We start from the raw sequence: 72,089 nt of genomic DNA on the forward strand, positions 1-72,089 counted from the left end.
AATTCTTCCCCCTTTTTCTTTCTCTCTAACCTTTCAATTTCTCTCTATACTTCATCCCCTGCAGAGGGTCAGCATTTAAGGCTTTGCTTCTGTGAATTTGATTAAAGGTCTGTAAGTACAGGTTTTATATTTTAATGTGAGTAAAATTGCCTAAATAGATCTCATTGCACATTAGCCTTTTAGAAGAGCTGGTTTGAACTAGCTGTATGTGCTAGTTTCCAAAGTCGGCGGTTTTGTTTGTCATTTTTGTTTGTTTGTTTGCTTTTCTTTCTTTTTTTGGGGTGTAGAAAGCCAAACTTGACTTTTATCAGTTAAACAGTGGTATTTATGGGTTAAACAGTGGTATTTGTGTATGGGTAGACATTAATTTTACTGAAAAGGCTCTCTATCTGGCACATAGTCTCACAGGCAGATGAAATCACAAGGAATAGCTGGTAATGTCAAGTACAATAGATGATACAATTATTAAATTATGTAGCATTGTCTAATCTGCTCACACAGCTTTGCCTGTTACCAGTGACAAACTAATATGCCATGTAACTTGACAGCCCTCTTAGTTTATTGTAGAAACTTGACACAAACTGTCATTCATGTGCTCCAGAAGTGATGTGTTTCGGATAACAGGAAATGCATTCCTCTGGCACCTTATAAAACCCTACAGCTGGCTAAGTGTTACATGAAAGAAACCATGGAGTCCGGTTCGTAATAAGAAATTCAGCTTAGACTGAATACATGTGCCTGTCCTCTTGCTTTTCCTTTCATGGAACCGTTCAGGTCCTTGTATGCACTCTGTTGTAGAGGTTTAGACCCAGAGCATGTGAAGTTTTGCTTCATCATGCTGCAATAATTTCAGTGTCAGTCAGACCTCTGACCTGTACAGTACTTGAATATTTTCATAAGGTTCAAGGCCATCTGGGGCAGAGCAGCAAACAGGAGCCCAGGTTTCAACAGCCATAATGATTGTATACAAGTTTTAGTATCTTGTTGTGTGATAGGAAGGATGGGATGAACATCATCCCTTTGAGACAGGTCTAATAAGAGGTGATACAGCACATGTATCTCTATTACCTTGGCCTGTGTTCCTTCATCTGGTCACTTCTGTCCATATTAATATGTCTGGCATACTTCCTGGAAATATTGCATGTGGTGCCAAGCCTTTTGGTGGTTTTGTAATGGGACTGATGAACATGTGACTGTTCAGCTGTCTTCCACCAGTCATATCTTGGAAAGAAACTTTTCTTCAGAGGCAAAGTGGTTTGCCTCTGCACTGACCCCCCTGCTACACTGAGATAATACCAATCATTTGAGAACATCCTTGCATCTTAAAATGTATCCAATTCAAATTTCTCAGACTAAATTTGAAGCTGCTTTTCATGTAGTATCTGATGATAGAAGCTGAGAGTATATGTTGAGTACAAAATTTTGCATCTCATTGGCTTGAATACATTCTCTGCCAGTGAGATAAGCTACAATGGCTGAAATACCAAGAAAACCAAACTGGCTCTGACAGGGCATCTGTCTGATGCTCTCTTCATCTACCTGTGCTATTCTGTAAACCACAGTTGATTAGAAACCAGGTATAAGAGTAAAGAGGGTCTCTGTTCTGTTTAGGTAGTTCTTGAGTGCAGCATTTAAGAAAAAAACATTAAACAGTTTTGTACTGATATATATTTATCTCCCTTTTCTAAGCCAGCTTATGTGCAGGACTACGAAAGGACTTCTCTTTTGGGAAGTAGGCTTCTATCCCTTGAATAAACTCAGCTGTTGTATATCCATCTATTTGCTCTTGGGTGCATTGTCACAAGATGATCTGATCTTTTAAATTTCTTGTGCCCGTACTGCTTGTAATAAAATTTTGCTAGATGTGCTGACCCAGATTAGCAAGAACATGACACATCCATGAAGTATTGGACACAATAAAAATTAGTTTTAACACATAGGATCAAGGCCATTAAGTTTCCAAACTAATTAGAGACTGAATTAGCCTTGAATTACAACTGATTGTCTTATCTTTTTGAGATGGAAAGACAAAGTAGTAAAAAGCAAAGAGAGCTTCTAAAACTTCTATTTTCTCTGAGAAATGGCTGGAATAAGAGGAAGTTGCCTTTGTCTTCTTTCTCTTTTGAAAATACATTATTTAATCATTCTTGTAACCTAGCTTTAGTTTGCTCTGGGTGTTTCAGGGATGAGAAATGGCTGCTAAATGATCATTCTCAATAAGCAGAATATAAAACTGAGGTGTCTAAATTGTTTCACTGAGCTTTCTGGCACTGCAAAATGATACAGTTGCCCTCTAGCCCCTGCATACTTCCATATACAGTGTTTTAAAAGAGCCTATATGTGCATGTGTCTGTACTGTATTTTCAGATGTTTTGGAGGAGTGCATTAACAGTATTTCAGTTACAGGCTTCAGAGGATACATTGGGTGAAACTTAGCATTTATTTCTTCAATAAGGTTTACTGCGATGGTTAAACCAGTAAAGCTTACCTAGATTCTCTTAAAACTGCTTAGAATAATTTACTTGGTTGATTGAATTTGTTTCCTGTGGAAGAACCTTTTCACAGACTGCAGCCTTTGTGCTGGGTGGGAAGAATGAAGTGAGTATTGTTGCCTTTGAGCCATATGCTTGGAGATAAATCCTCAGTATCGGATTGTCTGGGGTGTGTGTGCTTCTCTTCAAAAACGTTTTTACGTTAAATCAGCAGGGGAAGTTGTTGAATGTTGATGGTGGTTACCTATAAAAAGACAGGAGAAGCTGTTTTGCTTACTCTAAAAATTGAATAGGTAGAAAGAGCTGGGGTGTATTAAAATCTAGTTTGTGTGACTATTAATTCAGCCAGTTTTGAGTCAAGTTTTGAGTCTGTTAGAGCTCAAGTTCACATGTTAATTTTGTCCTTATTGAGAAAAGGGCTTACATTGACCATATGCTTAAATATCATCAGCTGCTGAATGAAACTCTGAAATCCCTCAGGTGTTCTGCTGGCTTGCTTTTATTGCAGTCTCTGTACCTCCTAACAGGAGGTTGGTATATGAGTATCTTTAGCAGCATGAGAATTTTAGAAGCAGATCAGAAAAGCACCCTCAGCAAGTTTGCCGATGACACCAATCTGTGTGGTGTGGTCAGCTTGCAATTTTTTTTCCAGTTTTAAAAAGGCTCCAGTGTGTTGTACACTGCAAATACTTTATTTTCCTCTGATCTCTTCAAGTTCTACATGCTATTAATAAATTGTTATTTACATTTCTTTAGCTTGACACAGTTTTGCCTTGGAGCTTAAGAATGAGAAGAGAAAGGGAGCTAGAATATTAATTTTGTTAGTTTGCCCAAATGTGAGATTAAGGTGCAAAAAAGCTAAGTGCCAACAGCTGCTCAGTATGGCAAGGGGTACTTGGTGAATGCTGTTTTAATGATGTTCAAGTTAGAAAATACTTGAGTTGTTGAGTATCTTGAACAAGATTACTTTATATAACTTGTAGCTTGCAAGAGGGCTTGAAATTTATATCTAATAAATATTGATGGGTTGTAACTGAGTTTGTTGTGCAGATAAATACCATCTGACAATTATTGTCAAGCTTGTTTTAACCTTCAGGGGTAACTTTTTTAGAAGAGAAATATACAGCAAAAGGTCTCTGGCAGAAAGTCAAGAACTGGAGTTAGGTGGTCTATTTACAAATGCTACTTGTAGTGAAAAAGATTGACGGTATGGGGTGTTTTTTGTTTGTTTAGGGTTGGCTGGTTTGTTGGTTTGATTTAACGTATGTGATCCTTTAGCTATTGATCCACCCAGCAAAGCTTTCCAGTGAATGCTGAATTCTGCAGCTATCCCTCAATTTCAGGGAATACCATTGCGGCAAAACACTTTCTTCTTTTAAAATCCAGAGTCATCTGAAGCAGTATGTAGTCCTATTTAAATAACCTAGCTTTTCTTTGGGACCCTCAACCTGTTTACTGGTGCTACAGTGCTGTAAGATAACATTTGTGGAAGTTTCTGAGCAGGCTTAAAAAGTCTTGTGAAAAGTATGTTGTTTTAATATACTACAGTGCTTTCTTGAGTGCAGGGTAGGGACATATGTCTGTATTAAGCAATGTATGGAGAGCACACAGGTGTAGTACAAAATTAATTTTACCCTGGAGCACCCTTCTTGCTTCTGCAAGATGTGCTGTCACTGTTTTCTGCCCTTCTCTCTAGCCTGATTCAGTTATGGTTATCTGAGAATCTGCTTTCAGGAAAATCTGAAAAGCAGTAAAGGTTACCTGAAATGTGGGTTATGTGCACCAAAATGCTGTGTTTGTATCCAAGAGATTATTATGTTCTGTCTGGGAGAGTGTAAAATATAGCACTGGATTCTGACAGCTATTAATATGTATGATACTATTAACATTGCACAGATGAGTGCAATATGAAGGGAAGCAGTGTAGGCAGGACAATAAGATGTGTGCTTGGTTCTGCTACTGACTTTTGGGGTGGCTGTTGCAAATCATGGTGATTAGGTCTCTGTCTTTCCTGTGCTTCCTTTTCAGATGAAAAGTCTTCAAGAAAGATGCAGTTGCTTGATGAATTGTAGAATACTGTGAATTAAGCCCTTTAAAAAATTATAGGCTGACCCACTTTCATCTATTGTAATTCACATGTAGTCACAATTAGACTTTTCAGGAAGTATTTTCTGATATGACCATTAGATGAACATTTTCACTGTTAGAATTAAGAGCTTGTGTTTTCTCTTAAAGTCATGAATGTCAGGGCATCTTACTTGTGCTTAAAAGAGCAGTATAAGAAAAAAACAAACTGAAAACAGAGGCCCTGAAAACTATTGATCTGATGCAGCCAAAATTTGCAGTCTGGGTCCCAGAGAAGTCAGTGCCAAAAACGGGATTTGCTCCATTACAGCAGGGATTTTGCTTGTGATCTGATACGTTAATTTAAGTGCCTATGTATTCAACAATGTCAACAGAGTTTCCTTTCAAGGACAGTAAAGTTTGTTTGCATCATCAGTTGTTAAGTTGTATTTTTTATTAAAGTTTTTCTTAGGAGCATAAAATCTTAGTCATTTAAAAGCAAAACCCCTTAAACTTGGGAAAGCATGATAAAAGCTTCAAGGTCATCATTAGGCTCACATTTTCAAAAGTACGAATTCTGAAATTATTTTTTTCCAGTCACTTAGTTCAGTTACCTTCTGTCTGCTGAGCAAAGCTTACATTGCTCATCTTTATAGATGTGTGGCTAAGAATTTTAGCTTCTGTATAGACACTGTGCTTTGGCTTTAGCATTCTTGTAGTAAGGTGCTGTGTTAGAGTTTTGAACCTGGCTTTTTTTTGACGTATGTGAGACTTTTAGGTTGGAAACACCCTACTATGGACACCCAATCTACTAATTGTTAATTTTTTAAAAATTGTTTTTAAAAGTGTGATTGCAAAATCAGCTTTTATATTTTAAGCATGAAATAGGAAGGAAGGACTTAAGAGTTGTGAGAAAGAATACAGTTCCTTAAATCTTCTATTTTAACCAACCTAATGCTTGCAGAATCTGCTTAGGAACTCTTGATTACTGTAATTACATATAATAACAAAACTAAAGGTCTTTGGAGGATCCCAAGGCGATTTCCAGTGGTGTTTGTGGATGAACTAATTATTTTAATACGTTTGGAGTAATGACTCTTAGCTTTTCTTTTGTTTTTCTTCAGCATTGCTGTAAACAAAAACTTTCCTTGCAAATGACTTAATTGGTTGCAATTTGCTGGATAGATAGAAGCTGGGAAACACAACAGAGCTCTGTTGGATACAAGTTCTGTGTGGTTTTGATTTATTTAGGTGTTTCAGTCTTTCTCACAGGGTGTTGCTGAAGTTTCATCTTCTGAAATTTTGATCAAGGAAACAGTCCTATATCTGGGTTTAAAATAATATTAATAATAAAAAAGCTGGAGCAAGACCCTTTCTCTTAGGGGATTGAAAACAATTTTAGAGACACAAATCCTTCAGAGAGATACCAATGCCTACTCCATCAGTGCAGCCAGAGTTGCAAGGAATAGAGATAGCTTGCGAGGCCTCAGGACTGATGGATTAATGGACAGCTGTTAGCTTTTGAGGTGCTGGGAGCTGACACAATGGAAAAATACTGTTGACTTTCTATTACTAGGTCATTACCTCTAGCAATCTCCATTGCAAATTCCCCTTTTACATGAACAAAACGTAAATTGCGGATAACTCCTCTGGTCAATATAACGACTGTACAGACTGATATTGGTGGTGTTAGAATGAGTGAAAAAGGCCTTTTTTTTTTTTTAAATTGCAGCTGATGGAGCCATCATACTAGGATGTGCATGCACACAGAATCACCATATTCATAACACTGTGACACCTGTCACATTCTACCAAATCAATGCACTTATGTGCTTTTCATCACTGATCTTTTATCTAGTGTTTGAACCTTGGATTTTGTGCAAGGATCCTTAAGAAATGGCCAAATATAAAGCTAAAACTCAAAAAACCCAACAGCAATCTGGTAATATAAATTGACTGGTGGTAACAGAAGTGAGGATGCCAGCTAGAAGTAGTGTCTTGTCAACAATTTTAATACTCTTCTGAATAAGGTCATATAAGGTAAGAAGTAAAAATGTTCTGGTAGAACTAGAGTCTTAGAACGAGGGAGATTTAAAAAATAAATAAATTAAAAATCAGAACTAAGTATCAGCCAAATATGTCTTGGCTCTGCTAGTTCGTGTAGAAACAAAATTTCTAATGTCTTCATTACCTGTAGAAATAATACATCAACATACAGTAGGTTGCCAATGTTGTCTCATTTTTTTTTTTTGGGAAAAAGAGTGAGTTTAGTAGTCTACAGTTTAAATTCATACGCCTTTTAGTTATCTGCAAGTGTACTTACCTGAATCCCCTAAGCAAAACTATGCCCATGTTCCAGTGCCATTCAGGCAAGTCCTTGCAAGTGTTTTTTTGGCAGAGTTTTGGTTGAAGTTCAGGTATTTGCACAGTAAGCACAAAAGGAAGGAAACTTCACTGTGTGAACCCATATGTATCTTCAAAAAAACTTGTAACCGTGATTTGACACAGCTCCAGTCATTACCTACTGCTCATCAGCTCTAATCTGTGCATAGCAGCTTGTTTCTTCTCTTCTCTTGAGGTTAAACTTGTATCAGCAGGGGAATGTGCTAACATTTGAGATCAGAAGGCTTCCAGAGACTTGCTCAGCAGAGCCTCTGGCGTGAAAAGGCATGCAAATCTGGGTCTAGAGGACAGACGGTTTAAATGTGGGTACAGAGATGGAAACTGCTTTGCTTGCATTCTTTTACCACCTTTGCTGATCTAGAAAATATTTTATTTGGTCATTTGTAAAGATAAAAGCTGATGGGAGAATGGGCTTTGTCAGTTAAGGCTTCTCCCTTGGTTCCACACAGACTTGGGTCAGGAAAATGCTGAGGAAGTGCATGGATGGCTTTGGCAAAAGGTCCAAACTGCAGGTGGGCTGCTGTTGTGAGATGGCAGCAATTGCACGTGTGGAAGCAAGCACAGCCTTCCCAGCATTTGTGAGTGGTGAATACAGCTGGAAATCTGGAGAGTGGGTCTACCTTCTGAGAAATGATTGGCAGGCCTGGAATATAACTCATTGCAGAAGCAGCAGAAGATTGGGAAAGATTTGTTTATGCCAATTCAAATTACTCTGGTCCCTAGAGACTTGGCACTCTGATTCACCACTATGAAATATTCAGGTTTTAATCATCATTGCTTAGTGCAAAAACTGTAAACTTGGTGCTTTCTAAAATATTGAGCTTTTTTTCTGCATAAACAAGTGTGACTGTATGTGAATGTATATGGAAAGTGTACGTGAATAGGTACAAAGTATAGCTATATATGAAACTTTTAAAAGCATGGATATATCTAAAATGTGTATGCATTTATATTCACTTGTCTGCAGGCTTAAAAAGGAATGACTTGTCTGCTGGGAATGATTTCTGTATGTTTTGGTGGATGAAGAGTAAGGCACAGAACTGAGCATAGGGTGTGCTGGCAGATTAGCAGTGGCTCAGCATAGAGGATTTAACATCTGGTAATATATTTTTCACAGTAACTTAAATATCTGTCTGACTTATTCTTAAGATTTATTTCACAGTATCACAATGTATCAGAGGTTGGAAGGGACCTCAAGAGATCGAGTCCAACCCCCTTGCTAGAGCAGGATCACTTAGGATAGTCTGCACAGGAACGCCATCCAGGTGGCTTTTGAAAGTCAGAGAAGGAAACTCCACAACCTCACTGGGAAGCCTGTTCCAGTGCTCCATCAGCCTCACTGTAAAGAAGTTTCTCCTCATGTTGAGGTGCAGTTTTCTAGTTTGAACCCATTGTTCCTTGTCTTATCACTGTGAACCACTGAAAAGAGCCTGGCCCCCTCCACTTGACACCCACCCCTCAGATATTTATAGACATTGATCAGATCCCCTCTCAGTCTTCTCTTCTCAAGACTAAATAACCCCAGGGATCTCAGTCTCTCTTCATAGGGATATTTAAAACAAAACAAAAATCCTAGTTTTATGACTGTATCAAACTTTGCTGGATCTGAAGGTGAATTTCTGTGAAAGTTGGTATTTTTCTTTCAGTTTGCCATACTTAGTGCTGCAGAACAGTTCACTGCAGTAGATCACCCTTTTCTTTAAATTATTTTCTGGGAATCCTAAACCCTAGTACTCTTCCGTCTGTATCTGGCTACTCCTACAGCTTGAAGTCATATGCTTCCTGTTATCCAAACAAGCTGTCCTCTGATAAACACTGACAGACCTTTCTGGTCTACTGAATTGTTACATCATCCCATTTCTACCCTATCATCAAAGTGTGCAACACGCCTGGAAATACTGTCTTCCTGGCTCCCCCCCTTCCTGGCTTTCCCCTTCCACCTAGTTAGTGTGGCTTGCTGCTGGTTTATTCTCTTTGAATGTGGGTTTGGTCATTTTTGCACAGCTGTGCCAAGAATTACTTAGTAATTGCAATGGGATTTGGAATGACGTTTTTAATAAGAGAACAAACCAAATTTGTCCACTTTCTGCTTCTTAAAGACAGATGAGTGAGGGCTCACAGCATTGTTAAAACACAGATTGAATGTATGGTTTGAACAGATGCCAAAGACCCTCTGTTCTGCTTGATGGTCTTGAGGTTTCTGTTTTAATGCAATACCAAAGAATATAAGTGCATGAGTGAGACATGGGCTTTAACTGAACAAAAAGATCAGTTAAAAACCTAATCTAAGTATTTTTTTTCTGTGGGGTTTTGGTTGTGTTGGGGTTTTTTTGGTGTGTGGTGTTTTTTTGTTTTGAGCTTTGCTTGCTTGTTTGTTTGCTTGTCCCCTAAGGCACCAAAGGTGGAATTTTTTTTTTTAAGTTGTTTGAGTTTTGTTACTCCACTTTCCCCATGTAGAATGTAATAGCTATGTAATTCATCTCTCTTAAGAATATCTGAACTCACCATGAAAGATAAGAATAATAGGAAAAAGTAAAATCCTTCATGTTAGTAATCTAAAGTTATGTGTGTTTTGCTTTAAAATGCATTGCTCTTACTTGAATCCCTCTCCTCCATATTCATGTTAAGGTATTTTATGCACAGCTGAAGTGTGAAGTAACAACTACATGATACTAGACCCATGTTGTTTGTACATATGTATTTTTCTTCCCAGAATTTCATTGCAAAGGTGAACTTTGTGTTTTGGCATTTGAAAAGAAGAATAGGATGCATTTTAAATCCCAGATAAAACTGATTTTCCAAAATTGTGGTGTCTGAGGGGTTGAACCACAAAACCTCAGAGCCTGGCTTGTTCCAGCAGGAAGTATTCAAATGCTGTCTGTTTTTTCTTACAAGGCTTTAGCTTGTTGATTAGTATTGATTGTTGAAGGAATTGGCCACTTGAGTAGATGCTGAATCAAATAATCCCCAGTTCTTGCTTTGCAAATTCGTTCTCCTGGAACAAGCTGCTGAGAAGGTTTGCATGCATGCTACAGTGTGATGGGAAATTCTCTAACAGTCTGACTAGTAAAAATGACACTTGCTTTTTTTTTTTTTCTTTTTAAAGTACTCTTGACAAGTGATATTTGTGCATAGATTTTAGGGTAATAGTTTGTAGTTACTTCTAATAGAATAACAGCAAAAGGCCAGGAATAACTTTTCAAAAAATGTACCTAAATGATTTAGACATAGTGAGATTTAGCTTTCCAAATCACATAGATAGTGTTGAAAAATTTTCCCATGTCTTGTGTCTAAAAGCTCTTTACCACCGATTTGTCTCCTGACATGCAGACAACATCAACAGAGCATCTGTAGCTAATGCAGCTCTTAAATTTTGTATTTGAGACTGATCTCAGAGATGTTGGTGACAAAGCCATCAACTGTCCCTGCACCACCTGCCTGAGACCTTTGCAGCAGTGTGGGGTGTGTGGCAGGTATGTTGGAATGCTGGCTGAGGACCAGGTGGTATCATAGAAAATAGCCAGGGATTTTGTTTGTAAGTTTCAGTGAAATGCAGTGGTTCAGGTCTGTGTTAATTGGAATTCTTAGGGTATAAACTCAGGCTGATATTTGTAAGAGATTACTGTTGATGTGTGAAAGTAAGGGTGGACCAAATGGGAGATGCAGGATCAGCCATGTGTGCCTTGTTACTGTAACTGACTTCTATGAAGCCCAGAGCACTCGAGGATGCCTACTGTGGAGCCTCTGGCTGAAAGACAGTTAGCTACCTGTTATGCAATTTGGGGTCTCACTGTTCTGTTAGTTACCTGTTTCAGTCCTTGATCCTGAATTTCCTTTGTGACCACTGCAATTTTGTTTATTGTTCACAGAAAAAGCTCACTTGTAGTCATCTTACTGGGATCCTAGTTCTTCTAACAAGTTCTATTAACAAATAGCTGTAGTTAACTGTGAAAATACTTGTTTTAGTTGGTAATTTCATAACTACTTACTAACTTCTTCTCACTCATTCATATTCTATTTTAAAGTATTTAATATTTTGTTATTTGAGAAGGAAATAATTGACATGGCAAATAGGAGCTGTGGAAAAGCCTCTGAATTTGGTGGAACGAGGGAGTATTTACTGTAACTCATGAACTGTGTCAGGCATCCACATAGTGAAGTTATACTTTGTGTTAAGAATAGCAGGATTGTAAGTAATAAGAGTTTCTTTGTAGAGATACTTGTAAAGGCTCCTTTGGAGACAGCTTGTCCTCTGCTTTGGTTTCTGATTAAATTCCTGAGGATGAATTTCTTGTAGTAAAAAACTAGTTCTTGGATGAATTTCCAGAAGAAAAGTATTGATTAAGAGCTGTTTGTGACCATATGAGCTTCAGGACAAGTAGAGGTGTTAGAGGTGGGAAATCCAGCCAAATATATACGCACATCAAAATTGTGATTCACTGATCTTTCTTCTGCCTCTGGGAGAGTAGTATTCAGAGTCTCAGCTGTTAACCACTGATAACAGGAGCCTATCACAAAGAAATACCAGGACTGTTGATCAAAACAATAGCTTGGTTTACAAGGCACCAGAGCTGCAAACAACTAATGGGATGCACTTGTCCCAAAGAGGGAAAAGGATCCTGGGGCAGGAATTGGCAGGGCTCATTGATAGGGCTTTAAACTAGATTTGAAGCAGGAAGGGTTAATAGTCTCCTGCTGGCCAGTGACAAACAGTGGGGCAGCTCACCAGAGGCAGAAGGGTGGAAGGCTACTAAGGGCTCTCAACTTGCTGCCCTGAAGCAAGCCACTAATGATGCACCAGGACACTCTGTGGAAATCAAGGGGAATTGGCACAAGAGGAGGACAGGGCCAGCCCAGCTGAAGTGCCTCTATGCAAATGCACACAGCTTGGGCAACAAACAGGATGAATTAAGGGCCACTGTGCTGCTGGGATGTCATGACATAGTGGCTATTACTGAAAGTTGGTGGGATGATACCCATGACTGGAATGTAAGGATAGATCCTTCTTTAGGAAGGATAGGCAGGGAAGGAGAGGAGGAGGTGTTGCCCTCTATGTCAGTGACCAGCTGGAATCAGTGGAGCTCCACCTGGGGAAGGATGACAAGCTGGTTGAGAGTGTATGGGTTAAAATTAAAGGCAAGACAGGGGAAGGAGGTGTTACTGTAGGGGTCTGCTACAGGCCACCTGACCAGCAGAACCAAGCAGATGAGGCCCTCTACAGGCAAATAGAAGAGGCTTCCAGGTCACAAACCCTGGTCCTCATGGGTGATTTCAACCACCCTAACATCTGCTGGAGGGACAACACAACAAGGCACCAGCAGTCCAGGATGTTCCTGGATTGCATAGATGACAACTTCCTCCTCCAAATGGTAGAGGAACCAAGAAGAAAAGGTGCTATGCTGGACCTTGTTCTCACCAACAGGGAAGGGCTTGTAACCAATGTGAGGCTCAGAGACAGCCTTGGCTGCAGTGACTGTGAAGCAGTTGAATTTAAGATCCTCAGCGCGACCAGGAGGATGTATTCTAAGCTTACGACCCTGGACTTTAGGCGTGCAGACTTTGATGGCTTCAGGGATCTGCTGGCCAAAGTGTCGTGGGACAAAGCCCTAGAGGGAAGAGGGGCCCAGGACAGCTGGTCAGTATTCAAGGATCACCTCCTCTGTGTCCAGGAGCAATGTGTACCAACAAAGAGGAAAGCAGGGAAGAATGCTAGGAGGCCTGCCTGGCTGAGCAAGGAGCTGCTGGACATGCTGTCACTTAAAAGGAAACTCTACAAGGAGTGGAGGAAAGGACAGCTGGAATGGGGGCTATATAAGGAAGCTGCCTGAGCAGCAAGAGACCTGGTTAGGAAAGTCAAAGCACAGTTTGAATTGAATCTAGCCAGGGAGGTTAAAGGGAACACTAAGAATTTCTACAGGTATATTAATGGTAAAAAGAAGAGTAGGGAAGGTGTGTGCCCCCTCAGAAAGGAAACAGGTGAAATGGTCACAAGTGACCTGGAAAAGGCTGAGGTTCTCAATGACTTCGTTACCTCAGTCTTCACTGCAAGGGCCTCCAGCCACACTCCTGGAATAGTCATGGAAGATAATGGCAGTGACCAGGAGGAAGAACTGCCCATCATAAGTGAAGATCAGGTTCGTGATCACCTGAAGAACCTGAAAGTGTTCAAGTCCATGGGACCTGACGGAGTACACCCATGGGTACTGAGAGAACTGGCAGATGAGGTTGCTAAACCCCTCTCTATTATATTCCAAAAGTCCTGGCAGTCTGGGGAAGTCCCCACGGACTGGAAAAGGGCAAACATTACTCCCATTTTCAAAAAAGGGTAAGAAGGAAGAACCAGGGAACTACAGGCCAGTCAGTCTCACCTCTGTGCCTGGTAAAATCATGGAGCAGATATTCCTGGAGGCACTACTGAGACAGAAGAATAGTGAAGAGGTGACTGGGGACAATCAGCATGGGTTTACCAAGGGCAGATCCTGCCTGACAAACCTGGTGGCCTTCTATGAACAGGTGACAACATCAATAGATGAGGGGAGAGCAACTGATGTCATTTACCTGGACCTGAGCAAAGCCTTTGACACTGTCCCATACCACAGCCTGGTCTCCAAACGGGTGGCACATGGGTTTGATGGGTGGACCATGAGATGGATAAAGAACTGGCTTGATGGCTGCACCCAAAGAGTGGCTGTCAATGGCTCCATGTCCCAGTGGAGGCCAGAGACAAGTGGAGTCCCTCAGGGATCAGTCCTGAGACCAGTCTTGCTCGACACCTTTGTCAGTGCCATGGACAGTGGCATTGAGTGCACCCTCAGCAAGTTTGCTGACGACACCAAGCTGTATGGTGCAGCAGACACACTGGAGGGAAGGGATGGCATCCAGAGGGACCTGGACAGGCTGGAGAGGTGGGCACAAGCCAACCTCATGAGATTCAACAAGACCAAATGCAGGGTCCTGCATCTGGGTTGAGGCAATCCCAAGCACAAATCCAGGCTGGGCAGTGAGTGGCTGGAAAGCAGCCCTGAGGAGAGGGACTTGGGGGTGCTGGTGGATGAGAAGCTCAACATGAGCTGTCAATGTGCACTTGCAGCCCAGAAAGCCAACCAGATCCTGGTCTGCATCAAGAGAAGTGTGGCCAGCAGGTCAAGGGAGGTGATTCTCCCCCTCTACTCAGCTCTGGTGAGACCTCACCTGGAGTACTGTGTCCAGTTCTGGAGCCCCTATTACAAGAGGGATATGGACATGCTGGAACGTGTCCAGAGAAGGGCCACCAGGATGATCAGAGGGCTGGAGCACCTCTCCTATGAGGACAGATTGAAAGAGTTGGGGCTGTTCAGTCTGGAGAAGAGAAGGCTCCCAGGTGACCTTATTGTGGCCTTCCAGTATCTGAAGGGGGCCTACAAGAAAGCTGGGGAGGGACTTTCTAGGATATCAGGTAGTGATAGGACTAGGGGGAATGGAATGAAGCTGGAAGTGGGGAGATTCAGGCTGGAAGTGAGGAAGAAGTTCTTCACCATGAGAGTGGTGAGAGCCTGGAATGTGTTGTCCAGGGAGGTGGTTGGGGCCCCATCCCTGGAGGCGTTTGCAGCCAGGCTGGATGAGGCTCTGGCCAGCCTGATCTAGTGTGAGGTGTCCCTGCCCATGGCAGGGGGGTTGGAACTGGGTGATCCTTGTGGTCCTTTTCAACCCTGGCTGATTCTGTTCTATGAGTCTATTCTATTTTTTTTTTTAAGATGAAAATATCAGAAGTAGTTAAAATGTAGGTTATTACAAAATAATATGAAGCATTAATGTAATAAACAGTTGAAAATACATATAGAGTGTAGAAAACTATAATGCTGTTCTTAGCACTGTCTTTGAACGTGGTGCATGAAAAATTTTCAGTAGATGAATGTCTTCTATTTTTGATGTCTCTGAACTTGATGGACCCTTTGGATCATTAGCAGATGTTCTGAAAATTACTGAAATTACTTTCCTAGCAGAAGCAGCAAGTTAACACCCACCACTAATGCTCTGTTCTCTTCCTTGTGCCTACCATGTGCTGGTTCAGGGGCAAGTGGATGACCACCTGAAGCAGAACTGGTTGTTTTTTGCTTATTTTGCAAACCTACAGCTAATCCATTGGCTTTAAACACCTCTTCTGTCCCACATGTGCAATGCTTTGAATTCATAATGCCACTGCACCAAGTCTTTACTAGTAGTGATATTGTTGCCAAATGATCTCTGCATATTGATAATGAATTTTCTGTGTTATGCATTTAACTTTCCCTGGGGTGGTGTGAAACTAGATCACCAAAATGATTTATGAGATGGAAACCTGTTTGAAAGCTCATTTTAGGAGTACTTTGACAGTGTTTGTCATTGTTATTTTAAGTGACTTTTATCATGGAATCTGGTTGTAAGAATAAAAGGGGGTGGGTAGTAAGTATGCAGATACTGCTGTATGAGACCCAAACATCCAATAGAGAAAGGTCCTGTCTCTGAAAGTAACAGAAATCAAATAAGTAAGCTACAAGTGTAGGTCTGTGATAGTTCAGTTAAATGTGCAATGTCTCTCTTTTCTCTGAGTCTTTGAAAGGCTTTAACTACTAGTTCAGAGTTGTTTTCTTTTAGATTTAGCCACAGTTGTCAACAGACTTGTATTTTGAGCATCTGAGAAAATTTGTTTTGCAGTCTTCGCTTATGTTGTCTTAGAACAAGCCTTGCTTTTGGTTAGGAAGGGGAAATATTAGGTATTTGTACACTCCCACCTCATCTTTAGATAGAGATTCAGATTGTGTTGTCAAAATAAAAAGTCCAGATAATTTATTGGAAGGCCAATGTGCTTTACAGCCTAAGCAGAATTTAATAGCAATGGTAGCTTCTTGAAGTGTGTGTTCCTGATGGGGGTTGGGAAGAAGATGTCAACTTGAGCAGTTTAAAAAATAATGGATTGAATACATTAAAAAAAAAAAATTGTCAAAAAGTGTGTGTTGCAAGTAATTAACACTAAAGTAGTTTCCAGTATATTCTACTGGGAAGGTGCTTAAAACCGGTGTCAGAAGTTCATGGACCTTCCATAAATGAATCTTGAATGAAGAGCACAAACCAAAGCAGACCATTTTCCTTGATGCTGGTGTCTGGACCTGTGTAAAAGCTGGTAGGCGCTGTGTGTTACATTTGTAATACAGAATGCTGTATATAGATAAGGAGTAACATTACACTGAAATGATAGTGAATTTATGACATCGTGGAGAGTGGAACACTTTGATTATGAGGAGTTTTTCCTGAAAATGCTTTTGAAGTGGGCTCTGTGTGTGTGTGTGCCTGTCTAGCACAATTCTTGGTATTGTGTTTGGCTTTGGATATGTCTGCACTGTGCTCCAGAGCTATTACTACAACTCATTTAAACAAATGCAAGGTAGTTTTAAAACAAGTTAATTTGGGTTCCAGTGGGAGAGCTGCTGCAAGGCTAAGGTTTCACTGACTGAACATGGGGCTAGAGCTGGTGTTTCAGTATTTCATGTTGATGTTTTTATGGCTATGGCTCACCTTCAGCCGTAGCTGAAGGTATACCTTAGCTGCTCTAAAGGTAGGTCAGGTAGGTCCTTTCATGTTGCAATCATACCTGGTTTGTTGCTAAAGGTTGTGTTCCTTCTTTGCTGCAACTTAAACTAGTGAATTTCAATAAAATTGCAGGGGATGAAAGTTGAGAGAGCAGCTTTGTAAGGCTGGTCTTCTGTCTGTGCGTAAAACGGACAAAAAGGGATTTTACTTCCTTTCACTGTTAGCTGGCATATCACAGCCAGGCAAGGTGCCACCAACTGGCATCTGTCTCCAGATTCCCCATATCGACATGAGTCAATCAGAGATGATAAAAACATTATGTCTAGTCATAATTTGCCCCAGTAAAGGTTCACAATAGCTTGAAGAGACTATCTCAGTCTCTGCCGTTTTTCTGAGCTGAGACTGTCAGTTTGACAGTTGGATTTTTCTACACATTATCTGTTTTACTGGCTCACTAGCTGGTAAGCAGCTCAGGGTGAAATCTTCATCTTGCTCAAGCTGCTGGATGCTTTACTCTTGGTCTCAATGCTCTTTCCCTTCCTTGCCTCCCTATGCCATTGAATTAACCTATATTTCAAATATATCAGATTTGTAAACACCGTTGAGGGGGACTGTAATTGCTTTAGGCTGCTGCATGTTGAAGGTGATTGACAACATTGTAACTGGCCCCTACAGGAGATAAGAGGAAGTGGATGAGCCTTGGTCCCTAAAATTGCTACTCCCTTGCATTGCTACCTGTTTATTACAAAAGACAGAAGCTTCCTTTCAACCATTCTGCTTCATGTTTTAGCCTCTCTCCTGCTGCCAAGAATATTTTTACTCTGCGTCAAAAGAAAATGAATTCATGCCTTCAGGATTTCTGCTCTTTGCTATGTGTTATATGATAGCAACCCAGTGAGGTGCACAAGTAGGTACTGCATTAATGATTGATAAAAGCTGAGAGCTGTTTAAATTTTTTCCTGTTTAATGACTATCAATAATTTAATGCATTTATTGTACTTTTTAAAGACATAACATGGCTTGGGTTTAATCGGCTGAATGATTCAAGCTTCAAAAAATACAGATTTCAGACATGAAGTATGTGCTCTTTTTAATTAAGACAAAAATATGAAATCAGGCTTGTGAGATGGAGATAGTTCTTGTGGAAAAAAAAAAGTTTCTTCATGTCTCCTCCCCAGTGCTCTTATCCTTTGTGCTGTTGTCTTGTCAGCACATGGCTCACCAACAGTGACATGTAAGAGCCTACTCTACCACTCCAGATGGGAGGCTCTGGAGGATGTTGCTCATGACCATGCACCCTTATGTTCTAGGTCCCAAGTCCCACCATAACACTGATGTTTTAATTGGTTTATCAGTATTCTGTCACATAAGTCACTTAGGGAAGTTTGAAGAGTGTGACTTTTAGAGAAAGAATTGCTTCCTTCTAGATCAAGCTTAAAAGGGGGAAATAAATGTTTTGAAAAATTATTCCTCCTGTGCTTCTTGGGAAGGCAACGCATTTTAAGTGATGAGCATCTTCCATTGTGCTTGGGTACACAGGATTTGATCCTCAAGGCTTTGCATATAAAATAATGGGGAATAAAATCTTACTTAGGCTAGGTATGTGCATTTTTTGGTGATTAAGATAAAGTGTAATTTTTTTTATTATTGTTGTTGTAGCAGTTAAACTGGTAAGTAAACATGCTGCATAGGTTGGTATGTTTTAATAAGCAGATTATCTAAATGCATCAGTATGAATAGTGCTTCTGTAAACTTAAATTTTCACATGGACAAATGCCATTAAAGCTAGGTCAAATTGATAAAAAATACGCATCTTGTTTAGAAACACATTTCATGTAGGTAAAGCACAGAGCATTGTATTTAGACATTTGTTGATGGGTAGGTCACACGACTTCACTAAGATGTGGGCAAATCAAAGGAAAATTTATTTAGCTGATCTGTTTCGATTCACTCTTTACTCTTTGCCTGCACTTCGCAACACTGTCTTGATAACTTTTCTTGGCTATTCGTAATAGATAGTTGAGAAGAGCTTCCTGTCTTTGTGATGATGTGGTTCTGGGGAAACGGTATTTACGTTTGGAGAAGGTTGTTTCTTCACAAATAACTTCAGTACAGTTGTTTGTGGTGGAAGTGCTTAGCCTGTTCTGTGTATAAAGACACATACACACTTGCACACATGACTACCTGCATGGATAGTAGGGGTACGCTTTTAATTCATATTAAACAAATGAGAATTTGTTAGCTTGAATGAGAATACCTAGCTTGTTCTCTCTATGTTGCTGTAGGTGAGCACTATGTTGTATGTAAGATTCGCTGTATACTGATGCTGTCCCAGCTGTAGATATTACAGACTAGATTGGAGACAGAACCTGCTGCAGAGGGAGGTGAGGTTCCTAGCTTCAAAACACAGGATTGAGAGTCCTGCCCTGAGAGTTAAGGGAGGGTGCCAAAAATGCATGGGAGGTGCCAGTGCCGTTATTGGTAGAGAGATTATGATATATTTTACTAAGGTATGCAAAAGATACTTCTGGTACTGTTCTGAGAAACATTTTAACTACAGGTAGTGCAAAAATTTATATGGAAAGAGGTCTCCTTTTTCCAGTTTCATGATGATGGTTAAGAGTAGGTTACTTTTTACTATGATATAAAGTTGACCTAATTCTACTAGTAGACAATAAGTGAACATATAATTCCCCTGAAGAAAAGTACCTGTTTGTTAAAAGTAGATTGAAGAACTTTTCCCCTCTAAATTGTGCGAGGTTGTAATGACGTACTGCCCCCCTCTTTAGACTCTACTTTGCCTAATGTTATAAACATGTTTTGGAAAGTAATCTAATACACGCAGCAGTGCTTTGATCTAATTCTTTTCTCTAGCTCTTGTTGTAATAGAAGTAATAAACCTCATAGAGATAAGAAATCCAATAAGCTAGAAATACTTCCAGGTTGGTTGTGTATAATGGAGGCTTCCTTTTACAAAAGGAGATCCTCACAGTGCTCATGGGGGCTTCTGGTAGAGGTTGGACAGGATAAGGTACAGTGCAGAATGGAAGGGAGGGCGAGGTGCTTTTCCAAAACTTGATATTTCCTGAATTTAAAACATCTCTGGATCAATGAAATTAAGAACTAGATCCTATAAATTATCATGCAGGATCTTTGCATTTACTGTGGAAAGTAGGTTAGATTTGGGTAATGTCTGGGAATTATATTTTTGTTGTGTAGCAGCAGGAATAAATCTGACACTGATCATTCAGAAAGAAAAATTAATTTTTAGTCAAAGCCACCTTTCAGAACCCCTGGTCCAGGCTTCAGTTTTCAGCTCATGTACTGTCTGGAACCATCAAGCACAGTGTGAGATTTAGTGAAAACCAAGCTCTGGCTGGTGAAATAGAAAATTATTTTTATTAAGCTTGATGTATGAAAGCGCCTCTGCTAAATCCAACACAGAAGTTGACTCACACACCATCTGAGGATATTTGTCTTATGCTTCTTCGTTTATCTAATGTTGATGTCAACAATTTGGTGGGTTTCCATACAGTATTTATTTAGCAGGTTTCTGGTTTTTTCTTTCCTGTAGTGGCTGTATACCCAAAACATTTTGACGTTTTTCTTCTACAAATTATTTCTGGCCCTGACAGAAATTTAGTCAATTCTTTTGGTGTGCAAAGTCATTTTGCTACGTTTCTCCAGTTACAGTTTGACATTTTTTGGTAATGCATTGTTTCAATTCAGTTTTTGGGGTTTTTTGCCTGGGGATTTGAGAACAGGGCAATCTCACCTTCTGTGGTGAAAGTGATATTGAGTCAAAGCTACATCCATAAGTGGTACTTCTGAGAGATTTCTCTCTTCCCAAGAATGATGTTAAAAATTTTTTGTTTTGCACTTGGCCTTTTTTGCCACCTATTGATTTTATGTTTGATTAAAAATACAATTCCTCCAAATCTTGTATATCTGATTTAAATTCTTTCTCCTATCAGTAAAAGGATGAAAGTGTAAAGTTTTTAAGCACTTGAAATGTAAACAATATATCAAATTCTTAGCAGACTTCACCTGACATTTGTGGGGAGTGTCTCTTAGCAGAAGAAAAATGACATTTGAAGCATTCTTTTGATTTAATAAAAAGAAAAGCAAATGATGCATTTGATTTAGGGACACAAAACTAGTTTTGTTTGTGTAGGGATAAAATTATTTTGTTTTTCTTTTATTTTGCAACCCAATCTGTGTTGAGCTGTTCAGTAAGTATTGATTAGCACATAGCTTCGGGAGGTACATGTGTCAGGAGCAATTCACTCAGGTTCATTTCTTCTCCCATCCCCACTGTGAAGGCTGTAGCACAGTTTCCCTCTTACAGAAGTGTAACAATTGAGTGCTCCAGCTGTTGGCTTAAGTTTCTTTGCATCAACTTAGTACAAGAGAGCTGAAATCCGAGAGAAAGCAGAAATGTAAGAGAAAGTGGAATTAAACAGTGTGGGAAGGTTTGCCGTTGGGGAGGCAGATTTTTTGAGCAGGTACCTTTTTGTGCGTGGATCCATTCTTTTGCCATGTCACATTATTGCTAGGCCTATTTATGGGTGAATATAACAAGCCAGAAGAGATTTCTTTCTCTCTGTAGTGCACATTTTCTTTGTGTCTTCTTCTGTGATCTTTATTTAGTTTTTCATTGTTTATTTACACTGCCACTGTTACTTCATGAATTCTTTAAATCATTGCCTATCTAGAGGGGAATCTGGACAGAATTATTCTTGCAGCTTTAAGTCTTGCTGACAGGCTGGAGAGAAGAAGAGAGCTTTTGTTCCCTAGAGAAATGCAGGAACTGTGGCCATTTAGAATTGGACAGACGTGGTCGGCTTTGAGGGAGATGCTGCAATGGGAGTGCTAGCTTTTATGTTGTTCCTATCTGTTGGAGCCTCTTGTATAAAATCTCTTTAGGGAGACTAGGATCCATATGCAGTTGCATGCTGTTAGCATTCAATTATCTTTCTGAGAGATGGTAGAGGTGTGTAGGGAAATGTAAGGTAGCATAGACTTTTTTTTTCCTTGAGAATTTGCATTCAGATTTTAAATGGGACAGAAAAGGGTAGAGATGTTTTTGGCTTCCACTCATAGAGAAAAGTGATGGAGAACAGACTGGACGTGTTTCCCTTTGCTGATTCCCCATGGAAAACCTTGATTGCCATTTCCTCAAATATGTTAATGTCTTGCATGCACCCTTTAAAAAAATTTTCCACTTGATTTTCCTGCCTTTCATCAGAGGCAGGTACTGTGGAGGTAGGGAGGGGCCGATTAAATCCGGATGTCTCGAAGTCTCTTTAAATTCATTTTAGGAGTAGGGCAGAGAACATGCATGGTCTGAGGTAAGGCATTATGGTTTCATGGGAGTGAAGCTAGATTTCTAAATGGGATCTTTAGTCACAAGAAAGACCTTTTGGTTCCATTCCATTCATTCTGATATTTTTTTCTCCTATTATTACTGAAAGATTCAATATATCTGGAATAGGTTGTCTTAAGAAAAAGAATAGCTGTCTTAAATTGAAGTTATCGTTAGTTGTATATGCCTTACAATTGTAGGTGTGATCCTTGTATAGAAGAGTACTGAAGCAGTTGAATGCCAGAATATACCTGTATGTTCAGTATGCATGTTGGAATTTGCTTTCTGCCAACTATTTTGATAGTAAATGTGGCTCATTTGAATTTTTGCAGAAGTGGGTGTGAGCTTGGCTGAAGCATATTTAGTTAATAGAATGAGTGCTCAAGAATATTGTAGAGTGGGACTTCGTCCTGTTCTAGTATGGGGCTTTATCCCATTCTGACATGAATCCATCTTTGTCTTTCTTAGTAGTATGTGACTTGATGATATTCCATATTTTGATAAAGTAATAATAGAAAAAGAAAATACAGGACAGGTCAAGTTGGTACCTTGGAAATGGAGAAGAAGAGGCACAGTAGTTCGTCCAAGGAGTTGTAATCTGTAGCCTCTTCAAAAAAATAAGAAATCTCATATTTGTTTCTTTTGTTTCCACCCCTTAGGAAATTCTGTTGTGCTGAGGAAGAAAACAACTTCCTGCTCCTTTTTTTTTTTTTTTTTTTTCCTTTTTTTTCCCCCCTCCTTTCTTCTTGCCTGAATTAGAAGCTCGAGGAATGTGCTAATTGGCGGCGGCCTCTTCAGAAAGGTAAGAGGTAATTGTTATCTGCTTTCTGAGGTGTCTTGCCTGCTCAACTCCTTCTAGAAAGGAGGTTGATGTTAGAACAAGCTTGTCTACCTAGAGTTGAGGCAAGTCTTCTGGTTAATGGGATTATCTTAAGTGTGATGCAGATGGAAGCTTTGTGTGCTTCTTGCTCTACGGATGGCAATTCTTCACCCCTCCAGACTTTTTTTTAGTTTTGCACAGAAGCACGTAATGTGGTAGGTGAGAGTTTAAATGGTGTGCCTTTTTTGTAATACTTCTAAGCAATTAAATTTTGTAGTTTTCTTGTGATGTGTTCCACAGGTAATCCATGGCCGTCTTTACACTTTGAGACATTCAATTCAAGTGTCAGGATGTATAAAGTACAAAAAAATTAGTGCTGTGATTCATGGAGCATCCTGAGCTGCATGAGTAGACTCAAGTCAGTTGCTAGACAAATTGCACATACATTTTAGTGACAAAACTGAATGTTTAGATTTGTATTTGCTTAGGAACTGGCTGCAGTGCTTTGAGATGACATTTCTCATTCCATCTTTGTGATAGACGTTCATGTGCCTTGTAGTGGAGGCAATATGTAATGTCTAGACCTCAGCCATTCCATTTCACAGTTGATGTCTTAACTCAAAACAGCACTGGGAAGGGGTTTATGCTTACTTCTAGGCTCTGAAAGCTATGAGGCCAATGTGTGATACAATTTTTTTTGCCAGATTTGCTCTGTGGCACTAACCTTTGTGAAGGGTTTGGGAAGACATTGAGCTGTGATAATGTCTTAAATTGCCCCAGTGAGATTTGTCAGAGTTCGTTTGTCAGACTCTTCAGACTGCCTAAGTACAGTAACTTATCAAGGATAGTCTGCAGAGAGGTAATGTGCCTTGGGATGTTCTCTTTCTCATTCTCCATCTCATTCTTGATGGTGGGGAGGCAAGCTAAGTCTTTACTGAGTGAGCAGCCACTACCAGCTGCCTGGCTACCTTCTGCAATAAAGCTAATGACCTAATAGGCAAGTGTTTCTTGGAAACCTTCAGCTGAAGCAGAGACAAGGAGAAACATACAGACCAGCTAAGGGGTTCTCAAGGAGTTTGCAATTTCCCCAGGGCTCCTTCTGTGTAATTACCTGTCTATCTCTTTGTCTCCTGTCTTTTAATGCAGGAGGAGTGTCAGACTCCAGGCGGCTAATCTTTGTTACTGTGGAAAGGCTGGTTACACTCCTCTTCTTGCACTTCAAAAATGGCAATCGCTGGTCCCCAGCTGGTTCTCTGTATCTAACTTTAAAATAGATGATAGCTTTTCTCTTTGGTGCCAGACTAAATAATGCAGCTGCCTGTGTTGTTGCAGGCAGGCATTGCCTCTGCCACTGACGCTGTGGCGTGCTGAGAGGGCCCCGCAGAAGGCCTCTGAACCTGTTTTCTCCCAGACAAATGAAGGCTCTAAAATTCCTTTGAAACACAGAATTTTGGGGCACACTGAGGCATGGGAGGCTTGGCTGAACTGCAGGTGTGGAAGAAAGCTGCTATTAAGATTCGTAGCTCCAGCCGAGTTATTGTACAGTTTCTGAATGCCTTCGAACTCTCTAGGTTGGGGGGTTGAGGGAAGCACAAGCTTTGCAAGCTGTTTTGCAGGATCATGGGCATCAGTTATTGTTATTGTCTCCCTCCCAGTACACGTCTTAGACATCAATGTGCAGTGGAGACGAGTGCCTCGACTCAATTCATAGAGTAAACTGAGAGACTGCACAACCCACCGCCCTGTCCCTCTGGCTAGATGCATTGATTTGTCTCTTTTGCATGGCACTGGAAATTTGGAGGGGGTTCTTTGCCTGCTTTTTCCCTCCTACTGCCTCTGTGTGTGCTCCATGAGTTGCAACATGTCAGAGGGATTGTCCTTCCAAAGCTGTGGTTTGGCAACAGCTCCAGGACAAAACACTTGTCTCTGTGCACTTCTTTCTGTCCTTGGGAGCAAAGGGATAGCGTTGTTCTGTTGGACAGGGTCCCTTTCCAACTGCTGCAGTGACTGCATACCCAGGAAATACGTGTTGTTAAACTCTTTTATGGTACCTTTGTAAAACATGCTTTAACTGTCTGCAAATGTATGGTATTTAAGCAGCAGAGTCTGTATTATCAAATGCAGTCATACAGACAGTATTCCTCAGGGTGAAAAGCTTTAGGAGGAGAGGCTGGATGTGATAGTGAAATTTGAGAAGCAAAGCAAAAGGAAATTCCTGCCCAAGTGTGGGACTAAAACTGGTTCAGGAAAGGTGGAGGGAAAAGCATATACTCTTTCCCAGACTGCAAATGTTGCAGGGGGACGTAAAGGAGGGGAGAGGCAGGGCAGTGACAAGGCAACAAAAGATCAGGCTGGGTTAGTGACCCACAGTTTGTTGTGTTTTGTCTTCTGACTTACAATGCTGTGCTTTCCTCCACCTTTTCCTCTAAGTTTGGGCAAAAATAAAGCCTTTTTTTTGTGTGTGCTGTTTTGTTGTTGTTACTGTTTGTTTGGTTGTGGGGCTTTGGGTTGTGGGGTTTTGTTTGTTTGTTTGTTTTTGGCTGTTGGCTTTGTGTGTGTTTTGTGGCGGGGAGGATGTGATTTGTTTTGGTGTGTCTTTTTATGTTTGGTGGGTTTTTTGGCTTTTTGTTTTGTTTTCTTTTCTTTTTGCTTTGTTCCTTGAAAGAAAACCATACATCTGTTCAGATTCTTTCAGAAGCTGTGTTTCTTGCCAGTGCATCTAGAATGATGAAATTAGAATGTTTTATTTCCCTCATTATTTTCCCCTATTTTCCTCTGTCTTATTTGCACCAACCTGAACCATCTCCAAGGGGAAGGTTATACTGCTGCTAGCTAAGACTTCAGGTGCATGACACTGTCAGTGTTAAGCAGCATGCCTGTAAAGACTTGTCAGTGGAAAGCTTACCTTGTTTGTATTTCTCTTTTCATATATAAATCAAGTTCATAGCTCCTTGTAGAGCATTTCTAGAGCATTTCAACAAGGTGCTTGCTTCAAGTCTTGGAGGGTTTTTTCCCGGCATGTCTGAGATGAATTTAGGGTTAGGATTTCTCATTCATTGGCTGTATTCAATAATACAAAATGTCTGTCGAAGCTGTATTGCACCTTATGAGAGTGTGGAGGGTTCTGTCCGAGCTCTCAGTTTGCAAAGCTGTAACCATCTCAGTTTAAATCAGGTCTCTACCACTGCTTAAGGCCTGAAAGTACTTAACTCAATGTCATCAATGAGCCTGTGCTCTCTTGTATTTTAATGAAACCTTTGATACTTTTCTGATTTTCATTCCATGGATGTTACAGGTTTAAATTTTTTATTCCAATATTGTGAAGATTTAAATCTCAAAAACTTTACTGGAGAAGAAAAATAATTTCCATCCCAGCAGTGCATTTTCCAGATAAACTTATGTTTAGAATCTGTTCACTATATAATGTTGAAAAATAAAATTAAAATAGTTAGAAATCTAAATGCTTATGTTGTACATCCAAAAGGATGGTTTGAAATGTTTTGACAGTTTTAAATGCACAGTAAGCAGAGAATTCAGAGCTGAAATTAACTTCTTAAATCACTTCTTTCATATACAAGGTCTAAGAAGCAGAGTAAAAATCTGGCATATCTAAGCACAGTGAGGTAGGATAAGAAAATCACAGTTATTATTTTAACCTATCAGTTGTCTGGGGCAGCCCTTTTCTGAGGGCAGACTTCAGACTTGAAGTGCATAAGTGCTAAGACATTGTGGGGAGAGGTGGTGAAAAGACTGCTAGGGCTTGCCTCAGGGTACCTGTGTTTGTATGGAGGGTTGGAAGGTACTGTGATTCCCTGGTAGTGTAGCTGTAGCTGTGGCAATGACCATTTGTTAAAACTCTTCAGTTCTTCGTTGTTCCTACAACTATCTCTGAGTCACTTGGCTTTCCTCCGATTTCAGCATTTATGGTCTGCCTGGCTTAGTTGTCCTTAAAGCAGTGGAGTTTTCATGGTCTTTGTGTTTAAGGTTTGCAGACCTACTTATGAATATGAAACTGAGTTTACTAATTTAAGAGTAAGTCCTGTGTGGAGTGTTCCCTGGTGCTGGAGCCCTGCTTCACAGCCCTAGTGAACTGCAGTTGGGTCATTGGTCAACTCCTCTTTGCATGCACTCCCAGGGGTCGAAGGGATGCTTCTGGAGGCCAGATGTCTGTGCGCCGTCACTCCTGGTGTGTAAGTAATTGCCCTGAGCACTGAAGTGTCTTATGCTCTCTGGAGCTTTGTTAGGAGGAACTCTGCCTTAAGTGACTTGTGGTGACTGATAAAGAGCACTGAGAGTACAAACTGACAGTCTGCAGTAAGGAGTTTTTGGCTTATTAGTGTAAGTGGCAGATTTTGGTATTTTGCTTTTGCTTATAGTACCTGTCTATCAAAAAGAAAGCTAGAAGGCCCAGTTCTAATTTGAAAGTTCTTTTTGACGTTAGCAATGGAAAACGATCTCTTTTGTTGCCTGATAGCCTTACAAGTGATGACTGTCCTCTTCTGCAAGGGAATGACCCATCCAGGTACATACTATTTCATCCCTCAGCTATGCAAAGATGCCTGTGAATTCCTTGCAGGCTTCAACAATTTTCCCATTCAAAAAATTAAATACAAAAATTAAACCTCAACTTTTTCCTAAAACAAGTATTTTGAATAAGAAACTAAAAATTATGAGTTAATGTTTCAAAACCATGTTTCCTCACTTTGTTTGTCTCTTCTTCTGTGTCTGGTATACTCATGGTTTAAACTCTAGAAAATGTGGTGCTGCCTGGGTTGTTGGGAGGAGTGAGTGCTACTTAGCTCAGGTGATAGCACCGGGGATCCTGTCTCATGCCTTTTGGTCTTACCGCATGGAAAGACTCCTGTTTAGTTAGCCCAGTTAGCTCCACTAACATCTTGTCAGCTGCTGGACAGAATATAGTTGTGATAGTTTTAGATCCTTCAGGAAGCTTGTATTATAAAGAAATGTAGTCTAGAAAATGATGTGCAGATTTCAGTAGGCTGAGCAAGTTTATACTGGCAAGTGCTTTGTAACATACACTCTGAAACGTTTTTGATCTGGTGCTGATGACCTTACAAGCCAGATGAAGTGCATCAGTGGCTCATGGTCACTTACTGCCCTGCTGTGTGATGTAAACCCGATCTTCCTTTGGTGCTTTCCTGCATACAGCCTTGTCTGGCTGGACTATGCATTTCAGTCTTGTGCTTATAGTCTTGTGCTCTTCTCCTGAAAGAGACATCTTAAATTGCTTGTAACATAAATACAGTTTCCAGTCACTTGGTAATAATCCGCCTATGGTTTCCCACAACTGAACAGGAATTTAGACCTAAATGTAGGACAACCCAAGAACTTATGTTTTCTGTTCTCCTTGCCTTTTTCTCTTTCATTCCTCCCTCAAATGATGAATTTGTTAGACTTTTAGGCCTAATGATCTTTCTGTCCTCTCTGTGGGTGTTATTGCAAAAGAAGGGATGCTTAACTTTTCAGGGAAGATGAAGGAAGAAAAATGGAAGGTGGGTGTTCTGGGGTTTTGGGTTGTTTCGTGTTGTTTCTATTTTGGTGTTTCGTGGTTTGGTTTTTTGTGTGTGTGTGTGTTTTTGTTTGTTTGGTGGTTTTTAATGTTATTGTTGGTGCTTTTTTGGTGCTTTTTTCTTACTTCCCAGATACTTTTGTGTATTTGTGATATTCATCAAGTCTGTTGATTAGAGGTTAAAATTTGGTATATGAAGTGAAGCACTGTTTGCCAGCAAAATGAGCAGCTAGGATATATTTCAGTCTTCAGATGCTTGGCTAAAGAATGGCAACATACGTTTTTTGCTGCTAGAAACTGAGATTTTGGCAGTAATGTGCAACTGTGAAATCTGTAGACATATACTGTAGCAGAAGCTGTCTTTATTCATATACAGCACATGGTTTTTGGCTTGAGAGAAAGTTCCTTGCTCTCTAAGGAAGCCAGGTTTTTGATGGAGCCGATTGCTGTTTGTGCTTCATATTTAAAATCACTTTATTCTGGAAAGACAAATGAATTGTATTTATTAATGGTACAATTTCCCACATCCCCTGCCTGTTCTAAGCAAGCTAGTGTATTTCCTCTTCTTTTGATGCTGTTTCTTTCCAAGTTTGTGATTTTAACTACAGCAAGTAGTAGATGATATCCATCTGTATATTCCAGCAGACAAATTAAGTCTTGGATGAGTTTTGGACTGTGGAACTTTTCCTTTCTCAACCTCTCTCAAGAAAAGTGTTTACGGTATACACAAAGAGTACTGGAGGTGTCAATTCGTATGGCCCAATAAGACAACTCTTGGTATGGAGATGGTGGAGAATAAAAGGAAAAGGATGGAATTATACAAGTGGTGGTTTATGGATGTCACATTAATAGAATCCTCAAATCAAGTGCTCATTCATTTTAAGCAGAGGTTAATTAATCAGTGAGTAGATAAAATGATAAGCTGCTTTTAATGAAGTGAAGCAGCTTTATTAGCAGTAAGCAAAATGCAAAATATTTGGTCTCCAGCACATGTGGTTTTCATGGGGACTGTGTTTTGCCACCAGCTTTGGAGAATGCTAGGCTTTTCCTTGCTGCACTCTGCAGGCCATGCTCTCTGTGTGTGGCCAATTCAGAATGCAGGAGAACAGATCAGAAACCCCAACAGCATTTTAAAAACAGAAAAACATCTTCTTTATAGATCTTTCTTTATGCCAGAGACTGTCATTTGCCAACTTTTTTACTTAGGATGCTATTATTTTTGTTTGGAGATGGGTGGCTTTATGCTTACACGGCAAGCAAGCAAACAAAAACCGTGAGTGGATTTGCAAGCGTGTGACGCTGTTTGAAAGGCAGCAATAGAGTACTGCCTGGTAACTGCTGACTTAGCCTGAAACCAATCAGTAGTTATCTACCGGTTTGAAACTGAGGAACAGAAATGCACCAGGGAGGGGCTACTTGTATAAACGTTTAGGTGGAAGGCCAAAGCCAGCATGTCACTGGCTATTAAACTGGAGTAGACTTTGTTACTCTTTTTCAAATGCAGTGTCTTTCTTGAAAAACTGTAGAAGACATCAGATGTGTTGTGATGAGCATGGCAAAGCAGGGTTGTAATAGGAAATACCTAAGAAGTCATAATTAAGTGAATGACAAAGAGAATGCACGCGTAAAAAGAGGGAAGCTTTGTGGAATGATGAAATCACTTACTCTGAGCTAACTTAAATTAATGTGAATGTCCACATTTAGGCTTGAAATTACCTTCACTTACGATTGTGTATAAAGATCCTTTCAGAAGTAAACTCAAATTGCTGCTTTGGTCACCTCACAGCATACTCCTTACAAACTAGTGATGCGATAACGTTAGTGTAGTTTTGTGAACTGCAGAAGTTAAGCTGGTGAACGTGATTTGAGAATAGGATGCTGGCAAGTAAATCGTCTTCGCCGCACCAGCCTTTCCTTGAAAGCCTGCTTCCCACCGCCATTCAAATGTAAATCTCTTTGCAACAAAGGGGAGGCTGGCAGCTCCACCGGTTCAAGAGTATAAGTGATCTCGCATGCTTCAGTTGAAAGGTTGAATCCCTGAAACAGAATGCTGCTGTAGAGGGAAACTCTCAAAAGGCTGGTGAGAATAGTGAGGGGGGATAAAGCTGTTGAGATCCTTGAAAGCGCAGTTTTTGTCTTTACCGTAAAATGACCTAGAGACAAGTTTCACAAAGGGAAAGCTGATGTTCAGGTGAGGTTCCAACAGCTCTAAGATCTGGATTTTACTTGCTGTACGCCTTAACAACACTTACGCTGCTCCACTTGCCAGGACTGTATATGGTGCCAATATTTTGTCTACAGTATGTGCCGAGTCCCTTGTAGTTTTCCTGTTTGGATTTTTCTTAACAACGTTGTGTTGCAAGTCTCAAAGCTTCAGTATTGTAACTTCTAAGTATGCAAAGCAGAGAATGAAATCTTGGACTTTGTCTTTATACTGAAAAGATGAGAATAATCTAGCACCTTTTAAAACCCTTGTAAATATTTGACTGGCTGTGCAACACAGCTGAACTGGTTGAGTTAATGCTTAATGGGAGAGCAGTTCTGAAGTGCATAGTTTAGGTGATGGGCTGAGGGTCATGGGGTGAGCAGTGATTTCCCATGAAGACATCTGTACTCCCTTCTAGCCATTCTCCAGTACAGCCACCCACCAAGATCTGCAGGCAGTGAGATGTCTCTGTCCACTCCAGGCAGAGAGAGCTGAGTGTGTTCAGGTGCTGTGAAATTGGTGTGTGCTGTTGGGTGTGACATTCTCTGCACTGACTTTTGCTGGTCTAGCAACAGTATGGTGATCTCCGATTTTCAAGTGAGGGTGAGCATCTGAGGCTCTAATCTGAGACTTTCTACGACTATATCTGAATTTGGAAGAAGGTTTTTTATGCGTACATAAAAATGGCAGCATTAGGCAGTTGCTAGTAACTGGTCACTGGAGTAGAGCAGCCTGGAGATCAGTGATAAATCTGGACACACACATTAAAAATGTAAGAAATTATAGTTTCTGATTGATGCCATATCTTAATGGTTTGAAAGTACTCTCGTATTGCTGCAGTATTCTGGATTTAACGCTTTGGAGTGTTGGGGAGTTCACACAAAGATTATATGGGAAAATGTTTGCAGCTTTATGAATGAGTTGAATGAAAAGCTGCTTCTTTGTATATATGTGAGACAGATTTTGCTTTTCTGATGTAAAGATTGCTCATTTGTAACATCATACCACCTCAGTCCTTCCAAGTGGCAAGAACTTTAAATGTCAGTGCAGATGGGAGAAGATCCTTCCAGAGAACCTCAGTATCGTAATAGAGCTGAAGCATCATTTAAAAATAAGTAGGGGGTTTTGTTTTGTTTCTTCCAGACTAGCTACTGATTGTTTAAGTGTAATGACCATACCATATAGTATTTGTACCCAGTACTGCCGTTGGTTAAGGATCCCTGCAATCTATTAGTCTGTTTTAGTGGCAAACATAGCATAATCCAGAAAGTGCATAAAGAAGTAGCACTGCCCTACCTACTGCTCCATGGGATGGAAAGGATATTACGTTTGATTATTGAAAAAAAACCCCATCTTTTTAGATGGCATTAAAATATATGGCCTTTATATAGCTGAGGGGGGTTTTAACTATTGTTTAGAAAGTATCCATTTGTTAATTTCTGGCAATAATTTAGTGGGGATTGTATTTATTTAACCAATCTAGGCAGCTAGAGAGGCTTTTAAAATACCCACAACCTATTTCCAGAGGAGTGGCTCATGAGTATTGGCATTGGTAATACAGAAAGGAAGAACAAAGCATGTAGCTGTTTCCAGAGCAAGTACAGTGGATGATTAATGTATCTGAATGGCATAATTGAGAGTGATGGTATCTGGTTGTGTGACACTGTGCTTTTTTTTTTTTGTGGCTGCTCAAATGTTTTTTTTGGCTCTTAGGGTTTCTTCAGTGTCTCACTCTAGGCCTGGCACAGAAGACTATGCATCTGGTGGTTAGAAATCAAATTTAAGTTGATGCAGTCTTACGGAAGTCCCCAAATTCTTGGTTGAAAGTAAATGAGAATAGTTACATATGATGCTTTCAGAATCCAATTTTAATTATTATTCCCTCTCCTTAATATAAGGAATCTGAAAAAAAAAAATTCTTTTAGATATCATTTATCTCCATACACTTAGTGTACCTTAATTAATTTTAACTACTTTATGTCTAATTACTTGGTAGGAAATATCTTTTAATTATTTGTGAAATTATTTTGAGTTAATATGACCTGCCTAATAACAGATTTTCAAGAAGGAAGTCTTTGCGTATGATTAGTATTTCAGATAAAAACTCAAGACTAAACCAGTACCACTGGAATAGTAGTGATGATGTGCAGATGAATTTGGTGGTTAATCTTGATTTTTAAATTGTTCCTCATACACAATGTGTATGGGGTTTTATTGATTTTATTTTTTTTTTTACTTGCTGAGAAGTTAGTTTATATATCCACTCACAGAGAGTTTGGTAGACTCCATTTTCATGTCAGTAGAGCAAAAAACTCAGAATTTTTTGTGGCAGATACTTTCTGATTCCTGAAGATAAATGTTGAAAACAGAATATTCTGTCTTTTATGTCATTTAACAAAAATTTCTTGGGGAAAAAAAATGAGTGTTCAGGAAGGCACTTGTGTTAGAAATCTGATCCACCTCAGATCAGGAAGTTTGTCTTCATATAAAAGGGACTTGGGGGAAATGCATTTGACACCCATGCTTCTACTCCAAACAAGACATAATAATGGATGACACTAGAGATTATAAAGTTTAAGTAAATGACATGTTCTCCAGATGCTATGTGACCTGTGATCAGAGCACCTCAAGACATAAGATCTGCTAGTGTGTGGACACCTTATTGGGCACTGACCATAGCTCCAGCTAACAGGTGTTAGTTTAGGTCCTTTTATAGCAAGACACTGCTGGAAAAGAACATAATTCTTTACAACCTATTATCAGGTGGGTAATTGAGATCTAGGTAGCAGTTCTTCTGAAGGACCATGGCTTATAATGAGTTCAACCTAGATTCAAGTGAAGCATTTGCTTCCTGAAAGTGTTCAGCAAATACCACTGTAAAAGAGAAAGTCTGTTGGGCCACTGCAAATGTCAACCCTGTATTTCTAGCTGAACACATGGATGCACAGAAAAGCAAAGTTATTTCCTTGCAGTCCCCTGGCAAGTAAATGACATAGCTGGGAACAGAGATTTCCTTATGTCCGTTGCCCTCTTATAATTGCCAAAGAGCACTTTCTTCATCTTCATTGTAAACATGAATCAAGCCACATGAATCAAGGCATGCACAATTAGCTGCTTTTCCAGCAAAGCTGAGGGGGAAGAGGAAAGGAAGAAGGGACCAGAGCAATAATGGGGGAGGGGAGAGTCATTCAGGGACAACTGTACCTGCTGTGGGCACAATTTAATAACCGCACAGAGTGGAAGGAGCAGCCTGTGCTGCAGATGCATTGTTATCTGCTGAGTCCCTGATCAGGGAGACTGCTGCAAAAGGTTTAATGCAAATCTGAGACCTCTGCCATTGTGTGAGACAGATTAGGGCTCATTTGCATTCTTTCTCCTATAATAATTACCTAGCAAGGAATGCCTGTTACCATTAGCTTCATTCTGTTTGCCTCTGATAACGCCATCAGCAATCTCTTCTCCACAGATTATGGACACTGTGAGGAAGGGCAGTGGGCCAAAAAAAAAAGAAATAAAAAAGATAAATCTGTTGGAGAAAGTAGTACAAAAATGTGAATGTTGAAAATTTAAAATGCAGATAATTGTAGTAATAACCTTAAGTACAGCTAGAAAAATAATGCCAGCTGAAGAGTAAAAGTCAATAGTAATCCATAATATCGATGAGGTGTAGGGCTTCAAATATCAGTTCAGAAAAGCCAGCACAGGTTTTTAGCTGAGCTTTACCTGTGGTGCTTTGGTAGTTTTGTTCTGTTTTCAGAATTGGTTCAAATTGTTCTAACATTAGCACAGCTAGAGATCAGTGTTACCAAGATATGAATGTTAACAGTCTACAAATTATATGAGACGTCAGAAATTCTGCTAAAACTCATTCAGCAACCTTAGTGCCACTTGGGGTCCTGGAACTCAAGCAGGTTGGTTTCTCTGATTTACAAGTAAAGGAAGATATTTGTGTTTTGTGGTTTTGGTTTTTGTTTTGGTTTGGTTTTGGTTTTGTTTTGTTTTTGTTTTGTTTTTGTTTTGTTTTTGTTTTGTTTTTGTTTTGTTTTTGTTTTGTTTTTGTTTTGTTTTTGTTTTGTTTTTGTTTTGTTTTTGTTTTTGTTTTTGTTTTTGTTTTTGTTTTTTGTTTTTGTTTTTGTTTTTTGTTTTTGTTTTGTTTTGTTTTGTTTTGGTTTTGTTTTGTTTTGGTTTTGTTTTGTTTTGGTTTTGTTTTGTTTTGGTTTTGTTTTGTTTTTGTTTTGTTTTGTTTTTGTTTTGTTCCCGTGGGGTTGGTTGATTGTGATGGGAGGAGTTAAATAGGAGAAAAGGAATTCAACTAAACAAGTAAGACTGAGAGCATTAAAATCAAATATTTTGTCTACATGCTAATTGCATATAGAAAGAACACAAAGACCTTGTGACCAGCAGTTGTTCTTTCCATTCACTCTCCTTCTCTTGGTTTCTGCCCTCTGCATCCTGCCAAAGAAGCCACTGGGGTCACTCCATGGGAGATGGAGAACCCTGAAATCCCCCACCTAGCTCTGGTTCCTTGTGGCAGCTCAGCTATGGCAGTCAGGCTCCTACCTTGAAGCCACAACTTTGAGTCCTTGCTGTGGCAGTTGATTGCAGCTGCTTGGGATAGACCTGATGACCAATTTCAGGGCTTTGTGTGTGACACCATGGAAGATCCTTTCTGGATGCTGATAGCACAGGGTAAAGAAGGGGCTCTGTTTGCAAGAAGAAAACATGCCTGATATTCCCATGCACGTCAACATCCATTTTGGTGCCGATTCCCCCTACTGGAATTTTTAGAATGAGGTAATTCCATCTTTCAAGGTAGAAGCAGGAACCTAAATCAAAGCACTGTTGGCTTTAATCTGCAAGCAGCCATCATACATGTGTTTAAATAAATGTAAACTTATTTCTGATCTGGAGTCGTCTATGGGCATGCTACCATATTTACCTTATCTTCAGTGTGGAAGCAGCAGCGGCAGAACAGGGATGCAGCCTGAAAAGTTTGTCATGGCTCTGTAGAGGTAAGGGTGTGAGGTTGCGGTGGGTTGTGTTGGTGAGCTGTTGGGCAGGTAGTGAACTACCAGGAAAAAACTTTGGTTGCTGTGGCTGGCACCTTCTGACTGTTAAGGATTTGGGAGCATACTGTGTTGCCTGTCAAATGTCACACAACTCTGAAGAGTTTAGAGATCCTCGTATGTGAGCATACTTAGTATTCAACCAAGTTTTCTGGCATTTGCCCCTTGCTGCTGGATTTACATTTTAAAAATAAACATTCTCTCTTCTTCCCCCATCTTTTTTCTGCATCATGATAGGAATACTTTTTTTCTCAATGAGAAAATAAAGGATAGTTACTTCTCTGGGAAATCCTAAACACTTGAAATGCAAAGCTAGGAAAGTCCTTTACATTATACAGTTATCCTGCCCATCTTTTCTGGCAAGGCTCTGTGTAATAAATGTGTGTTGAATAACAAAGGGAAATATTCAAGTATGACCAAGCATGACATTATGCATGTACTCAGATCCTTTCCAGCTAGTGTTGGATTGCAAATGGAGGTGCAGGTCTGCAAGTGAGTAACCAGTATCGTCTTTGTGAAATCAGTTTTGCCTGCTTGATATTTTTTTGTTTTCTTTTCATATTTGGAGATTTTCTTTAGCTATGGTAGCAGGAAGAGAAATTTGGCAATACTTAAAACTGTCAAGATACATGTACTAGGGCTGAGTGCTGCCTTCAATGATATCGCTAGATATTTAGCATTAACTTGAAGTTACATTGCTCTAAATGATTAGAGGGAATGACAGGAGATGTTGGCATATTCCTTCTGGTTTTTTTTCCCCTCTTTTTGTTTTGCCCACTGTAATATTGATAAAGATCACAAACATGACAGGTACACAAACCTGTGTAAAAGGGAAATGAAATTTAAAAGAAAAGGTTTAATAGCACGTATTTCTTAAAGAAAACAGATGCTTGTAATTCTCAATACAAAGTGAAGGATACCAGGATGTTTTATATAATAGCTGCAGTTTAAATCTTGTTCATCTTCAGACCTTTTTCTAGGAGGAGGAAATACAACTTGGTGCATGGCTAGCAGTATATAAATCATCAACAAGTTGTGCCATCATTACACAGAAATAAAACTGCAATTGATATAATTGGAAAGGTCTAATGTATGTAATCTGTGGAGAAGGCCAGGAAAGTTTTGAAGCTTTATCATGGAATAAAATGATAGAATGGTTTGGGTTTGAAGGCACCTCCAAAGGTCATCTAGCCCAGTCAGAAGGGACAATTTCCTCTAGAGCCTGTTTGCTCAGAGCCTGTTCCAGTGTTCCACCAACCTCATGGTAAAAAAACTTGTTTCTAACATCCAATCTAAATCTACTCTTCTCTAATTTCAAACCATTACCCCTTGTCCTATTACTACAGGCCTTTGGAAACAGTTGCTCTCCAGCCTTCTGTAGGCTCACTTCAGGTACTGGAGGGCAGCTATTAGGTCTCCCCAGAGCCTTCTCTTCTCCAGACTGAACAACCCCAGCTGCCTCAGCCTACAAATTGTTTTTCTGTAGTCCTTCTTTAATAATTAGTGTAATCACTGTATGTTTTCACTCTTGTACTTCGGTTCTCTAGTGCTGCATTTCAAGTGATTTGTATTCTAAGCAGTATTTAACTTTTCTTTCTTTCTGTCTTTAACACACTGTATATAAGGGTATGTTACTGATACCAAGGCCTCCATAATCTGTGAGAGGTGCGTTAGAAATTATTTTAAAATCCCTTTTCTTACTTCTGGTTGAACATGGGTGTTGGAACCCTTTGTTAAAGATTCCCATGAAGGCAGGGAAATGTCACCACATTCAGCTCACTTTCAAGTGAAGACATGCTGAAAGCTTCTTCACTGTACCACCTCACCAGAGCCCAGGCTGCTGTTGCTCATCCTTCCTAATTGGAGGCAGTGGCCAGTCACACCCAGGAGCAAGGAGACATTCCTTTGCTTGGGTTGCTTGCACTGAGCTATACAAGCTGGTCTGAGCTGTTTTCCAGTACTGCTGCATTTGAATGTAAATTTAAGCTTCTGTTACCATTTTGGTGAAAGGTGTGTCCTCTACCCCTCAAACAGAAATTCAAATATCCATTTGGATGAAGGTGAGCATTGTTGGGCAGATAAAGCCACTCTAGGAAATGGACATCTCATCTTGGAAACATGCTGTATCTGAGATGAGCGTGTTTCCAAAAGAGTAATTAAAAAAACACCCAAACACAAAACAAAGTAGGGGGGCTTTTTTGTGCCATACACTGCATTAGCAAACAAAAGACTCACAGATTCTTACTATCACACATAAATGAATCAAAGAAAAACAGTTTGTTCCTCAGTGTATTTAGGCTGCCTGTGACTGATGGGTGAGGCAATCCTTCTTGCTGTAACAGAGTCCAGATGTGAACCACTTTATAGAAAACGCAAGAGAAGTTAGCTTTCTGAATCATTTTAAGCAAGGATGCATAGGTCTTAGCTGTACTTTCATGCCTCACCTGACTTCTTCCTCTCTCTTCAGCTAGTTTAATAGCATGAGGATACTAGCTGAAGAGCTGGCTTCGTTCTGTTTTACTTAAAAAGATTTCACAAGCTTTACACAATATGGCATGGTGATATTTTTTGTAAATATTGAAACAATGTGCACAGAAAGCACAGATATCCACGAAAGCGTACTTAAACATATGCTTATAAAGTAATGTGGATACCTAAACTTACATAAGTGTAATCATACACCCACACAACCTACAAGACTAGACTTATTTTCAGCTGCGTTATTATCAAAATAACAATTTATATAATACAAATCATGCCAGTTCAAGAAATCTATGAAGGATAATTCCAAAATTGTTTTAACTCTTCTGTTTTTGCAGTATGTTTCCATCTTAGTATCCATAACGATGCCTCTTTTGGAGGGTTGTGCGTGTGAAAAAATCTGGTTACCTAAAGCAAAGCAGCACACTGTGGTAGGCACAAGGCTCAGCCCAAGGTAATCAGCTCTTCTGAATTTAAGCCCCACAAATGTCAGTTTTCTGGGTGGAGCACTGTGCTCCCAATATACCCAAGGACTGCAAACATTAATCTCTTCATGTGGTTTTTTGAACTCAGATTTATTTCTTAATTTGTTTACAGCTCTGTTAGGCAAAAACACAGTGTTGCTGCACGTGGGAGTACATGTTCTTGGCTCAGTCTCTTTGTGGAAGACAGACGCACAGGAGCTGGGACTTGTGGGGTGTTTGAGTGATACAGGCAACCCTTCATCTGCTTTGGGTTAACTGTGATAGTAAATTTTTTGAAAGTTTGCTATGTCCTCCCCCTGCTCAGTCCTAACTAAGGAGTCTGTGTCCAGTCCTTGTGACTGGACTGGTCTTTGGTCATGCTCTTATTAGGTGGGTTACAACCTCAGTTGAGTAAAGTGTGCTGTCTTCCCTTGTTCCAGCAGCGCAAAGTTAGCTGGGTATTTGAGTAGAAAGGAGTTCGCCATTATAAAAAGCAGGCAGACTGAGGAGAATGAGGAAGCTGAGCACAAGCCTGCGAGCACAGCTTGTGTACATATTTGTTGAAAGCTAATTGGCAACGCAGTTGCCTTTCAGAGTTGTTCTTTCACCTATCAGTAGAGCACAACTCTGGTACTTAATGTACTGTAGATTACGTAAACGCTGCCCTGAAATATTTGTACAGGCAATTAACTCTTGTTTTTACACTACTTTGAGTTACAAATGGAATCCTGCTGTAGAGCTTGGAGTATTTATGTTATGAGATATATTCCATAATTAGATGAAATAATACTTTTGTCAAACTGGCTAGCATTAAGATCAGAAAAACAAAGGATTGATTATCCTCTGAGGAGCTGACAGTTCTTAAAATTCAGTTTCTAAAAATCCAAGTACTGTGTTTGTACCACACTGTGGAAGAAAAACGGACATGAGTTTTGTTTGTAACAAGCGTTCTTGGTTATTTGAAGACTGCAAATCCTTTTATCGGTAACAGTGGTATATATTTCTTTGTGGCAAAACATGGTTACTAGGGAAGTAACTTAAGGCATGCTTACAGTGTGGCATCACTGTTGCCAGAATGACATCCCCATTTAATGTGGTATTGATGACTCCAAGGGTACTTATATAGATGCGTATTTATTTTTCTCCCTCTTGCTCTTTTCACACCTGTCTTACAAAGATTTTGTTCCTGATGAAATTAAGTCACAGCTCCGCGGTTCAAACTGAATAATAAATCTATTAAAATGTAAGAAATTGGTAATAACAGTCTTAAAGCCAGTCCTCCATCCTCTAGAGTTTATCCACAAGGACTTGACGTAATACAATCATGAATTTGAATAAAATGTAATAGATTTTATTGCAATTAATAGTGTGACTAGCTGCCATGATAATAAAACAACATTTATAATATCAATGGCTATAGTATTCAGGTGCTCATCAAACTGCCTTGTGCCTTTGCTTAACAGAAGTGTAGATAATATGTTCCCTAAAAGAGTAGCAAGGGACTAGTTACATGAGTTCAGCAGTATTTTATATATAATCAAACAGGCTAAAAGAGAGAGAAAATAAAACTAATTAAATCAAAATCCTTCATAACTTTTGTGTATTGAAATCACAACTGGATTAGATTGTAGTCAATTAAAAAGTAGTTTCTTCAGAAAGAGGAGAGTGTAACGTATTGTAGAGTAGTACAAAATTTGTGCTAATATTGAAATGCATAGTAGATGTATATTGTATATTGACTTCTTTTGTGGATGAGGAGAACTAGACTTGACCAGCATGTTCATTTTGAAGGCAGCTGATCAATTGCAGATTTTGGATTTGTTCTCTAGACAGTCAAAATTAATTGCTTCTGTAGTCAGATATCCATCTGCTTTTTCTTGCGTTTCTTTTCCCTTCACCTAATAGTCTCTCCCAGCCAGAGAATTATTTAACTATAAAAGCAGGAAATTTCAAGCAGTTTACCTGAGACTGGCCTTTTTCGACACAGTTTGGCCTGTTTCTGTATCCTTTTGTTTACTTAAGGCTTTTTTCAGTTTTACCCAGCTCTTGCACACACGGAGACTAGTTATCCAGAGGGAAAGGGTAGGTAATGTGAAATGATCTTTGAAATTCCTGATGTCATGTGCACTCTTCCTATGTGACAGAGGATGCTAATGGTATATATAGATGAAAGCAGAAGACTGTTAAAATTACTGATGATTTTCAGTAATGTCTACAAGTTTTTCTTGGATTCCTTCAAAGTCCCCCATGGCTATAGGAAATTGAAGATGTTGAAGCACTACTCTCTTGCCAGATAAAATGAAACAGGAGCAGATGTAATGCCTCTGTCCAGTTGCTGTCTTCTTTTGGGGGCTCTATTTGTTCATTAAAGTAATGCTAGAAAAAATCAGAAATAAATCACCTTTAAGAAACAATTTTGGTTTCATGTTTCTCTACTTCAGAAATTTAAAACTAGTACTTAGTGTAAAAATTAATAGGCAGAAAGATTTCTGTTTAATTGGCAGGACAACATTTGGAGGTAGAAAGGTTTTAATTACATCAGCTGGTAACATTGGAAAATGAAACTTCTGTGGACATGACCGTTTCTTCACATTTACATTAAATGTTTTGATGGATAAACTACATGTTGTTCATTTCAGGTTGACAACCTAACCTATCTCAGTTAGATTTCTCAATCCACAGTCAGGAGTCATTGGTTCTTAATGAGTGTTGCAATGTGTAAAAAAAGCCAGATGGCTTGTTATCTGATCTTTGTGGCTAACTAGAAAGGAGGTGTAACTTTGAAAGAAGTTAAAGGCTATTGTAAAAGCCTATTTTTGAATAAAGAAATGTGATTGCATCATAGTGGAAAATACAAGGGTTTTTTAACATGCATTTTAATTTCATGCATTATTTAATCACAGCTTCTTCTGAAAATGTTGGCTCTTCTTGTAGCTCCAGTTCTTCCTTTCTGCAGTATGTTGTCCCTTCATGGAGAGTTGGTACTGCCTGGATACGCTAACTTCAGGCTTTTCTTCTAGCCTCTGTGCTAGTCTGTGTTAGGAGCTTGGTAAAATACTGTTATTTGAATTTGTGAACAAATTGATGTGAATTATCTGGAAGTTTGATTGTTGATTATGACCCTGAATCCAATTTGTAGTTTATCCATTTGAGGTTTTCTTCAGCAGATTTTACTGACTCTCAGAGCATCTTTTTGTTGGTTTTTGTAATGACTGTAGTGGAAACAGGTGTAATTTGATGCAGTATTAGCTCATGCAACAGGCAAATAACAGTGGCAAATTTTTATCTTGCAGACTTTTCACTGCCTAGCTTCCTCTGTTACTGGTGTCACTAATGCTCATTCTCTCATTTCCTTTACTTGTCACAAATTATTTGAGCAAGCCGTGAAGCCTATATGGAGTACTGTCTGGATAAAAAAATGAAGCAGGTTTTGTGTTTGACCCACTCATCTCCTAACAAACTGATTGCAAGTGTCCTAAACAGTATCTGTGAACAGACCTGCATATTTTATGCCCATTTTTTTGTGCTATCACTGTGCTAAGGGACTTGTTTGTAATAATTAGCAGACTTCATACATCAGAGACTCTGTTAATTATTCTTCTTACTCTTCACAGGGTATAACTGCCATTAAGACATAGGAATTGCTTGAATGAATGCTTTTGCAGCCGTAGATGCATCGTTGTTTGGTTGGTTTTCTTACTAATAATTTTTTAATACATACCTACAAGTGAAGGGTTAAAGGTGTTAACTTTTTGAAAAGCTTTTCCCTTTGTTTTTCCTGTGGAGACAAAATATCTAAAGCATGTTAAGTTAAGGTATGGTGGATTTCAAAACCAGGTAAGCTGTAAGGCTCTGTTCCCCCTCCTGTTTTCTCCACCCCCACATCCAGAGGAAGAAGTAACCTAGTATCTGAAGAATGCAAGTTATGCAGATGTTCAAAAGGCCAAATAAAACAAATAGATGGGCTACAGCTGCTAGAGCAGCACAAAGCAAGTAACGTTCGATGCCGTGATGGGAGTGCAGTATTTCAACATGCTACTAGCTTTTGCCTGCTTGAGGAAAACAGTATGGTATTTGTTTGTTTCAATTAGTTGAACTAGGTTTTATCTTACTTTGATGTAAATTGTGATTGTTTTCATAATTTTTGAGATTTCAAAACCACCCCAGACTTTCTCCTAATGAGGAATCAAGAGAATAAGAAACAGTGGTGTCCTTTCATAGTAAGAAAAGGGGCATTCTACAGAAACATAAATAATGTGTTTTGTTCCTAACCTTCCAGTGAGGGGTGACAGAATTTTAAGGAAGCATCTCAGGAGAGAAATAAAATCCCACAACTGGGAGAAGTTAGTATGTTGAAGATATGTTGAAGATACTCTGAAATTAAAATGGGAGACCAGACACCCTGCAGTACAATTAAAATCAACTTTTCATCGGAAGTTTTGGGCCTGGGGGAACTGAAGAAGTTTCACTGCCCAATATACTCTTCCAAACTCAATGGCATCTGGAGATAAAAAAGGTTAAAAAACGATGCCAGACTTGATGGAACCAAAACACTTCTAAGATTGAATAAATCACTGATATGCAGATGAGTGAAATTGTTCAGCAGTTAGTTGATCTGCTATTTTAGGGCATTCCTAAGCAACAGAATGAAGTGCCATAGAGAGATGCCCAAGCAAATACTACCCTCCTCTGGTACATTCACATAGCACAACCTTTTGCAGGAACATTAGTATTGTCCCAGGAAGAACATGGGCATGTCACAACAGTGTAGCCTTATACCTAGCATCTACAGGAGGAGAACTTAACTTGGCTTCTGCCAGTATTTGGTATTGCTGCTTCTGCTCTCATAGCATGGGTAAACACACTTCTCTAATGAGGAAGATAGTATATAGAACAACAAACAACACATTTGTCATGAAACCTTTGTCCTGAACCTCTTGAATTTGGTGATGATGAAATCCTGGTTTCACCTGTGGAATTGCATATAGCTTGTCACCTACCCCTCTTCTGGTTGGAGATCCTGCTTAGGGTTTCCCATTTCTTAAATGCTGCAAAATAGAATCTGATGATAGTTTCACTTCTCAGATAAAAGACAAGGTCATGATTTCAGGCATTTGTGTTAATAGTTTGAACTTGTTGCATACATGTGTGGCAAGCATACCATCCAGTGGAATTGTCAGCTTCTGTGTATTTGGGAATTTGGTTTTAGGAAGTTGGATCCCTATTTTTTGTGTGTGTGGATGTGTAGGGAACGAACAGGACCCTGAATTACCCAGAGCTTTGAGTTGTATGTGCTTAGATCTTTTTCTTTAGTGAACTCTTCCAAAAAAAGACTCAAAAGCGTGGTTTTATTTTAGTAAGTACTGGAATAAGGAATTTTTTAAATAGAAAAAAAATAAAAGCAAAAGGCAAAACAGCTAGATAATAAAAATGGAAATAAAAAGTTTGAGCAACTTGCTGTTTCTTTTTTGTTTCCCATTGACCTGGGAGCAGATTTTATCCAACTTGGTGAATTTCTGAGTTGCATAAAAGTCTGTGCAGTCCTGTTTGGCCCTAAGAAACTCCTTCTATTTCCTCTGAGGCTCAGCTGTGTTTGCACTCTGTTCCTCGTTATAGTTTGTTCTTGAGCTGTAGACACCAAGCTGCTTGCTATGACTCTACCTGCTGCAAGTATGGTATTTAAACCTTCTGTTTAAGTATGCTTAAAAGCTCTCCACAAAAATTAATTTTCTTGCGTAGGGGTCCAGTACTCCAATCACTTATGAAACAAATGTAATGTGTAACATGGAAATAGTCTTGCATGTCTGTAACTTCTTTTGTTCCTGAATTTCTTGACCTAAGAGGCTACATGATATGTTTTGTGTATTCATGAGTACATGCGTATGTATGTGCTTGTACCAATGAAGATGGTCTTCACAGAACAGGAATTACTCTGTTTTTATGTAGAAATGTAAAGCTGCATGATTATTTCAACAGGCCACTAATATCTTGTGGATACAGAAATATTCTTACTAGAGTATAATTAATGTTTAAAAAGAAATTAGCAATGGGACATCACAGAACACTTTTGACCACTTAAAATTGTGTTGAGTCGTACCATTATGGCTTTTAACTCGCTTATTTGCATTGCAAACTTGGTACAAAGTCTATAATTTTTTCTTGTGGAAGTATCTCATGGGGAAATTGAACTCTCTTCTTCACTTAACGTTTACATGGTATGTTCCTGATATTTGAAGACTGGTGGGTGTGATTTTTGAGCCTTACTAGTATGGTAATAGGAGGGAAAAATACAGTAAAGCAAACCATTATGGTGGGCTTGGTCACCTCATTACTGAGATGTGCTGTGAATCTCCATATTTCATGGTAGTGGAGGCAAAGCTTGTGAGATGAGGTCCTTTAACCAAATGAAACTGGATGAGTTTTGGTGGTGTTTTGTTTGTTTTTTCTTAACTTTTGTTGTATAAGTAATAACTATCATTATTTAACTGTAAATGTCTTCTTATGTAGTAAAGTTTTTACTGCTTCTCAGGTTAGGATTTGGGAAGATACAGAAATATAGTTAGTGCAAGAGGGTAAAATGGTATTTGATTCTTGTATGATGTTTCTTTAATACACGTGTCTCGACTTGTTTTTTTCTGTGAGTTGGATACGTAGATGCCATTCAGATGCATGCTGTGTCTGTTAATCATGTGCAGCATATTGATGTGTATGCTGTCTTGCTTCCAAATGGTGGAACACGTCTGTACTCTTAATATCTGCTGTTTAATGGCCCTATAGATACATATTCTAAAAGCCATGGAGTTCCAGTACCTATGTCTTGTTTCCCTCAAAGAGCTGGAACCTGAGGACTCTTCTGTATGAAGGACAGCTCACAAGTCTAGTGCTGTAGATGACAAGATACCCATACTGTTCATTTATTACTGGCGGTATAACAACAATGTTTAATCTTTGCCAGAGGGTAGACTCCCACTATGGTAATCTACGTATTCAAAGCAGCAGGCAGTCTATGCCCCAAAACTTCATAGTTTGAGTCAACACTTGTGGAAGGAGAAACGGACACTTGGTAAGAGACATGATTTGTCCCAAGCCATGCCAAAAACCAGAAGCATCAATGACAGAAGATAGCTCTCAAGTCCTGCTCCAGTGCTTTGTTCCCTTGATGGTGCCTCTGATGAGCCCACTAAGGAGCTGACTCTATGTGTCGGTGTGAGCTGAAATTCCCCCCCCACCGACAATAACCAGGCTAGCCCAGTCTGGAAGCAAATGAAGGCTGTATTTACAAGCAGAGTCTAAAATCTACAATGAAATGCAATGAATATGTACAAATATACAAAATTCACAACACTTACAAATATATACAATCAACAGAAAAGCACAACCGATCTCCCTTTGCTTCCCCCAAGGGGACCCTCCAAAAGGGGCCTCTCTCTCTCTCCCAGGAGCTTCCCCCCAGAACCCCCTGGACAGAGAAGCAGAGTTTGTTAAGCAGAAAGTTGTTAACTTAGCTGCCAAGGTCAGTACGTGTTATCTTCAGCCAGAAGAGAAGAAGAAACAGCAGCCAGACAGCCCAGCAACTGCCCTGACTGCAGAACGCAGAATGTGCAGAGTGCCCCACTTTGTTTTGGGTAATAGTTCTTAAACATTTCTATCTATCCAATGGAAGTGCTTAGAACAATCAGTATTTTGCTTTCTTACACCCAATAGTGACTTATTTACACTCTTTCTCTGTTCTGAACTTTGCAAGGAAAAATTAAAAAGACAGTTTCAAACCATCACACTCTAGGGTAAGTAATTTTTAGGATGAGCTACTTAACCAATAGTTGTGAGGTAAAATGACAGCCAGCTTTTTTGTGCCTTGTTATGGTTCAGTCTTTTCCATATTCCTGTTAGGCTGTCTTTTCTATATTTAGTGTTTGAGATTTTATGGAAATATTACTAGTAAAGAGCTACTTTTGAGAAGGTGAAATGAGGACAAAACACAGGGGATATATCAGAATCTTTAATCTTTGCTGCTGCATGTAATTTATAAAATGTATTAATCTGGTTTCATTAGTTTACTGAACCATTTTGCGCTCCACGACTTTGCTGCTTTGCCTTAATTTTAACTGGTCCGAAGCCAGTTTTGTTTAATGAAAATACTTATTTACTTAGCACAGCAGCAAGGTTTAGTCCTGGTATCTTTTTGTCTGAGCTCTTGAGGGTCTGTCCCCTAAAGTTGCGGGGGAGTGTAAGTAGACTTAAACTGGTGTTAGACTTAAACAAATCAATTTTGTTGCAGAGCTTTCCCTGCCATAATGATCAGTTTGCAGCACAAATCTCATTGATTTTTTTTTTTTTTTTATGGCCCCATGGAAGAAAAAAAAAACCTACTGATGAATAGCACTGGGAGAGACTCAGGAGACACTAATTTTGTAGCTAGTGAGAGTAGCTGTGGCTGTTCCCCACCTTTCTTGCTGGCTTCTGTAAGCCTTTTCCATTAAATCTGGCCTTTAGTTAGAAACAGCCTGGAAATTTAGTGGTACACAAGAGAGACTGTGAGCTCTTGAGAGGACAGAGAAAGAGCAGCTCTCACTGTGACAAAGAGAATAATCTGTCTGGGGTCAGCAGTGCCCCATCAGCGAGGGCATTATTGTCACCAGGTTTGCCAGAGAGCCCTGCTCTGGATGGCGGTGTTGGTGGAAAAGCAGGGCTCTCTGTGCTCCTGCTCACAGCCCAACCTCATGGCTTGCCTTTTGTAAACTCAGAATCAAAATGATTCGTGCATTACTGACTGCCTTAATTTTTTTCCTTCTTCCTTCCCCCCCCCTCCCCATTTCCTACCCTGCTACAGATTTTTATAGCTCTTACCAGTGGCAGAGGTGGGAGAAATGAACTATACAGGTTTCCAGAAAAGTCAACCCACAGGCATTGGAAAAGCAAGAATTGTCGCTGTACTTTGCCTTCAAGCTGTCTGCTGTACTTTTACATTCTGATTCAAAGAGTATTATCCCTGGAGTGACCCCTTTTCGTCTACTCTTATGCAAGGTGCTGGGTGGTAAATCTGGTTCTGGAAAACTTCCCACCTTGTCTGCCATTTCCCTTGATATTACCATTTGTGGGTGTTTTTTTTTTTCGTTTGGTTGGTTGGGGTTTTTTTTAGCCAATGTGGAGAGTTGCTGCAGTGGCACTGGGGCTGCTGTGTGTCTTCTGGCAACAACCTGTGCTGCTTTTGGACATTACTTGGTATCTACTATCGATTACCCACATGTGTCAAACTTTCTTCTATGCACTGAATTTTTTGTGTGCTCCATTTTCTGAGCCTGGCTGTATTTTTGAAGCCTGGCGTAGCTACCGGAAGCTACGTACAGACAATTTGTCACTGGCAGTAAGACATGCAATATTGTATGTTGTGCAAGGAAAAGCTGTACTTGTGGAAGTACAGGAACATTAACAGTGGACTATTGAAATGAGTAGTTGTTCTCAATTAAATACTTGTTGGAATACCACAGAATTTAAAAAATCATTGGACTGCCTGTTAGAATGCCACCTTTTTTATTTTAAGTATTTTAAAAATTAACATGAGGATCTGGCAGGAGACTTCTGTTCAATCCCACTTTGCAGTCTGAATATCCCGAAAAGAAGACCGTGCAGTGATTAACAGAAGTCAGGCATTTTAGCAAAGAAAATGAGCAGAATTTGACAGTTTGCAAACTGCAAGTTATTGGTGTAAGGAAGAAGAGTTGGTTAAAATAACTGCAAAAGAACGTAATAATGGTGGGAAAAATAGTCTGGTTTATTGTCAGTATTTTTTTTTTTTCTGACGAAAAGTAGGGTACAAATGTGCAAGGTTATATATAAATACCTTAGTCAGTGTTGTAATGCAGATCTGTGCTTTGAGGAGAGATAAGGGCAGCAAACCTACATCCTTTCAGTTTTTATTTGTATTTTGGAAGTACTTCAGGACTGAGGAAAGATTGCAGGATGATGATCTCCTAACACTTGTGAGTGAAGGTTTTTGAGATAAGTGAAGCAATATAACTTTACCACCCGCAAAGGTGAGGATTAAACTCCTGTGTTTCCCACTGTATCCCTTGAGTAGGTTCAGCTCTCTTAGTTGGGTTAGGATTTAGCTACCCACACTTAACTCTTACTGGGTAAGTATTTAGCTGAATCAGCTCACTGACCTGTCAGGAGACCCGAGCCTACTGAGCTGGTTCTTTGCTGAGATAAAGTGAATAGGTTTCTGTAGTCTATCAGGTAGCAGAGCCAACACAAGAGCAGCAGAGTAGTATGGCTGGGAGACGCGATCAGCTTCTAGAACACCAGTGAGGCATTCAATTGTCTCATTTGGGAAACCTCACTCTCGTAGGTTGGTTTTGCATGCAGTCTTCAGAACAGGAGCTTCACGGTACGCTTTCTCTGCGTTTTCCCATATGTGTGTCAGGGTCTACAAAGATGAGGTTAGCTGTATCACAAAGTGAAGACTTGCAGGAGAGTGAAGCACAGATGAGGACATGGAGAAAGTCACTTTGCACGCCAGTCTTCTTCCTGCATGTCACCTTCCCTCCAGTCTGCCTGTGGCAGGAATCCTCTGAATGCTCTCAAATCCCTGCCAGAGACAGGCAGGTTATTTTAAGCTGCTAGCAGAGATCACTGAGTTTGTCTGATTTTGCATGTCTGGCTCAGTACTTGAATTTTTTTCTTCCCACAGAAGAATGGGGAGTCAGTGATCACTGATCTCTAGCTGATGACTTGCATTAACTAGGGGCAGCACCACTTTCAACCATCTGAGCTACACAGTGCTGAGGAGGGTTGTGTGAGCCCTGTGGAGGTGTGCACAGGGTTATCAGTCCATGCAGTCTGAGAGCATAAGGTCTGCTTGGGAATGTTAGATGTCTCCTGAGTGTCTGAAGAATCCTGGATTGCTGTTTCTGCACCTGCAGGCTGAAAACTGGTTTTGCCTTCTGCTGGAGGCATGAGGATGCCTCCAGGAGTAGGATTACCTAATCCAAGTGCATCTGAAATCTTTCTTATTTTCCCTTCATATAGTTTGAGGGAGAATGCAAGTCCTGTGCAGTGCCATCTAATGCTGCCTTGTTGTGTGAAGGAAACCTCCCTGCATGTTTGCAGCTGCTGCAGGGCTCTCCTGCATTGTGGCAGTGGTGACTGTAAGAAAAGGTGGACTTGGTATCTGCAGAAGAGAGTTATTCGTGCCTTTTTGTCAGGCTGGAAGGAGCACTGAGCAGTTTCTTGTTGAGACCAGCCAGCAGGTTGAGAATCAGCCCCATACAGGGACCTTTTATGTCCATCTGCTATGACACAGTCTTGGTTTGGGAGGTCTTCACTGGAGGTCTTCATCTGCGTCCAGGCCCTAGACCAGCAGCTACCCTTCCCCAGCCTGCTTTGGTACCGGAATGGCACTAGCCAGTGGTAAAGGACTACATGTATGTGCCCTTTGTGTGTGTTCATGGCTGAGGATATATTTGGAAGTGAACTCGATTTAGAAATGAGAAGATGGGAATAAAGTGTCTGGTTTGGCAGGGATAATATGAAGATGTGGTATTGATGTCTGTGCCTTTCATAGGCTGGAACTAATTGCTGCAAAAAAGCCTCTCAGGGACTCAGTCTGCTTAAATAAAGAGCAGACATGTTAATCTGTGTTATTCCCTGCATCTCTTTAATTACTTTCTCCCACTAAATATAAAGGATTTGAAATACACCATGAGGGTATAGCTTTTGGAGACATGAAAGCATATGCATCTGTGATGGCCCTTTTTCTTTCACAATCCAAGCATGCATTTCAGAGGATTATAAAATCTGAGTCAATAATGCACTTTGGCAATGTTGCCATGTCAAAAAAGCTACCAGTTCCATGGTAACTATTAATTGTTGGATTTCGAATGGCAGGGAGGTTTGAACACCATATGCGATTGCACGTGGTGAGCTCTGTTGCTGCTAGGGTGGGCGGAAGTCAGCTGCTTCTGAAAAGAAGTTCATACTTGGGAATGACTTTGACACTTGCATAATCTCCTCTCTTCATTTTGTATGTTAAGAATCAAATTTTTGCCTCCATTAAGATGCTGCAGGAATTTTGCCACTGGCTTCAGTCAGTTGGAGATTTCAGTGACAGACTAAGCGCCCAAAAGAAAATCCCATCTGTCCCTCCTGTGGAACTGGTGGGAGATGTGCAACAGATGTGTAGTAAATGAGAAGAAGTAGCAGATATTCCAGTTGTGTATGCGTTTCACTTTTCTGTTGCAAAGAGAAGAAAACTTTCTCAATATTCAGTGTGCATTTTATTCCTTTCACAGTTCTTGGGTTTCGTGTGACTGTTGAGGAACCCTGTAGTTTTAACTTTGCAATTGTAATAAAATGAGGATATTAAGAAATATGCTGTGACATGAAATGTTATTGCAGAAATTCTCGATGTCTAAATATCTCTTCACTCTTTTATACTGTCTAACAATGCTATGATACAATTTGTAATTTACAGTGGTATTAAATAGAAATTATTTTTATTAAGAAATATCAAAGTGTTCATGATTATTGCTTCTGATCAGCTGCGTGTATATTCAGATATCTCACATTGTAATTCTAAAATGTAGTTTTAACACCATCTTTAAGTGTGTATTTTTTACTGATTTTTTTAAGTAGCAATTATTACAACATTTGTGATAAAGAGGAGCAAAACCTTAAATTTTTATTATTCTGTTATATCACAAATTCCTGTTTTCTGATTCAGGTCACTGACAATAGTATCAAATACTGTGATTGGAAATTAGGGTCTAATTTAACACCTTAAAATAAAATACAATTACTTCATACCTTTTTAAACTGCTTCCAGTTAGAAACAGAGAACAGAGTTAATATGGAAGGCAATAAGGCCAATCTTCGGTATGTTTGATGTAAATAATCCAAGTTTTATTGCTGTGGTTGATATTCCAGTATCTCCAAGATGTAAGTACCTGGGAATAGGTTGCGTTTGTCTAGAGTGTTTACTATCAAAATAAATCAGGAAGAATATTTAATTATTTCATTGCTTTTTTGTAGGTGAATACTGCAGGTTAAAAAGAACACTGTAATTTATGTAACAATGTTGTGACAGTGCTAGAGCCTGACATCCCTGTTCTCTGCATCCAAACAATTCACTAACTTACCTTTAAAATTTTGAAAAAAATAAAAAATAAAGAAAAATTCAAACCTTGAACACATCATTTCCACCAATCCATGTACCAAAGCTGTTCTTCCTCTGTCCAAAATTTCTACCTGGATCTGTGACCCACAAATGAACATGAAGTGGTATAACCACTTGAGCAAATACATATATCCTGCTCATCAGATAAATCAGCATCTTCTAAATGCCACACATAGCTGTAGCTTATGGAGTAATGTGTCTACTGTTGTTTGATGTGTCTAGAAGTTTTGAAAACACACTAAATTTTTGTAAAATAAATTGCATGGAGAAAGTTTGATTTGAAATCTGTAAGCAATCTTCTCTCCCTTGATGAGAATTTAGTCATTGTTCCTTCAGCCATAAACTTACTAAGGCTGTTTCTATATCCTGTAGGATTGTGGGTTTTTTTTCTTTGTTGTTTTTTTTTAAGTTGATATCTAAGATAGTATCTATTACTCAGGTTTTAAAGTAAGATTATAAACTATCTTTAGTTGGGCTATAGAGTCACATAAATGTCTTATCTTGTAAATACATACTGTCTAACATGGTTGTGGCATGTCTTTTTGTAAATGTTAATGAAAACCTGTGCTTCTGAATTTTGTCTTTCTGAACACATTTCAGTCTGGTATTAAATAAATGGTAGCTGCCAGAATATTTGCTGATAATTTGGCATTGTTAAAGTTCCGTTGAAGGGCTTTCTGTATCAAATGAAGGCAAAAATGATAGGTTTTATAAATATCATGCTGCTTTATTCCACATTTTAATCAAAATCAGAATTAGTCCTGTGTTTTTTCAGTATTCTTGGTATTCATGTACAGAAGGGGTGTCAATGGATTTTATTCCCTGTCAGGGTGAAACTGTTTTCAGCAACTTTATTAACTGTGGAACAGTAAATTGCTGCTGTAAATAGTGTTTTCTCCTTGGTTCACTAAGAATGCCTTCAAGCTTATGCTTAACTTTATGCGCTGCAAGGCAGATCCTCCCCAGAGAGCTGTGCTGAGTTGCACCTTTTCTGGTGCATCAAGTTGGTGTTGGTTATACATGCAGTTCTTCATAGGAGTCTCTTTTTATTTTAATATGTTAATATGTTAATTTTTTCCCCACTCCTCAGAATAACATCATCTTCTCAGTTCTGTTATGCACTTAAAAATCTACAAAGGCAAATGGTTTGTTCTGTCTCTGTTGTATTTCTAAGGGGGTACTTTAGCCCCTTGTAATGAAAATTCCAGTTGGGGAAGACTCTAATGGCTTCAGGAGTAGAGGATTATATGTTGTGACTCAGCACTGTTCATGGAACACAGTGTGGTTATTGTATGACAATAATGTGTTTTGGTCCACTATCATGCAATAAATGTACCTGATGACAGCAATATAACCATGCCTCAGGCATGGTTATTCCATGTTGCATCTCAGGATGTGCTCTCCTGGTTGAGTGCTGGGAGTAGGCTGCACATGCCATTCATGGGGTGGCAATCACTTCCATTCAGATAGCAAAGAAAGGAAGGGTTTGGGGCATTGGCAGACAAAGGCAGAGGTCCAAAGTAATTTGCCTATCCTGTGGCAGAGCCTGTTGCAGGAAGCATATGTGAAAACTGAATCAGTTCTGGTAGGCCAAGTCTAGATTCTTACCCTGGAGTTTCTCAAAAGACAGAGATTTACAAATAGGGAAATAAAAAGGTTTTAAAAAAATAGAGATCTAAAGCTTTGGTATAAATGCTGCAACATACTATTCTGTGTACAGAGAGTGCAGTTTTCAGTCCAGGAATTAGGCTGACAGTGAAATGAGTGTCTCTTGCATCTCACTAAATACTCAGTTATCTCTTTCTGTCCAGTTCATTAAAAAAGCAGATGACTTCATGTCATAGCATTGCTGAAACACATTCTCCTTCCTGACTCCTCTCCCATTTGAAGTTGTTACTAAGTTTGGTCAAAAAAAAAGGAGTATTTAAAAGCAGTTCTTTATATGGTACAGAGAGTGCATATGACTGTGCTGGTTTTTCCTCTTTTGCTTTTAAAATACATAGTGACAAAAATCCATGGTGCCATAGTGATCTTAAATGCCCATTCCTGCTTGTGGAACTGATTTGCCTATCCCACTACCCACCTGTGGGGAGCAGAGGGTTGGGGGGTGTTGGTGGTGTCACCCTTGTTCATTCTTGCTTTAACAGGTGCTTGTGCTACATGTACCTCTGGAACGAGGACAAAGTCAACAACAGCTGTGTGTTGAAATTGGTGAAAATTCACAAGAATTACACTGGTTAAAGTTACCTTCCTTAAGTGATTTGATTTATCAATTAAATATAATTAGATTATGAGAAAAAAAAGTCACTTCTTGTAGGCATGCTCTGCATCATGTCTTGCACTGCGGTTTATGTGCTCTCAGTTCACCCTGGGGTCTGTGCAGTTGGTGTGGTTGTGGTGGTGGTTAGGTTCTGCTCTCATCACAGCATGCATGCCTGGAGGGAGGGATTAGCTGGTACCTGAGGCAGTTCTTCCCCGTGCTTCTGAGAGCTGGCCAGGCTTCTCCCTCAGGACAGGGTAGATCTTTAAATGCTGACAGCTGTTCTTTGGAAGCAAAAGATTGTTCGTATTAGCAGGGGCCTAAGCAGGAATGGTGCTGCAGAATCTGCATTGTACTGGAGTTCAGGTGTAGAGATTAGGGCAGAGGGAACAAGGTGAAGTTGATTTCCAGGTTGTGGCAGAGGGTCTTGTGAGGTTTCATAACCACCCTGAGCTCTCACTCTGCGTAGTGACTCTGCCACTTTTTTGGGGGCCTGCCAGGTCATTTAGTACCTGATTGAGCACTCACGGAAAGTTCTAGGATAAATTTTCCACTGAGGACCTGTCCTTTACTCCCACCAGCTGTAGATATTGGGGCAAATAGAACCTGTGTGCACAGCCTGGAGCCAAGGCTATTGCCCTTGCTGTCCTGAGTCAGGCAAATGTGGGTGACAGCAGGCAAGGGGCTACAGGCTTCACTTGTCCTATCAGTTTCCTTTCCTGATAGCTCTGAGTGCCAGTCCTTGCAGAGCGACAGCTATAAAACCAGATAATCAGTTAATTACTGGTGAATTAGCCTTCTGTCTTTGTGGAGAACAAATACAGTATTTATGTAAAAGTTGTTAGGAGATGTTTGTTTTTTTTTTTTAATTAACAAAATGAATGATGATTAGGCAGCTGATGAATTCAGTAGTACAATTACGCCTAAAGCTATGTCCCAGTATTTAGTGATGGATGCTATAAGCAACCAAAGAAGCATATTTATATAATCTATTTATTAAAAAGTTAGAAATATAACAAGGCTGTGTGTATTATATCAACTTCAATGTCTGATAAAAACCTTTCTAAAATTTGGTGAAAAAAAAAGATTTTCAACTATTTTGTTTAATTTAAAAAGAAGAAAAAACAAAACAAAAAAGACAACCAGAGTTGTTACTGTAGTAACCACTAACTTAGAGGTTTATATGAAAGGCTGTTCTAAAAAAATAGCTAATCAAATCGTGAGCATTCACTATAAATGAATAAGAATTCTCCATGACCCAGGAATCATAAAAATGAATGTCTTTTTTTCCTTTCTCCTTTTGGGGCAGTCTGAGCTGGAGGAGAGGAGGAAATTACAGAGCCCTGGGTGTCTGTGGGAGGCTGTAAGAAAATGCAAGTCATGATGAGCAGCTGCCTAGTATGCAGCCAGTTGGGAGGCTAAACTGATTAGTCTGTAAACACTAGGAGATGGTAAGTGTTGGTGTCAAAGGGACTGTGACAGTCATCAGATTGTGGTTTATCTTGGGCTGTCGTTTGAATGATGGCTCTCCCCCACAGAAGCAGGTTTATGGCTTTGCAGAGGTATAGTCTGAGCCTGGGCTGACAGATCCAGCTCTGCTCTAAGCAGCTTCCCGGTTTGCTGTTTTGCACTACCAACCCTGGGCTTTTCATGTACAAGCCTGTTATTTTCTTTTCACCAACCAGGCATTACAAACATAAAATTTACTAGTCCCGACAGGGTGAAAATTGGCACTTGCCCGTTTGCAAAAGAGTAATAGCAACAAAGAGTCCTTTTGGGGGAGAGCGTGGGGACTGCTCACAAAAGCAGCAAGCAGGCGCTTCCTCTCCCGGTTTGCCTGGTGCAGTTGCAAGGTCACAATTCACCCTTTGTGCACAGAGATGGGTCACAGGAAAAGGCAGTCCTGTAAACAGATGGACTTCTAACCCACCGCAGACCTGGACAAGAGCATGAAGTGATTGTTTCTGCTCTAGCTCAGTGGTGCTCACAGGAGGGGATGTGATGTGGCCAGTGAGCACGGCAGCTGGGTAGTGGGTACAGTCACCTCTGTGCTGGGTTCATGGCAGGTGTTCTTCAGGGAGGCAGCTGAGAGCATATGTAGCCGTGCATGCAGGAACTATAGTTCATCTCTGACAAAAATTCAGGAGCTGCACTGCAGCTGTATATTATCAAATCCACGCTTAATTTGTTCAACACTATGAAAAGGAAAGAAGCCCCCATTCCATGTGGACTTCTTGATTATTATAAGTACCTGTTGATGTAGTGATTATTGTCTGTACCAATAGGAAGCAGAAGAGATTTACTTGCAGAGGACCTCCAGCAGTTCCATACTTCCCAGTAAGGGCTGCCATTTTCCACAGCCCTACTTGCTAAAGCTGTTCAGGCAGCCTCTGAGGCACTGTCACCTGCACACTAAATTATTATTTTGGTAAGGGTCAGAGAGAACAGTCTGCAGCTCTGACAGCCACTCATGGTGGAGCACCTCCATGCAACCCCCACAGTTGCAGACAAATCGGGTTGGGGATTAGGGAGGCAGAAGACCAGTTTCAGATGCTACCCACTAGGAGGCCCAGAATAGGAGCATAAACAGTAGTAAATGTAGATAAGTTAGAGAAGGTAAAAAGATAGCTGTTTACCCTTTCATAGCACAAAAAATTTTTAAACCAAAGCAAAAATGAAATTGAAAAGTGTGAAGAGACTAAGGCAATATACAGATGTTACTAAAAATGTTTTTTTGCTTTTGAAGATTCTGTACTAAATGAGGAAACAGTTTCAAGTTTGTTGGGTTTTGTTTGGTTGGGGTTTTTGTTTGTTTTGTTTTGTTTAAATTAAAAAAAACCAAACACCCCAAAAAAACAACACAAGAAACCACCTCATAGTGAACCTGGCTGGAGGTTTGAATTAAAGGCTGGAGACTGCAGTTTGGATGATTCAGCCAGAGGACTAACAGAGAAAGAAAGGGAGTTTATGGGGATAGCAATGAGATATATAGAGTACCATGGGCTTTTTTTAATGTCTCAATTACAGGCATGGTGTCTCTTCTGCTTTTTCTTCCTCTTCTCTCCTCCCTCCCTTCCTCCCACCCCCAGTGAGAGTTAAATAATTGTCATGTTTAAAAATGATACCTAAATGTGCAGCACCTTTCACAACTGGTCCTCTGTATATTGTGTATAGAATAGTAATTTTTGCTGCTGCCCTTTAAATTGTGTAAGAGCATCTTTCATTTACTTCCAGTTCTCTTGATAGTAAGCCTTCTCTAGCATATCCTGATGAGAGAATTTAAAATGCTCATATCCCTGGTATGAGCTGTTTCTTGAATGAGGGCCCATAATAGTACCTTCGTACTTGCCTAGTGGAAAAGCGTATTTAAGGACAGAGGCTTTGATTTTAAAACGGTTTGCAGCTGTCTTGAAATAGGCATATTTAACTGTTTTCCTAGCTGAAAATTTGTATGAAATGTGACAAGTAAAAAGCCAGTTTTCCTGTTTGGGATGCAGTGGGCAGCACCAGTTGATCTGCAAGCTGGAAAGGTGGTGACATTGGCTACTCATTTGCAAGGATAAGAGAATATTGATTTCTGGCGAATACATTATGATGTAAGGAAAACATTCATAAAAGCCATGGAAAGAGTGTAATAATACCCAGCAGTGGAAATAACAAATGCAATTGATTTACCATGCTGTCCTAAATCAGCACTCCTCCCCTTGCTTTCTCACTCCCGGTAGCAGGCTCTTCCCCACTGCTGCGCCTCTGTCCAGGGGCTCACCAGAGAGCCCAGGGTGCTGCTGACTCTAATTGCCTGCAGTTTGGCAGCCCAGAGAGGATGCTACTCACCTTGGCCTGCCTCAGCTTGCAGCTGTGCCAGCCAGGGCTGGCCTAAGTATGGTAAACCTGTCTGGCTGGGGAAAGCCAAGTTGCCCTCCCCATTTACGAATGTCCCCTCCCAGCTCCGTTCCCTTGCGCCCAGGCCGCATGCACCTACTGCATCCTCCATGGCTCTGGGGAGGTCAGGAAGAAAATGTATCTTCTGCTGAAGCCAAGGTTTCCTTCCATCCAACTTATACAACTGGAAAAAATGAAATCAGGATTATTTTTTCTTACTTTCTTGCATGAAAATTGAGCCATTGCTAGCAGCTGCTTGGTGTATGATGTTTATTTTTAAATTCAATTCCGTGACCACTTCATAAGACACAAGGCAAGTATGGCAGTTCTTTGCCAGTGGGATGCTGTTTCAGTTTGCTTTTCGTATACTAACTTAGGGGAACTTTCTCCTGCGCTTCCAGAAGGTGAAGATCAGTGTTGCATGATTTTGGATGATGGATACATTTTTAGGGCTTTTAAATATTTAAGTGCTAGGCCTAATGGGAAGGAAGTGACATACTTTTTTCAGGCTGGCAATGAAAACACAGAAACAAATGGATCTGGGTATAACTTTGTAAGCTCAGGGGCTGAAAATTTGAAACTCTCACACTAGAGATCGGGAGGCAGTAGGTTTCTCTGTCTTTTTGCTTTAAATAATCTCCCATCCCTGGGTCTACAGGTCTGTGCCTTTTAATGGCACAGGCTTTTTTAGAAAGTACGGGTACAAACATTTTCTTTTTTTCCCTCCCTTTTTATAAGCAAGCCAGTCTTTTGTGGTCTGTCCCCTAGCAGTCACTCAATCTGCTTCATCTCATGTGGCATTTCTGTCAATTCTGGTTTGTCAGCCTAGCCTGCAGATTAGAGATGGTGAAATCAGGTTATGATGGGATAAATAGCCCCTTCTTCTGTTGCAGCTAAGACTTACTATGTCATGGTGGTGCACTGTTGCAATACAGCTGTGTAGTAATGCCTCTTAAGAGATTTTTGGCTCAGTTTTTATTCAGACTGCAGTTGTGATGTTGCCTTAGCTGGCTGCGTCACTGTTTTGCAACCTCAGTTCTAGCTTCTTCTCTCATAACTGGAAGTTATTCAGCTTTTCAACCAGATCTCATTTTGATTTGAGTACTAGAAGATAATGTTAGATTTGGAATTTTTGAGCCTTTTTTTTTTTTAACCAACCGACCAACCTCAGCTGAATGGAAAAAAAACAAACCCACCCAAAAAAACCCCAAAACACAGGAAAATGACCTGAAAAAAGTGTATGCACTGGCTAAAATATTGTATGGCTTTCACTGCACCTTGTTAAAATGCGTGCAGTGTTGCTGTTTGCAGGTGATTAATATTGTGGAAATACTCCTTAAGTAAATTACTGCTGAAGTTTTAATCTGTTGAAATACAAAACTGTAAAGAATTTAATGGGGCCTTTGCATCTGAAATTAAGTATAATTATTAGATTCGTAGAAGACCTTTTGAATTGGCTAACATGTACAAACTCATAATCTCACTTCTCAAGGACTACTGAGTTGCTGTTATTTCCAGTAAGCCTGCTGAAAGTGGGAAGAGAGCATTTACAAGAGGTTTCTCCCACACCATTAATACATTTTTCTATTTAAGGGTTGTCTAAAGGAAATCCACACACAGCATGCATGCACTCATAAATGCACATAGAGTGTCAGTAAAAAAATGGTTCCAAACTAATTCATAATGACCAAAGAGCTTAATGTCATGTGAGAGGACAGTTTTGTAGGTGGCTATTGGTTTGTGATGGTGAAACAGCAAATCTTTGTAGGCTCAGCTAAAAATACTGGCCTCTCTCTCTTATGGTGACTAGCACCTTCAAAGATGATAGATTACTCTTTAGTTTTCTTGCATAAAATTTAGCAAGTGAGTTAAATCAGTTTTCCTCAATTTATGAAAAATTCTTAGCTGTGCAACACATTAAATGATGCAGCTTGTGTGCACAGGAAAAGAGGTAGATCTATGTCTTCCGAAGAAGCGTTTCTTGGGGTTTTGTCTTTACTTCTAACCTATAACTTTCGTTTTTTATAAAAATCCTTTTTTGTACATATGAGCAATTTGCTATAAAAGATAATTTGTTCTTGATTGTTTTGCCAACAGTCTGGCAAGTGACTCAAACAAGTAGCATATTTCTAAATGCTGCGTGGATGAAAAAATTAAGAAGAGAAAGGCGGCTTAGGAAAAAACTGCCATAGCACTTGTTTTTTACTTTTATTTATGTTCTAGTTTTCCACCTAAATTGTGTTTGTGGCTGCCATGACTGCTGTGTTGCAGCAGTATTTGCTGAGCTCTTGGACTGCAAGGAAGAAAGAACATTTGCTCTATGCCAAGCATGGCCATGATTCAGGCCAGAGCCCCACTGTCTTCGACAGGGTCTGTTTGATTTCTGATGTGCTTTTGTAAAGCTTAGCTTTGCCTTCAGATATCTGCCTTGTAAAGACAGCTGTATTTAGGTGAGAGCTGGTCCTAACCTTGCCACTTGTGTACATGTGGAGCTAGTTGCAAGCTGGCATCTGCAAAGAATATTGACTGCATAAAGTGCTATTTGCAGTGATGAGAACTGGTTGTATGAACTCAGTCGTGGGCAAGGTCGATAAGGAATAGATGAGCACTACTGATGTTCTATGGAGCTTGACCAGTGCAGAGGCCTGAGCAATTCCTCTGGGGTTCTCTGGAACTGGATGGTGTTGAGAGGGCTTAGCATGTGGCTGGAGATCCTCACTATTTTGAGCTGAATGGAGTAAGACGACAGTACTCAGCCTCAGGAGGAGCACAGGACTTGTATGATGCACTTTATATTCTGGGTTTTTCCCAGTTCACTGGATGAGACCTTTATTAATTTTATTTTATATTTCTGTTGTCTAGGAATTGACAGTGGTGGCTAGTGCTGTATTGCTGCAGGTCTAGCTACACTGAAGCCTCATGTAGAAATTGTGCTGCTATCCCTGTCCTCACATCAGATAGGCCGGCTTTAAAACAAACAAACAAATGCTAAGAGTCTTCATAGAAGTAATAAATTTCCTCTGTGCCCAGGTCACTTCTGCTGTGTGGCTTTCTTGAGTATGTTGGGGTTGCAGATCATTCCAGGCTGCCAAGTTCATGTGTAGATTAGATGTTCATGGCAGGACGTTTTCTCCCAGTATGAAGAGGATAGAAAGCCAAAGTATTGTAACATTTATGCCAAAATTAAGTTTGGGGCACACTTGGCTTCTTTTAGTTATTTGAGTTTGTTAGTCTTACCTGGAAAGTAGAACTTCCAATGGAATTTGGAACTGAATTGCTGTTGTCCACACTGAGAAACAGAGTTACCTTGAGTAAGGTCACCTCAAGGAAGATAGCAGTTGTAGGATCTAGCCCATGGTGTCCTCTTGTTCATTTGCTCCAGAAAGCAGTTTTATAATTCTTCTTTCTCCTTAATCAGTTTCACTTGGAATGGCTTTAAGAACCAAGTGTGCTTTGTGTTGGTTGCTCAAATTCAGAAACGGAAAATTTACGATAGGACATTTAAGATGTGGGAAAGCAATCTATCTTTGCAAATACAGCTGAGCTGGTTTGGTGTGAACAAATCCAGCTTTAGAAGTAACATGTGCTATGGTATAGAAACAACTGTCTTGATACTTTACAAGCTTGATCCAGTGGTTAATACTGGTGTACACCACAGCTATTCTGTTTTCAGAACAAAGCTAATGCTTTTATTGCAGTTTTCTGCAGGCCAGCATGGCACACCCTTTGAAAGGGGAGAAGAGGATGAACCTTCATGGACAGGCATTTTAGCTTTTGAGAATCTTTTCCTGCCATGTCAGTGACATTACTCGCATAAAGTCATGGTTTTCTTCGGTTTCAAACAGCCTAAGAACAATTAATTTGATAGATCTTCTCCAAAGAAAAATATAAAGTTTGCAAGAACTTTATCAAGACCCATCTGTTGGTATATTTCTAGGCATTCATATTTTTTAAGTAGCCTTAAAAATGCTCTTGGCCTTCTCTCTTTCTTTCCTTCTTGCATTACATGTTTTTTGAAACAAAGATAATTTCATGTTTACATGTTTTTACAGTGTGCAGTGCAATGAACTTGCAGTCTTGGCTAGACCTGTAGACGGCATCACAGTGTTATTTATGTATTTATTTGTTTTCATCACAAGCCCTAGTTACATCCTTTCACCCCAAAATCCAGCATCCCCTTTAAATTACGTATTCTCCTCAGGGTACAGCATAAGACTGCCACAGAAAAGGCTTTTAAAAATACATGTCTCCTGTGTGTCCTCTGTGATTAAAGTTAGTCTCTGTGACCTGGGTTCATAATGCAAGTGAGCTGCTTCTCCTGAGTATAAATACACCATGTTAAAAAAGGAAAAGTGCATCTTGCTTTCTGGTGTGTCAGTGCTCTTCTTGGAGCTGATGGGGTAATTCTCCTGAACTCGTTGCTTCTGGGTGAGCCTGAGGACAGTATGCCTCCTCCTATCCTTCACTGCCAGTTGGAGCAATCCAGCCTTGGCACAACAAGCTGAGCCCATGGAAGTGATCTGCTCCACCAGGAGATAGATTCGGGTGAGGTTTGTCATGTTACTCACTGTACATCTTACAGCCTGCCTTACCATCTACTTGGAGAGATCTGGGGCCTTCTCCCTCTGATGATATCTGCAATTTGGTGTAACAGCAGAATGGGTGCAGATCTCAAGATGTGGGAAGGAAGATGACCATAATTTGTTCAATATAATGGAAAAACTGTGGGATATGCGCACTGCAGGTTTTTTTATTTGTTTTGGTTTGTTTTTTTAATGTAACAGTTTGCATTAAATATTTTAGATCTGGAAGTTATGTGCAGCCTTTAGCAAAGGAGCAATATACAATGACAATCTCATGCAGCCAAAACAGGCTGAAACACATTTGCTTGTGTTCTTTCTTTCTGACTTAAAAACAAACTCAATTTGATAAGAAAACATCTCGGAAACTTACACTGTTGAAATAAATTTCTTTTTAATGGCATACAAAAAATAAAAATACTATTTCCTAAAATGCAGATTCCCCAAAACTGGGGGAGTATGTGTGTAGATAATCTCTCAATGAATGCACTAGTCCTGCAATAAGCCTAAAATCTTGTTTCCCATGTTTCAGAAGAGGTCCTTATTTTCCAGGATAGTCTGCAAGCATCTGCTTTGATTCCTACTGTTAGGTCTTGATTTTAGGGCACGTCGGGAAATAAATCACTTGGCTTACAGCCATTTCACTTAAGTCCTTTTATATAAGCTAGAAACATATCAACCAGAGAAATCAAGTCTTTTGCTCTGAGTATCCTGAAGTGTGTTAATTAAGGTAGCATCAATTTCAACATCATAGTTTCATAGTATTCAGTGCTCCTTTTCATGTGCAGTGCTCTGATGTTTATCATTCAAAGGCACAGAACTAAGCTTGTTTAAGTTGGTTTTACTTTGTTTTATTAGATACTGTTTTATAGTACTTAAAACACACAACAGTTACATATGTGAAAGGTATAAAAATACTTGTGTTGGGTCCAAAAGTCCAGGAGAATAAATTATTGTTTCTTTTTTATTAAAAAAGATATCTTTTTTTTGTCTTAAGTATTTTTCTTTCAGAGTCACTGTTGCCTGGAATGGATGTACAGAGAGGCAGAGATAGTACCCAGCTGCCATCTAAGTGTTGAAAACCTGAATGAGTTAGAAATTGCAATGAGAGGCTGCCTGCACCTGAAGGCAGCTTAATCCTCTTTTTAAATTATGGGCTTTTATAATTTTGTTTGAAAAAGTAAAAACGTGGAAAAAATCACAGTATATCAGAGAGTGGAAGGGACCTCAAGATATCATTGGGTCCACCCCCCCTGCCAGAGCAGGATCGCTTAGAGTAGTCTGCAGAGCAATGCATCCAGGTGGGGTTTGAAAGTCTTCAGAGAAGGAGACTTCACAACCCCCCTGGGCAGCCTGTTCCAGTGCTCCGTCAGCCTCATGGTACAGAAGTTTCTCCTCCTGTTGAGGTGAAATCTTCTATGTTCAAGTCTGAACCTATTATTTCTTGTCTTATCACTGTGAACCACCGAAAAGAGCCTGGCCCCCTGCACTTGACACCCACCCCTCAGATATTTATACACATTGATGAGATCCCCTCTCAGTCTTCTCTTCTCCAGACTAAATAGCCCCAGGGATCTCAGTCTCTCTTCATAGGAGAGATGCTCAACTCCCCTAACCACCCTCATGGCTCTCCTTTGGATTCTCTCCAGCAGTTCTCTGTCTTTCTTGAACTGGGGAGCCCAAAACTGGACACAGTATTCCAGGTGTGATCTCACCAGGGCAGAGTAAAAAGGTAGAAGAACTTCCCTAGACCTGCTGGACACATGTTTCTTGATGCACTCCAGGATCCCATTGGCTCTCTTGGCCACAAGGGCACATTGTTGTCCCATGGAGAACTTGCTGTCCACCAGCACTCCAAGGTCTTTCTCTGTGGAGCTGCTTTCCAGCAGGGCAGCCCCTAACCTGTACTGGTGCCTGTTGTTATTCCTCCCCAGATGTAGACTCTGCACTTGTCCTTATTAAACTTCATGAGGTTTGCCTGCACCCAGCTCTCCAGCCTGTCCAGGTCACGTTGGATGGCAGCACAGCCTGACAGGTGTCAGCCAACCCCCCCAGTTTTGTATCATCAGCGAACTTGCTGAGGGTACTCTCAATCCCCCCATCCAGGTCGTTGATAAAGATATTGAACAAAACTGGACCCAGTACCGATCCCTGGGGAACACCACTGGCCACAGGCTTCCAAGTTCTCTGTGCCACTGATGACAACCCTCTGAACTCTGTTGTGGAGCCAGTTTTCAATCCACTTCATGGACCAATCATCTGTGCCATGTCTCCTGAGCTTTCCTCTGAGGATGTTATGGGAGACAGTATCAAAAGCCTTACTGAAGTCAAGATATATGACATTCATTGCTCTATCCATTTCTATCTTCCCTCCTCTATCCATTTGGTCATCACTTCATAAAAGGCTATCAGATTAGTTAGACAGGATCTCTCCTTGGTAAATCCATGTTGGCTACTCCTGATAACCTTCTTGCCTTCCATGCGATTGGGGATGACCTCCAGGATGAGCTGCTCCATCATCTTTCCAGGGATGGAGGTGAGGCTGACTGCTCTGTAGCTGCCTGGGTCCTCCTTCTTGCCTTTTTGGTAGACTGGAGTGACATTTGCTTTCTTCCAGTCATCAGGCACCTCTCCTGTTCTCCATAACTTTTCAAAGATGATGGAGAGAGGTTCAGCAACAGTATCTGCTAGCTCTCCCAGCACTCATGGATGCATCCCATTAGGGATTTGTGTGTCTTGAGATGGTATAAGAGATCTCTAAACCTGTCCTGACTGACCAGTGGAATGTCCACATCTCTTCAGTTCTGCTCCCTGGCTTCTAGAGACTGAGGTTCCTGAGGTTCTTAGGAGTAAAGACTGAGGCAAAGAAGGCGTTCAGCAACTCTGCCATCTCTGCATCATCAGTTACTGTATCTCCCATCTCATTCAGCAGTGGGCCCACCTTTTCCCTGCTCTTCCTTTTATCATTGATGTATTTGAAAGAACTACTCTCGTTCTCTTTCATCCCTCTGGTGAGATTCAGTTCCAGGAGGGCCTTGGCTTTCCTTGTTGCACCTCTACATTCTCTGGCTATATCTCTATAATCCTCCCAATTATCATGTCCTTTTTCCCACATATTGTAAACCTCCTTTTTATTTTTGAGTTTTACTAATAATTCCTTACTTATCCATGCAAGTCTTCAGCTTGCCTTACTTGACTTTTTTTTTTTCAAGGGAATACATTTTTTTTTGAGCTTAGAGGAGATAACATTTGAATATTAACCAGCTCACTTGGGCCCCCCTTCCTTCCAGAGCCCTAGTCCACTGGATATTTCTAAGTAGAGTCTTGAAGAGGGAGGGGAAAGTTGACCTTCTTAAAGTCCAGGGTTGAAATTTTACTGATCACCTTGCTTCTTTGTCTGTTGATATTAAACTCTAACATGTCATGGTCACTGCAATCAAGATTACCCCCAACCTTGACATCTACAACCAGTGTAAACTACTCCATTGGTTATATGACATGGATTTAAGCTTTGTTTTGGGTGATTTGAGGAGATGAATGGATTTTTTTTTTTTTTTTTAATAAAAGGTGACCAAGCAGAGTTGTTGCCACAAGCCTGTTAAACTTTTAGCGTAAAACTTCAAGCATAATAAATTCTTTAAGAAAGCAAACTTCAGGAAAACCAGAAATCCTGGTTCTGCTGAAATTGGACTGTTTGTTCACATGAAGTCAGAAGGCCCATGCTGAATGGGTAGCCCAGGGCTGTGTCCTAGTGTTTTTGATGCAGTCAATTTATAACAAGAAGCTGTAAAGCGCAGACCTGTGCTGAGTCTCACAGCTATAATCCACAATGATACTGCCAAAGACTGTTTATGTGCAGAAATCTCAGTGATAGCAGCATCTCTTAGCAGCCATTGGAAACTGCTGTTACTAAAAACTCTACGCTTCTCGTTAGAACAGCTCTATTGTACATATTGTTTAAATGGAGATTACTAATGAAATGCCTTTTTATTGCTTTCCCTGAATAGTTTGAGCCTTAAGTTAATTTGCAGTGTTATGTAAATTCTGTTTAACTTCAATCAAGTTTTTAATTATGTTTTTACCACAGTAATTCCCAGTTGATTTGTCATCTCCTGTTAGGTATTTAACATTGCACAGGGTGATTTTTAAAATTTTTTTTATGATGATTTTTTTCCACCCCTTTTCTTCCCTTCCCCCCATTTTATCATTGATGTCACTGGGAATAGAGCTTCACTGTAAAGCTGGTTGACTTTGACTTCCTTTCATTCAGGTATGATTTAATGAAGAATTACACAAATCCAATATTGGGAATGCTTTACTGTTATAGTATTGATTAGCAATAATAAAATTAACCAGATAGAACTGGCAGTGAAAAGTCATCCAACTATTTCATTTGCTTCCTTCCTTCACCTTTCAGTTGCTCCAGTTCAGTGAACCTTTGATGCTGACAGCCCTTGGATTTCATTTAAAATGTCAGTTGCTGTTTAACACCTGATGACCACTCAGTCTGTGGCTGCCTTTCATAGATACCAGTTATCCCTACAAATGTTTGCTTGTGCAATGAGCAGATAAATTGACCCTTTTTGGGCAAATTGTCATCACATTAATCACTTGTGAGACAGGACTTGTCAGGCATCATGTCAGCTCTAGGTAGATATTTTCAGCTTTAGATATACATTTCAAATATTTTTTCTGATGAAATGAAGTGGAAATAATTGGAGTCTGTCTTCAGAGGTCATGGCAAAAAGCCTTATCCAAAAAAATTGTATGACGTTTTATGCGTTTATGTAGAAATCTTCTTATATACATGTGAAAAGATGGGGATGGTTTTGTTTGTTGTTTGTTTGCTGCTGGCTTTTATTTCTTTGTTTGTTTGTGTTATTTTAATTCAAATACATGGTCTCTTTCCCACCCCCCAAAAATCAGGATTTCCATGAACTGAGTAGTGATTTTTGCTCAACAATTGTTCATGCCCAAGTAGAAACTGTGTAAAGGATTTGTGGCACATTCTGAATTCAGATACCCTTGAAGTAGCTCAGTGGATGCTCAAAATTAGCAGCAAAATTTGAAGTCTTTGCCTTGGGAACATACTGTAAATATAAATTAATTGCTATCTTAAATTACTTTCAGGATGCTCACATGTTGGCAAATGTGTTTGTGGAGAATGAGATTACAAAGAACTTAGCAATAGCCTAACTGTCTGATTTCAAGCACTCAGTGCTTTTTTTGTAAAATACATTTTGGAGTAATTTTCCAAAATACTGTTTATTCATGGTATGCTTGTACACTTTTCATCCCTGGTTCATGCTAGTATTCCAGTGTTGCTCTGATAATACTATCAATTTGCCAGGTCCCTTGTAGAAATGAAAGGGGAAGGAATAATCAACTCTCCCTCCTCAAAAAATCACATTTTATATGTAACTATTACAAAGCATTTGATTGAGATGGGAATTGTGTTAGTTTCTCATGGGAGTTGTTTGAATTTTCACTGTTTAAAGATCAATTCAACTTGATGAGTGGTGGATTCAAGCAGTGGAACCCATTAGGATGATTTCTTATCACCAGTTGCACCCTATTTAATCTTTCTGTTGGGAGGTAATTAAACTGAACTCATTAATTTGCACAGATGCTAAGTGTTTCCAGCTAACTTGCCTTTCTCCACCCTCACCTGGCCTTTCTGCCTAGGTGCATTGCACTGCCAGCATCCCAAATGGGGGGATGCACAGGTGACTCTGATCTCCTTGTATGGGGTATAAACTCTTCCTGCAGATGAGGCCAAATGGAAATCTGGGGTTCTGAGCTTTGTGTTAGGCTGGCAAGCACAAAGATGACATGTTTTATTGCATGAGCTAGAATGGCTCAACCTTTAATGGCATGCTTATATATGGTAGTACTCTTTTAAGCCAAATATAAAGGAGTTTGTTTTGGTTTGTTTTTCTTTAAACCCTCGACCTGCTAGATTTCTACAGGCTCTGAATGCATTTGGTGCTTTATCACTATGTTGGCAAAGAGATGCTTGCTTATGGTAAGTGATTTTTCTTGTGTTGCTTTTGATGTTTAGGTTTTGTCCAGAGCTGACCATATATAATTTTTTTTCTTTTATATCTGAAAAAATCTGCAGAAAAACAATAGTCTTCACTAGACCCAAAATGATGCTGGTTGTGAGAAGGTGCTCTCAGTTGGCCATCTAGACGTTTTAAGAGAATGTACAGTAGTCCCTGATATATTCTTAAGTGCCTGATTGCCCTGAGTGTTGGATCACTGATGCCTGTGCAGAAGACTCACAGCAGAGTCCATCTGGTGGATGGACCTGTATTTCATTAAAAATGTCTTAGGTATTTCTGTGCCTTGTTAGTCTGTTTCAGCTCCCTTCTTGTTGGCTAGTAAAAAAGTGGTGTGTATTTTGTTGAATTTGCCTATTTTCTAATACCATAGTCAAATCACAAATCTTTTTCTTCTTGGTTTATCAAAAATTTTATTCCAGTTTAGAATCTGAAACTGAAGTCTAGGTCCATGCTCATCTGGTGACATCTAGAATTTACAAAATAAGCATGCTCCCAGAACCTCCTATTTTTTAAGATTTTTTTGTCTGTTTTTTGTTTTATGGCATTGAGTAGATTGTGTTGCAGAGACATGTAATCACTTAGAGAAGAAAGGTCTTTCAGCTGATATTTTTTAGCTTTTTAAATTTACTGGTTGCATGGGTGCTCTAAGGAAGGAACTGAAGTGATAGGGGTGATGGATCTGCCATGTTACACTGGTATTGCAACGCAACAAAATATGTTTTTCTTCCCTTAAAATTAAGGTGAGATTTGTAAAATTAGGAGGCATCCCAGCACCATGGCATACCTCTGCTAGACTGGTACATCATTTCTAATTCATATTCTTAAAATTGTTCTAAGGCATTTCAAGTGTAAAAGAAGTGCCAAAAATGCATGTAGTACCTCACCAAATGAGTTTCTCCAGTAAAATATCTTCTCATGGTCATAACAGGTAAAAACATTCCTCTGCTAGTATTTTCACAGTATGATGCCAATTGTTACTGTATAGGAGATGTAAATGCTTTTTATTTCCTACACATATGGAAAGAAAATAAAAAATTGCCACCACTTTTTACTACTGCAGAAATAAGAGATGCTTGGGTTCTTGCCATATGATCCAGGTTTTCTTGAATCCTTTCCAAAGTTAAGTGCAATCTTGACTAGTTGTGTGGCTGTTTTTCCTGAGTGGTTCAGTCCAGGCGGAGCTGGAAGTGCCTGAATTTTTAAGCTCTTGTGTGAAGGGGAGAGACGAGGCCAAGCAGAAGGGAATGCCATTAGCACGCAGTGACACCGACAGCAGAGCTATTTAGACAGCTGCCCGTGTCATATCGTGTACTTGTGCCTCAGTCATGCTGCTATTTCTGTCTCGTTAGTACAAATCATAGAATCTAGTTTTTGTGTGTGTGCTCCTTTGCTTATCAAGGTGCACTTCCTTATTTGAGCAGGAGTTTAAAACGGCTGCTGAAAATTCAAAGTCCAGTAATGAGCTGTTTGTTTTACAGCACAGCTCAAGGCAGTGCCACCAAGCATACATCTGGCCAGGAATTGGACACGCTGCCCCTTTGTAGACATTTTGAAATGCTACCTTAGTTTTTGTCTCAACTTGGAGAGGCAGCATTGCTTGGCAAAGAATATTGCAGATAGAAGATGCTTGTGTATTACAAGTCAAGCTATTGAATTTTTTCAAGAAAGGTGTCTAAAGGAAAATCCTGTCTGCTGGCTGTTGTGACTTCACTGGGCACATATTACAGATAGTCTCTGCTTAAGCTTAAAATGCGCCTCTAAGACTGAAAGAGTGAAAAGAGTAGTTTTCAGATAACCACTAAACTCCAGGAAATTTAAACATTGTTTACAGAGAAACTCATGGTGAAATGATACATTCGGTATGATAATTCAAAGCAACTAGAACTCATGCTATGCTGAATTAAGGAGCTTCAAGAAGGATAAAACCAGGATAATACAGGGGGGTTGGGAGTTTCTGGTTTTGTGGTTGGTTTGTTAGGGTTTTTGTTAGATTTTTTAAAAATATTTGTCTGTGCTTAGCCATCTTGGGTTTTGTACTCTGACTATATTCTCTGACACTGAACTGGATTGTCATTATTTTCCAAAAAGTCCATGTTTTCAGTACAGGAGGCATATACTATATTGCATAAAATAGTAATAGTAGAAGTATAAAGACAATGTAGCTGTTTTTAACTTGTATTTTAGCTAGGGCATTACCTGCCTAGCTGCCAACACTTTGTATGGCATGCTCATTTCAAGACTTCTTGAATTCAGCCTGTCGTTGCTAACACTATCCTGTGTGTTACACACAGCTCTGACTGCATCTGTGAGCATGTGTATTTGTGTACATGTGGAGAAATCAATCTTTCTGAATTGAGAATTCATGTTGCCCTGAAACACCTCATCCAGGATTTTTTAATGCTTTTTACAAATACAAATTTCTTGGTTCATGACTTGCTACATGTTTATTGTTGGAAGAATAATGCATACATTTACTTATGTCAAAAGTAACACTGTTAGTCACAGGTTACAATTTTAACAAAGTATGAGGCTCATAAAATGACATAAGCCAAACATATTCAGTGTATTGATTTAATATTTATCCTCATATGGATTTTCTGAAAATATTTCACTTCATTCAAAATGAAGGAAATTGGAGTTCAAGTTTGTCCCTGGTCATCTGTCTTGTGTTCTGCAGGAGTGCATGTCCTGCTTTATTTATGTTTGAGCTTTTAGCATTGATATAAGTTCTTGTGATTTATTATTTTCTCAATAAAGACAAGAAACAGGAAAAGACTTTTTTTTGGATGAGATGAGATAGAGCATGCCAATGAATTCCAAGAGAAGCCTTAGAAGGAACTAATTGATGTGGTCATCACAAAGACAGTTGATGTTACTGGTTTCCAGGCTTCAGCTGTCTGTAGCAGTGTACATGAATTGCTGACACAATAGCGACTCCTACATCTGTTGTCACACTGCCTTTGAGCTTCCTAGTTAACTGATCCTAAAGGTGTCTGTTTAGCTCTCCAGGAATATTTGATAATGATTTTATCTAGGAAATAGATACTTGGTAATGATCTGTCTTGATGACATAGTCAAATGATAATATGTGCTTTGAACTGTAACTTTCCTTAATTCAGTATTTGAATTTTTTTCATGCAGCAGCAATATTGATAAACCAAAGTTGTGTATAGCGTGTGTTGTGTTTGCAGAGTGAACTATGGGGTAAGATGGTTTTGAAGGAATTTAAAATTTGCAAAGTAAATTAGGCTGATCTTTTGATGTTGCTACCTTTACTTCTGAAACAGTGATGTCACCTGCAGGCTATAAACATAAGCTTAGAGTGGGTCTTTTGTGGGGGTGGGGGGTGTGTGTGTACAGATGTCTTGGCTAGCAAGTCACTGGCAGCCCTAGTGGAAAGGGCCAGTGGCAAAACTCCCTGTGCTCTGTTTATACCCACTGAGTGTTTAATGAGACTAAATAGGAATCCAGTTCCTGTGTTCCATCTGCAAACAAGCAGCGGGGTAGCTGTGCCTTAGTCCCAGGAAGGATAGTGGAAACATCCATGTAAAGGATGGAGTGGCCTAAACCCACTTTAAGCAATGTGCAGAAGAGACCTTTCTATGGAAATGGTAGTTTTTGTGTTTCTGTCTTGGAAACCCCTGAAGCTTCCAGCAGGTTTTGGGTTTCAGTCTTGCTATTTGCTGTGCAC

The sequence above is a fragment of the Indicator indicator genome, chromosome 7, assembly GCF_027791375.1.
Source record: "Indicator indicator isolate 239-I01 chromosome 7, UM_Iind_1.1, whole genome shotgun sequence".
NCBI lineage: Eukaryota > Metazoa > Chordata > Aves > Piciformes > Indicatoridae > Indicator > Indicator indicator.